We start from the raw sequence: 64,605 nt of genomic DNA, 5'->3' as shown, positions 1-64,605 counted from the left end.
CTTCAACTCAAGGTCTCAAAGCGAGTGACGTAACCGATTAAAACGTTATTAGCGCGCACCACCGCTAACTAGCTAGCCATTTCACATCCGTTACAACAAGGTAAAAAACCTTTCCAAGCCAAACCTTCATATTATAACCGCTAACCGCTACACACAGCCTACATCATTGTCACCATATTATCTAAAGTCATAGTAAACATAGCTAATAGAACTAACGCATTAGTAAACCCGCTACAATCATGCAGTAGAGTAGTCAGCAGAGCAAGCACTTTAGCAGTTACACCGGCGACCCCGGTGGTAATAAATTAATAAAACCAAAAGCTTACCTTGACTTGGAAGAGCTCCAAATTTGGATAGCCATAGCCAGCTAGCTAACATAGCTTCCCTCTGTTTGAGCTGGGTGTTTGAGTAGGCCAAACATCGCTAACTCTCCCTCTCTCTCATGCTTCTCCTTCATATTTGAAGAAATGTATTTGTTAAAAACTGTTCAAATATTGTCTTTCTCTCTCTTTGAGTCAACTACACACCACATTTTAGTCACTGCAGTGCTAGCTAGCTGTAGCTTATGCTTTCAGTACTATTGCTACCCTACAGAGTGCTGCTGAGGCCACTGTAGACCTTCATTGCAAAACGTGGTGTTTTAATCAATAATTTGGTGACGTGAATATATTTTGTATAGATTTAAAATCAACATTTTTATTTATATGTTTCACTATAAAAATAAAAAATTCACTATGGTCCTGCCCTTCCTCCTCTGAGGAGCCTCCACTTATCACACACACACACTGAGGGAGAGTCTGGCTATATGATGTAATTACAGAATGTGTATGTATGGATGCCTTGAAACGATGCCAGAAATGCCCTTCTCTGCTGTTTAGAATAGAATGGGAGGCTGCAGTGCAGTTTCATTTCTTGCCCATTCTACAGAACAGGCCAATAAAACCACTATAACTGACTATTACAATCTGAAACATAAATAACCAAGGAGAAAAATGCTACCATCAGATACATAACATCACCAAAACATTCAGGCAACATTCGTCACTAGCTGAAGCGGATGACTTTCTTACATTTCTGTATGGTTCCCATTTCCTCAAAAACCTCCCCTGGGAATCATTATGAAATCAATCAGGCTATTTCTAGAGACAGCCTAAAAAGGTCTCCTCTGGTCTGGGTGAGTTGAGCTCTGAGGTCCTGAAGACAGAATGGTAATGTTGTTGAAATGTCCTCTTCTACTTTCGGCTATCTGATTCGACCCATAGGACCTATTAAATGCTAAACACCTTTAGGACCCTCATAACATCAAAGAGTAAGGAAGATCTCCATCTGTGTACACACACTTATACAGTTAAACACATTTTGAAGGCAACTACCGTAAGCTAATTTTAGAGAAACTATATTTTTTATCCAAATATAGTCTTCTCCTTCATCCCAGTGCAACTTCACAATGTTGATATACCCAACAATGTTGATGTTACCCGTTGATATTATATCTATAAACAACAGAGTGAGTGACCAAACCTAACAGACCAGTTTGGGTGAAGATACTAGCCTACTGTTACAATGTTCGCTCAATTCAACTGTAAGCACTTTGTGTGTCCCAGTGCTTGTCTGTGTGTTAACTGTGAGTGAAGTTTGCAGTGAGTGGACAGAGCAGTAGGGTCAATAGCTGTGTGTGTAAGGGAAAAATCTTCACAGTTACATATCGGGATATTATTTATGACAATATATAGTATCGTTTTGACAATATAGCAGTATTATTTTTGCACTAGTTGGCTATACCTGCAACAAAACTCCAGTATTTTTCCTTCATACGTGTAGCTTGTTCTCCATCTTCTTTTTAAATAGGGAGCCAATTTGTTTTCAGCACTTTTATTTACATGACTGATCAAAGCCATGAGTAAACATGGTGAGCAATATGTTTGGAACATTGAATCGCAATACACATAGAATCGTAAGAATCGCAGTGCATATTGTGTCGGCACCTAAGTATCATGATAATATCGTATTGTGAGGTCCCTGGCAATTCACAGCCCTGGTGTGTGTGTGTTAACTGTGAGTAATGTTATCAGTGTGTGAACCCAGTCAGACAGTAGTAGAGCAATTGTCACCTCTAATTATAGCTAGCAGTCCTCTGGCCCCCCTGCTGTGGCAGTCGACCAGGGCCACGGATCAATCTCAGTCAGAGTGGAACTCAATGCCAGGGAAATGGGTGCAGGGGGTTAAAAGGGCACCTACATYAGATTCAGGCCACATAATGTGGTATTGCATACCAGCATCCGTCTGTACACAGTTCCTAACATGTAGGAACCGTATAGATGTAATCTTTTGGTTTTAGGCAGATATGAAACTGCGCTTGGGACTTTTCCTAAGTTTAGTAAGAACAACTGTGTGAGTGTGTATACTTTTGATACCTGACAGTGCTATCCTGTAGTGACTCGTTCTCTAGGTACAATATTACAGCCGATTCATGATGTCATCACAGTTAAAGGTGCAACCGCAATCAAGGGAATTCCCATGCAAAATAACAAAGCACACTTTGGATTTGATACTTCCTCGACCAGTCATCAGTGTAGCCTGTCACCTATAGGTAGCCTTATCCCTTCCTCAGACTTGGTTATAGTGGTGCTGTGCATATAAAGAAACACTCCTTCTGACTGATTGACTGACGACAGAAGAGTAGCTAACGGCCTGTTTGTTGCCTCTGGTGTGTGTTTGTGGGGACAAGGATGATGGAATGTTGCCAACTGTAATTTAGTATCATAAATYCAGAATGTGTACGATTAACTGGAAGTCCCCGCCTACTGCTTCCAAACCCAGGCACTCTTTAAGCCTAATGCAATGATTTATTTTACAAYCAAATTTCTCTATTCTATAGTGATGTGCATCACATAAAGTAGTTACTGTCTAATTATGTGTGCAGTCCTAAAAACATGCAGACAGGGTAGTCACACAAAGACAGGGAATTACTGTCAAACTCATACTAGGCTATAGGTTACTGAAATGGCTCACAGGTCAATGGTGAATTGCTGTTGTGCTCAGTCATGCATGGCCCAACCAATCTAGAGTACAAAATAATGAAGTTCATAGTGTGACTGTTGGTTGACACAATGCAAACTTTATTGTCCAGGACATTGGCGAAATTGCCACGGGGGATGGGGGGACACGTCCGCCCAATAATTTCTGGGGGGAGTTGGGGGCCCACTGGAGGTCCCCCAGATAGCATATGAACACGTCATAAGCAATGGCAGAATGTGTAGAATTGCAGGAAATTAGCTTTAAAGGAGAAATGTTACAACCAAATCTCTATTTTGATGTAAATGGCATGTTGTAGAAGGGTCCAAACAACTTTTTTGTGATTTCACATGTTTTAGAGAAACTGAAAAAACATGAACAGAATCTCCAAAAACAGTTTTCATTCTTTATCCGTAATGTTATATTCCCTTTTACGCGACTCGAGCATTCTCGAGCGGTTCCATTTACCATGCAGCCTGCTGCTACAGGTAACTGCCAAAATAAAGGAAACACCAACACACTGTATAATGTCTTAATAGGGAGTTGAACCACCACGAGGCGTCAGAACAGCTTCAATGCGTGTTGGCTTATATTCTAGAAGTGTGGAAGCACCCCATGCGTTCAATATACTTTGTATTAAAGGTTGACACAGGAGTGACTATTCATTTCTGTCGTGTCTTGTCCTGTCAATTATTTTACCTGTACTGTCCTGATCCCGCAACCGTTCTGTAACACCGGAACTTTCCTGTCCCATCACAATAAAAATAACTCTGTCCCGTCCATTGCTCATTTATATGCCCAAATCTCTGAAATAACTCCCTCCTAGCTGCATGTCTGTCTGTCCCCGCTCTGCAACAGCATCACATTCGTGGAAACGAAGACTGTTCTCAGGGCAAGCCTTGTTGTAGCTAGATATGTTCAAGCCGCATTAGGGACAATTTTAGCTAACTCTATTCCTAACCTTAACCTAATTATCCTAACCTTCCATGTCAATTATCCTAACCTGCTACAAAAAGTAACTTCTGCTAGTCAAAGATTGACGTTGAGATCAGTCTTGGTTTCCACTAACGCGATACAGCCACTCGCGTGTGAGTAACCATAGCAACTGCTCTGTGGCTGCTGCTTAGGAGACAGTTACCTGTACACAGCTGATAACCACATTACGAGATTTGGGGAATGAAGGCAGTGGGAGCACTGTTCCCGTGTCAACCTCTACTTTGTATCCCTCATTTACTCAAGTGTTTTCTTTATTTTGGTAGTTATCTGTAAAATAGACAGAGAGGTATCGCTCGAGTCGCAACAAAATTGAATATAACGCTGCAGAAGTTCGGAATTACACAATTTCATGTGTACAATATCTAAAAGACCTACATCACTATACTGAGAGCTTTGCTGTTTCTAAAAGGATGCATTTGGGTGTTTTTGGAGCCTTTGTTCATGTTTTTTTTCGGGGCCCCCATACTACTGTACACAACGAGGATGACGAAGTGATTTGCTGTTTGGTGTAAGTTTCTCTGAAACGTGAAATCATAATAAAGTTGTCTCGACCCTTCAATAACTTGTTTTTTATGTATTTTTTTTACCTTTATTTAACTAGGCATATAACATGCCATTTACATTTTTTTTTTTTTGATTTGGTTTTATTTATTTATTATTAAATACATTAAATGACCTGGTATGATGGTGCATTGATCAGTTATTTTTGTGTTTTTACCCGAAGTCAACCTTTAAAGTGACTAACCAGTTTTTCCAGATTTCTATGAAATATGAACTATAATTCATTATAATATGAGTGAAATAGTTTTATTTCCAAAAAAGGGCAATTAAGTATATTTAAAGGCAGCTTTTCTTTGTTGGAATGTTGTGGGCATACCCCAACATCAGAATGGTGTGGGTGTATACAGGTCATTAAAAATATTATTGCGAGTAGACCACTGATTGGCCAGCTCCCTCTTTGAGGAAATAGCAAGCATTTTTTAAACAGTCTGTTTATGATACAAGTTTGAGGTGGGGTTTTTAAAGTGTTTTCTCCAATTTATGCTTTGGCCACAAATACAAGTATAGGATGATTCAACAACATTATTTGGGTATGAGTTAACAGAACTTTTAAACGTGAGATTTTCCCTGGAAAGTTACTTTAATACAACAAAATATTCTCTCAACCTCATGGCAAAATGTGTAAAGTAGCAGGAAATTTGCCTTAAAACAGCTAAACGTTCTCACATCCTCATTGAAAAATATGAAATATAGTATGAGATGAGCTATAAAAACAGCACATTTTTATCTGCCCCATGACAAACTGTGTAGAGTTGCAGGAAATTAGCTTTAAAACTGCTAAATGTTCTTTCAGACTCATGACAAAATGTTAAGAATAGCATTATAAAACTGCAAATGTTCTATGTGTTAAAAAGTGTGTGTGTTAAAAAACGTGTTAAAAAGCAGGAAGTTAGTTATTTGCCAAAAAATAAGAAATACAATTCCTAACATATATATTTTTTGTGACATTGCACTTATACCTTATACTGTGTTTTCTAAATACCCCTCCATATAAAAAAGTTTACAAACAAATAAAGCTCCCCGGACCTCCATCTACTGTTCATCCTCCCCAATATCTACACCATCATTTCGCCCTAGGTCCTGCATAGGCTGCAGTCAGTGTGAAACCGAAAACAAGATTGTATGGTTCTGGGAAATAATTTGGGGATTTCCACGACATATTTTGGACACAATTACACAGCGTGATGTTCAGTTATTGTTTGTAGTTAACATACAGCCAGAGGTAGCCTATAGTTGGAACGGTATGCCCAAGCTATCTATAATGCCCCATTATGTCGTTGCCTCTACACACAATACTGAACATCTGGCCCAAAGCTTATTCTACGCATCTAGAGGGGGAAACTCAGTCGTGCGCCAGGCACAGCATGTCCATTGTCTGTCTATAAAATTCTCAATCATGTTAATTTTTGTGTAATGGAATGGAAACATATTGTTAATTCAAACAAACTCCACACAGCAAGTTATCTTCGCTTATACAGAATACAACACCATTCCTCTCAATACCTAATTCCCCAAATCCATGCACTTTGTCGGGAACCCTGGGCGCAGGAGCGGAAGAGATTCAGAAAAATTATACAGTGTTTTCTATTCTTACCTGCTTCCACTGTATCTGATAAGTCAAAATTAGATGCTGTCCTAGGGAATTCTTTGAGTTTCCTGGCGCTGAGGTTAAAAAACCCGGAGTTCGCTCCTTCTTCCAACGCTCTTTCCAAGCCGCGGTTAGTTGGCACGGTATTGCCGCTAATGTTACTTTGTATAGAGGCAGATGCGAGCTGGGAATGTGGACGAGGGTCTGGTCCCAACGTCGCCATATTCGCCTCACCTTTATTGCAAATGAAATGCTCTACGACGATTGTATCCAGGCACAAACTACGGGAGAGACTTCAGCGGTGCGCGAATTTCCGGAATTGCCTCCGCTCCCATGCGGCTGCGCAATTCACTGTACTACAATGAACTGTAGCCAGGCCAACTGCATACTGGTAGATTAGGATTTTGCGACCCCTGCTGACTATAGGCCTACAGAAAACTGACATAGTTTCCCTTCAAAACCTAGAGCTACTTGTATGACACGAATGTCTGTACCGTAGGCTACATCTGTGATATATGTAGTTCATATAAACTGAGTGACACAAAACAGATATTGGGAATGCAGTAAACATTGTGACTACGGATTTTGAATGATTAGTAAACCTGCATAACAACTTCTAACTCAATTACAGAAAAACATTCATATCATACATTTCATATCATATCTTGAATGATAATTCCTAGAGTTCAATGAGTCTACAAATGAGTAGTCTAGCCTGTTGATAGAGAGAGAGAGAGAGAGAGAGAGCGAGAGAGAGAGAGAGAGAGAGTACTGTTCATTATGAATGGTTTGTTAACTTTTGTTTATTACCTATTTCACTTGGCTTTGGCAATGTAAACATATGTTTCCCATGCCAATAAATCCCTTTGAATTGAATTGAGAGAGGGGGGGCTCACTGCCAATGAGAATGCTGAGTCGACCGCTTGAATAACCTTGCATCAGCAGAGATGCTGTTTGCTGATCACTGATCACACTATGGAGGCTGTACACACACATAGAGAGAGAGAGAGAGTGAAAGAGAGACAGAGAGACGAGAGGTAGAGAATGAGAGATGCCTTCAGATACATACAGTAACAGAAAGAAACGAGTGAGTGAGGTGGAGTGTCAGACTATGATACATGTATCGTCTTTGGTGCCATCTGGAGCAGGTAAAAGCCTGTTAGATTCTATTTCAGATGAACCCAGCTCAACAAATAACCTATAATTCTGCTATTCCCAATATTCATGACAGTATTACTATTTCTTTTCAGCGCCTGAAAAGTCAGTCCATATCTTCATGTCACTTTTTTGTCAGTTTCATCCCCTCACTTCATATTTTACTATTAGCAGAACATGAGTACAAGAAAAATTAAATGCTACTTTTTTAGTATCATACTTCCCCGATCTGTTCAAGCTGCATTGTGGTGTGACACACAATTGTTAGGTTGTTTCAATATGCTTAAGGCTGGTTTCTACAACATCTCCTTCATGCTGGACAAGACATTACTTCCCACCGAGGGGAACCTAACAGGAATAAAAAGCTGGAAAAAAATTATTGTTGATCTCAGCATTAATAAGCAAGACTACTACATAAGGATTAGGTTAAATCTATTTGTGAATGATAACTCAATCCTCACCAGAGATTTGTGAGATGTTGGGATGAGTATTATAACACTTTTCAGGTCAAATATAATATGTAGTAATTATAAGACACCACTTGGAGTTCTAAGACACTACTTGGAGTGTGAGCCTTTTGTCACGACTCCCAACGAAGGTGGCTCCCCTGCCTGTTCGGGCGGCGCTCGGCGGTCGTCGTCGCCGGTCTACTAGCCGCCACCAATCCCTTTTTCCTTTTCGTTTTGTCTTATTGGTTGCACCTGTTCCCTGTTTCGTTTCTTGATTTATGTCTATTTAAGCCTGTTAGGTCCGCCTAGGGTTGTGCGGGATTGTTACTCTGTTGGATGTGGATGTGGATGTGGATGTGGTTGTGGATGTGGTTGTGGATGTGGTTGTGGATGTGGATGTGGTTGTGGATGTGGTTGTGGATGTGGATGTGGTTGTGGATTGTGGTTGTGGTTGTGGATGTGGATGTGGTTGTGGATGTGGATGTGGTTGTGGTTGTGGATGTGGATGTGGATGTGGTTGTGGATGTGGATGTGGATGTGTTTTCGTGTTTTTGTTTTCTCCAGACTGTTTGGTCCTGTGTTTGGGCTGGTCTGTTTTATGCGCCCTGTATTTTGGCGTGACCGTGCCGGAGAATAAATTACGATTTACCGAACCCCCTGCTCTCTGCGCCTGACTCCAACCCACCACTCCTAGTAAACTCTGACACTTTTGACCTTTGATAAAACTTTAATTACACAAAAACATAGGAGCTCACTCCCTAATTTAACTTGGACTGCTGAACTGGAGCAGTAGACCAGTGCAAATTTTTTAACAAGATATTAAAAGAGCTCAGCTACCTAAACTTGTCATTCACTGACGTGTGGTTATAAGAGCACTTATAACAACAGAATGAGACCCCCAACATTAAATGTTGGATGTAAAGATATCCGACCCACTTCTTGCTCAACAAGTTGACAATTTTACAGCTGTATGATTTTAGACGTTACATGACAAAAAGACTCACGTTCGACCATGTCCTCTGTTTTGGGATTATACAAAATGGTGATTACTTTACAGTTGGATAGAATATTAAATTGTTTCAGAGATTCTGGAAATAATCACATTTGTGATTGTTCCTATGGTTTCAATACTACTTGCTGCAGGTGTACATGTATCTTAACTTCAGTATACAGTGCCTTCGGAAAGTATTCAGACCCCTTGACTTTTTCCACATTTTGTTTCATTACAGCCTTATTCTAAATTATATATTTTTTTAAACCTCAGCAATCTACACACAATACCCCATAATAATAAAGTGAAAACCATTTTTATTTTTTATTTTTGCAAATGTATAAAAAAACAAAAACAGAAATACCTTATTTACATAAGTATTCAGACCCTTTGCTATGAGACTTGAAATTGAGCTCAGGTGCATCCTGTTTCCATTGTTTTTCCTTGAGATGTTTCTACAACTTCATTGGAGTCCACCTGTGGTAAATTCAATTGATTGGGCAGGATTTGGAAAGGTACACACCTGTCTATATAAGGTCCCACAGTTGACAGTGCATGTCAGAGCAAAACCCAAGCCAGGAGATTGAAAGAATTGTCCGTAGACCTCCGAGACAGGATTGCGTCGAGGCACAGATCTGGGGAAGGGTACCAAAAAATGTCTGCAGCATTGAAGGTCCCCAAGAACACAGTGGCCTCCATCATCCTTAAATTAAAGAAGTTTGGTACCACTAAGACTCTTCCTAGAGCTGGCCGCTCAGCCAAACTGAGCAATCGGGGGAGAAGGGCCTTGGTCAGGGAGGTGACCAAGAACCCGATGGTCACTCTGACAGAGCTCTGGAGTTTCTCTGTGGAGATGGGAGAACCTTCCAGAAGGACAACCATCTCTGTAGCACTCCACCAATCAGGCCTTCATAGTAGAGTGACCAGACGGAAGCCACTCCTCAGTAAAAGGCACATGACAACACGCTTGGAGTTTGCCAAAAGGCACCTAAACTCTCAGACCATGAGAAACAAGATTATCTGGTCTGATGAAACCAAGATTTAAATCTTTGGCCTGAATGCCAAGTGCACGTCTGGTGGAAACCTGGCATCATCCCTACGGTGAAGCATGGTGGTGGCAGCATCATGCTGTGGGGATGTTTTTCAGTAGCAGGGACTGGGAGACTAGTCAGAATCGAGGCAAAGATAAATGGAGCAAAATACAGAGAGATCCTTGATGAAAACCTGCTCCAGAGTGCTCAGGACCTCAGACTGGGGCAAAGGTTCACCTTCCAACAGGAAAACTACCCTAAGCACACAGCCAAKACAACGCATTAGTGGCTTCGGGACAAGTCTCTGAATGTCGTTGAGTGGCCCAGCCAGCGCCTTGAACCCATCTCTGGAGAGACCTGAAAATAGCTGTGCAGCGACGCTCCCCGTCCAACCTGACAGAGCTTGAGAGGATCAGCAGAGAAGAATGGGAGAAACTCTCCAAATACAGGTGTGCCAAGCTTGTAGCGTCATACCCAAGAAGACTCAATGCTGTAATCGCTGCCAAAGGTGCTTCAACAAAGTACTGAGTAAAGGGTCTGAATACTTATGTAAATGTGATATTGTCGCGACTTCCACCGAAGGTGGCTCCTCTCCCTGTTCGGGCGGTGCTCGGCGGTCGTCGTCGCCGGCCTACTAGCTGCCACCGATCCATTTTTCCTTTTCGTTTGTGTCTGTCTGTATTGTTTACACCTGTGTCTTGATAGTTGAGTTCGGTGGGTATATTTACCTCCGCTGCCTGCGAGTCTTTGTGCGGGATTGTTTTCTGTGGTTATGTTATTTAGGGGTGTGTGTCTGCACCACAGGGTTTCTTTTCTCTCGGCAGTTGTGCCGTTTTGGTATTGAGTTTAGTAGTAGAGGTTTCTCCTCCGTGTGTGTTACGCTTTATTCCCTGTGTGTGTGACAATCTCGTTTTGGCCGTGTTTTAGTCCCATGTTGTAGTTGTGTTGGGACTGCACATTAAACTCTCCTGCTCCTGAGTCCTGCACCTTCCTCCGTTAGGAGGCACCGTAACAGATATTTACGTTTTTTTTAATGATATATTAGCAATGATATCTAAAAACCTGTTTTAGCTTTCTCATTATGGGGTATTGTGTATAGATTGATGAGGGAAATAAACAATTCAATCCATTTTAGAATAAGGCTTTAATGTAACAAAATGTGGAAAAAGTCAAGGGGTCTGAGTACTTTCTGAACACACTGTAGATACTGTATAGGCTTGACCTGCCCATTGATATATTGTTTATTTGCAATATTCTAATATGATAATATTGTTTGTTTATGGATCCAGAAGATTATTATTAGACAAATTCTGTATTTGTTTGAGGAGCTCTACAAAGTCAATGTCCTCCTTCAAACAGCACTTGACTGTCCAACTCTAATATGGCCTCACATGATATAAAAAAGGTTGGTGTTCATGTGAAAATATCCCCTTCACAATAGAGATACCTATGGTTGTAATATGAATATATTCTATAACTTTCTATTGTATCTACCTTTATGGGAAGGTGTCATAAGAAGTAGCTTACTACTGCAACTGGTGATGCCTGACTGAAACTGCTAGGGACGCTTGCTCATCTGTCGAATTACCTTGTAATGTTGGAGATGAGGATATATCTTCTGTACATACTAATGCAAACAATGCCATCATGCAAATTTCACAGTGTACTGTACATTTCATGCACACAAAAAGCTTATTCATCTCAAATTTTGTGCACAAATAAGTTTACACCCTGAGCATTTATCCTTTGCCAAGATCATCCCTCCACCTGACAGGTGTGGCATATCAAAAAGCTGATTAAACAGCATGATCATTTTACAGTTACACCTTGTGCTGGGGAAAATAAAGGGCCACTCTAAAATGTGAAGTTTCAACTTTTCCTGGAAGTTGAAAATGTCCCAGTTCTGCATACTCACCAGATACAGTATGTCACCTACTGAGCATTTGGGATGCTCTGGATCAACAAGTATGACACTGTGTTCCAGTTCCCGTCAATATCCAGCAACTTCGCACAGCCATTGAAGAGGAGCGGGACTACATTCCACATGCCACAATCAACAGCCTGATCAACTCTATGCGAAGGAGATGTGCTGCGCTGCATGAGGCAAATGGTGATCACACCAGACACCGACTGATTTTCTGATCCACACCCTTACTTTTTTTAAGGTATCAGTGACCCACAGATGCATATATGTATTCCCAGTAAAATGCATAGATTAGGGCCTAATTCATTTATTTCAATTGACTGATTTCTCTATATTAACTGTATATGAAATTGTTGCATGTTGCGTACATTTTTTTGTTCAATATACATTTGTATATTTTCTGCTGATAGTTTTCAATTTTCATTCAGCAAGTACAAGAGAAGTTGTTTTGAAGGAAGTTGAGATATACTGTAACTGTGTTCATAGAAAATCTCTCTATGTGTGTGCATGTGGTCAGTCGTGGTGGCACTGCCTCTCCTCTACGGAGGGACACTGTCCCGACATCACCTTATCTAAGCCCACCACACAGACACTGCACTGAGACAGAAAGCAGCGGGAATAAAGGCAGATATGGCAGTCCTCTCATGATGATGATGATGAAGGACACTATAAGAGTAATGAAGTACCAGGGAGCGACTCAAACAGGCAGCAGGACCCCTCTCTGCTGTTCCCAGGTGATGACCAATATCCCCTTACTAGAAGTAGCCCCGTTATCTCCCACAAGAAGAAGTCCTTATCGTGGCATGGGGATACAGGGCTGTCTGTGTCGCCCCCTACTATTGAGACACCTCTGGGTCTTAGTAGTGACCCCCCATCAACATTTGACCGATATCACCTTCATCTTAAAGAGCCCCCAACACTGGCAGCAGAGAAGTCAACTGGTGGTGTAGAGGCACAGTCAAATAAGCCACGCTGTGTCTCCCTCTTGGCCAACCTGAACGACCTGCTTACCAGCAGGCTCCATGTTCCTTCAGGGGTCCCCATGGGCCAGAGCTTGGGGGGCCCTGAAGGGAACAATTGTGGACGGGTATCCAACTCGGATGCCCATCCACAATTAGGTAACCTTTTCAGCTGTCCTGATATGGCAGACTTTATACATCTTTACAGATACAGACTGGTGTACTGTATGTGAAATAGCTTATGAAAAGAAGGGAGAACACCCACACACATTGTGCTATGAAGTTTTCAGTGCCTATCAAGGATAAACGGTCAAGTGATATTACACACTGCTCCGCAGACATCTTCAAGTCTGGCTGTTATCTGGACAAGGTAATAGACCACTCCAGCTAGTGTTTCCATATTGTGTGTTATAACTGGTCCTTACAACCCTTTTCCCACCCTCTCTAAAAATATATGCTTATTAATTATTTGTGAAGCATATAAGTCTCTGTGTGACATTATGCTTCATGCCTGGTGTGTAGGAGAATGCTAATTTCATAGTGGTGGACATGGTGCTGTAGGCCTTGGAGGGGGTCTGAGTCAGAAGAGCTGTGGGGCACTGGGGAACCATACAGGGACTCAGGGGCCAAAACCTGCATCCACCCCCCAAAGACACACTCTGTTGTGTCCACTGACAATGGATATGAAGTGGGATGGAAGAGGGGTTATTAAAGTTGAAATTAAGATAGGCAAGATTTCTTTAAAAATGTAATACTCTTGTATGAATTTTTTTCATTGTCAACTTCTCTTATTAACTATTGTTATTTATGTATAGTAAAATTATGCAAAGTCAACCAACCAACCCAGTCATATCAGATATGTGGTCATAGAGGATGTGGAGAGGAAGCCATTTAGGGGTGTGGGAAACAAAGCCATGACAGAGAAGGATGTGTCAGTGAGAAGAGTGTTCTCTGAGTTAATGTGGTTCATATCACATGTTTGTATTATGTGATGGGGATGTACTATATTATGGGGCAGACAATAGATAAATAACCAGGAGCACTAACATGTCCTTTAAAAGTCAAAACAAACAAACAGTTACAAACCCATCGCACATCTGATTAACCATGATAATATTCCTCATAGTCATCATACAACAGCCTAAAATAGCATTCCTATTCATCTTGTCTTTTTAAAAATTATTATTTATTTTATTAACCCATCCACCAACCCCATCTTCAGAGGACAAAAATAACTTTTTTGTTAAGTATACGCTACATACATTTTACACATAAAATGTTACATACTACATACATGGTACTTTTATATACAGCATTCACGTGACATACATATATATATACAGTCGTGGCCAAAAGTTTTGAGAATGACACAAATATTAATTTTCACAAAGTTTGCTGCCTCAGTTTGTATGATGGCAATTTGCATATACTCCAGAATGTTATGAAGAGTGATCAGATGAATTGCAGTTAATTGCAAAGTCCCTCTTTGCCATGCAAATGAACTGAATCCCCCAAAAACATTTCCACTGCATTTCAGGCCTGCCACAAAAGGACCAGCTGACATCATGTCAGTGATTCTCTCGTTGCCACAGGTGTGAGTGTTGACGAGGACAAGGCTGGAGATCACTCTGTTATGATGATTGAGTTCGAATAACAGACTGGAAGGTTCAAAAGGAGGGTGGTGCTTGGAATCATTGTTCTTCCTCTGTCAATCACGGTTACCTGCAAGGAAACACGTGCCGTCATCAATGCTTTGCACAAAAAGGGTTTCACAGGCAAGGATATTGCTGCCAGTAGGATTGCACCACTTATCGGATCATCAAGAACTTCAGGGAGAGCGGTTCAATTGTTGTGAAGAAGGCTCCAGGGTGCCCAAGAAAGTCCAGCAAGCGCCAGGACCGTCTCCTAAAGTTGATTCAGCTGCGGGATCAGGGCACCACCAGTACAGAGCTTGCTCAGGAATGGCAGGAGGCAGGTGTGAGTGCATCTGCACGCCCAGTGAGGCAAAGACTTTTGAAGGATGGCCTGGTGTCAAGAAGGGCAGCAAAGAAGCCACTTCTCTCCAGGAAAAATATCAGGGACAGACTGATATTCTGCAAAAGGTACAGGGATTGGACTGCTGAAGACTGGGGTAAAGTAATTTTCTGTGATGAATCCCCTTTCCGATTGTTTGGGGCATCCGGAAAAAAGCTTGTCCGGAGAAGACTAGGTGACCATCAGTCCTGTGTCATGCCAGTAAACAGTAAAGCATCCTGAGACCATTCATGTGTGGGGTTGCTTCTCAGCCAAGGGAGTGTGCTCACTCACAATTTTGCCTAAGAACACAGCCATTAATAAAGAATGGTACCAACACATCCTCCGAGAGCAACTTCTCCCAACCATCCAGAAACAGTTTGGTGATGAACAATGCCTTTTCCAGCATGATGGAGCACCTTGCCATAAGGCAAAAGTGATAACTAAGTGGCTCGGGGAACAAAACATTGATATTTTGGGTCCATGGCCAGGAAACTCCCCAGACCTTAATCCCATTGAGAACTTGTGGTCAATCCTCAAGAGGCGGGTGGACAAACAAAAACTCACAAATTCTGACAAACTCCAAGCATTGATTATGCAAGAATGGGCTGCCATCAGTCAGGATGTGGCCCAGAAGTTAATTGACAGCATGCCAGGGCGGATTGCAGAGGTCTTGAAAAAGATTCCATAGAAACATCTGACAAAATATCTAAAGACACTGAAGCAGCAAACTTTGTGAAAATTAATATTTGTGTCATTCTCAAAACGTTTGGCCACGACTATCAACAAAAGTATGTGGACACCCCTTCAAAATAGTGGATTCGGCTATTTCAGCCACACTAACTGCTGACAGGTGTATAAAATCAAGCACACATCCATGCAATCTCCATAGATAAAAATTGGCAATATAATGGCCTTACTGAAGAGCTCAGTGACGTTCAATGTGGCACCGTCATAGGATACCACCTTTCCAACAAGTTAGTTTGTTAAATTTATCCTCTGCTAGAACTGCCCCGGTCAACTGTAAGTGTTGTTATTGTGAAGTGGAAACGTCTAGGAGTAACAAGGGCTCAGCTACAAAGTGGTAGGCCACAGAAGCTCACAGAACGGGACTGCCGAGTGCTGAAGCGCATAGCGCATAAAATCGTATGTCCTCGGTTGCAACAAGTTCCAAACTGCCTCTGGAAGCAATTTCAGCACAAGAACTGTTCGTCGGGAGCTTCATGTAATGGATTTCCATGGCCGAGCAGCCGCACATGTCACTGCCGTCAAAGGAAGTGGACCAAAACGCAGCGTGGTGAGCGTACATTATCCTTTTATTATAGAAAATGACGCCAACAAAACAACGAACGAAGAAAACAACCGTGAAGCTCACGAGGGCTAAGTGCCACAAACACAAGTCAACTTCCCACACAGAAAGGAGGGAAAAGGTCTACCTAAGTATGGTTCCCAATCAGAGACAACGATAGACAGCTGTCCCTGATTGAGAAYCATACCCGGTCAAAACAAAGAAATACAAAAACATAGAAAATAGAACATAGAATGCCCACCCAAATCACACCCTGACTAAACCCAAAATAGAGACATAAAAAGCTCTCTAAGGTCAGGGCGTGACAGCACACAAGCCTAAGATCTCCATGCATAATGCTAAGAATCAGCTGGCTGCAGTGGAAACGCATTCTCTGGAGTGATGAGTCCCGCTTCACCATCTGGCAGTCCAACAAACGAATCTGGGTTCGACCTGCCCGAATGTATAGTGCCAACTGTAAAGTTTGGTGGAGGAGTGTCATGAGAATTTTCAATCACAATGATAATAACTAACAATCAATAGCTTTGACCAATCCCCAAGGTTTGTAAGACCATGGGTTTAATAATAATTAGGCAAAGACTCAGTTTATGCAAAAGGTTAGTACAGTTTATTCATGAGAACGTTCTAAAGTCAAGAATGCAAACACAGTCTTTATAACACAAACAAACAAGTTCAAATCTTAAGCTACGCCTTTCTCAGACAGTCTGTGTTTTTCCACTAAACAGATACATTGTTTCTTTAATCTGCAACATGTTTCATAATTTTCTGCAAGCCTAACAGTTTCTCCCCTCCACGGGTGGAGACAGAATGTCCTGTAAGGAACACAGTAGTACAACTTGTCTGTCGATAGCTCCTCTTATCATTTGTTTCACACTTGCACCCTGCTTACATACTAAAAAGGAACAAACGGTCCTTGTTCTAATTCTGACTAAAACTACACACATCATCAGATTATAGTTTTATGATTCTAATAAATTTCATACAATTATATGGTTTCAGGGTGGAATATTTTAATCATTACCATTAAGCATATAATTCCCTTTACAAGGAGGAATAATGGTCTGGGGCTGTTTTTCATGGTTCAGGATAGGCCCCTTACTTCCAGTGAAGGGAAATATTAACGCTCCAGCATACAATGACATTCTCGACAATTCTGTGCTTCCGACTTTCTGGCAACAGTTTGGGGAAGGCCCTTTAACAATCCCCCCGTGTACAAAGCGAGGTCCATACAGAAATGGTTTGTTGAGATTGGTGTGGAAGAACTTTACTGGCCTGCACAGAGCCGACCCCATCGAACATCTTCGGGATGAATTGGAATGCCGACTGTGAGGCAGGCCTAATCGCCCAACATCAGTGCCCGACCTCACTAATGCCCTTCTGGCAGAATGGAAGCAAGTCCCCGCAGAAATGTTCCAACATCTAGTGGAAAGCCTTCCCAGAAGAGTGGAGGCTGTTATAGCAGAAAAGGAGGGAACAATTCCATATTAATAATACCCATGATTTTGGAATGAGGTGTTCGATAAACAGGTGTCCACATACTGTTGGTCATGTAGTATATTTTTCAGCCGTGCTGTGATGTTTTGCATGTATTTTGAACCCTTCTATTCCCATAGTATCCACAGATTGTGAGCTAATGATGAAAACCTTTCCTACAAGTATTATTATATTGTTGATTGACTGACTATGGCTTTCCAAATCACCCTACTGATTTCATCTTGAGTCTTGTATCCACCCCCTCATGTCCATACTAAGTTCCCTGCGCTCTCCCATAATGCTGTGCTCTGCGGAGGGCCTTGCACAGCAGCTAGTGTGTGGCTTCAGGAAACAGTAGTTTCCCAGACCGGAGCTAAAACAACCATCAGAGCATCAGGACCTAGCTGCAGGAAGTGAGAATCACTGTGGTAAACAAAATGCCCCCCTGCTGTCAAACACACAAATCAAAGGCACATTTTAACAGAGTTATTTACAATCAAATCAAATCAAATGTAATTGCTCACATACACATATTTGGCAGATGTTACTGCGGATGTAGCAAAATGCATGTGTTCCTAGCTCCAACAGTGCAGTAATATCTAACAATATACAACGTTACACACAAATCTAAAAAAGTTAAACAATGGAATTAGGAAATATAGAAATATTAGGACAAGCAATGTCGGAGTCCTGAGTATAAATAAATATATATATATACAGTCATATATGTACAAGTAAAACATTTGGACACACCTACTCATTCAAGGGTTTTTCTTTATTTTTATATTTTCTACATGGTAGAGTAATAGTGAAGACATCAAAACTATGAAATAACACACATGGAATCATGTAGTAACCAAAAAAGTGTTAAACAAAGTAGGCACCCTTTGCCTTGAGGACAGCTTTGTACACTCTTGGCATTCTCTCATACCTCTTCACCTAGAATGCTTTTCCAACAGTCTTGAAGGAGTTCCCACATATGCTGAGCACTTGTTTGCTGCTTTTCCTTCACTCTGCAGTCCAACTCATCCCAAACTATCTCAATTGGATTGAGCTCGGGTGATTGTGGAGGCCAGGTCATCTGATACAGCACTCAATCATTCTCCTTCTTGGTCAAATAGCCCTTACACAGCCTGGAGGTGTGTTGGGTCATTGTCTTGTTGAAAAACAAATGATAGTCCCACTAAGCGCAAACCAGATGGGATGGTGTATCGGTGCAGAATGCTGTGGTAGCCACTGTCATGACTGACCTGTGAGGATCAGAATGTGTCAGATCCGACTGGCGGGGCTTGACAGTAACAAGGTCTCTCTCTCTCCCACAGAAGGGGATGGAGCTGCTGGATGGTCAACAGTTCACACCCTGTTGTAAATTACAGGAGAAGGATACTTTCTTTCCCCTCTCCAGTATTTAACCCAAGGAATGTTCTTTGTTAACAGACTTTTCCTGACTAAATTTTAACACGGTCAAATGTGAATACTGGAACAATAATGATTTATTTATTACTTTATTATATATATATATATTTTTCCCCCCTTTTTCTCCCTAATTTTGTGGTATCCAATTGGTAGTTACAGTCTTGTCTCATCGATGCAACTCCCATACGGCCTCGGGAGAGGCGAAGGTCGAGAGCCATCCATCCCCCAAAACACAACCAAACTAAGCCGCACTGCTTCTTGACACAATGCCCACTTAACCCGGAAGCCAGCTGCACCAATGTGTCGGAGGAAACACCGTACACCTGACGACCGTGTCAGCGTCCACTGCGCCCTGCCCGCCACAGGAGTCACTAGTCCGCAATGGGACAAGGACATCCCTGCCGTCCAAATCCTCTGCGAACCCGGACGACACTGGGCCAATTGTGCGCCGCCCCATCGGTCTCCTGGTCACGGCCGGCTGCGACGGAGCCTGGACTCGAATCCAGAATCTCTAGTGACACAGCTAACACAGTGATGCAGTGCCTTAGACCACTGTGCCAGAACAATAATTCTAACATAAGAATGTGGGGAATGGTCAGTGGGGAGCTGTAGAAAGCGGATGTCTTATTGGTTTTCATTTTGTGATGTCATAAAAAAATGTATGGACAAAATACTGTTACTTGGAAAGTATATACCCTTTATCTGTCAAGTTTCTATCCAATAAGTTGTGCATATGATATGAAAAATAATGGAAGTATTTTTGTTAAGATAGGAATGTGATTTTAGGAGACAAAGAGATAACTTCCAATCATATCCTTTCACATTAAGTAGCCACACCCCGAGTGAGGTCAGAAGAGCGTGTCAGCCTGATGGAACTGTCCTTTTCTACCAGAGTGCTTAAAAGGACTGGCTAAGAATGAACATTGTAGACCGGGAAAGAAGAGGAGTTGCAGCCCACGTCTAAAGTGGTTTAAATGCTGAATCTTGAATAATCAACACGAGGTGTAGGCGAGAAGCTCATCCTCCAGGCAATCACTGGTACGGCTGATTAGCTGTCCTAAGTCAGATATCGAGAAAAGTGAATTTAAGTGAGACTATCCTGCTACGCTCATCACCAATGGGAACATCGACATAGCTTGCTCTCTTCCAGACTGAACAACAGCAGAAGAGACGGGTCCAGACCCTTCCGGACAATCAGCGACAGAAATAAACAGCGAACAAAAGAACTCACACGTAAATGCATTAATGATTAATGAACGGGCGGTGGTTTGTGTGCAAACTATATGATTAATGTTGTGTCTTGACTATCATTAATGTGTTTGACTGTTATTTTATAAAATAACTACATACCACGTTCAATTATTACGCAATTAAATTAATCATATAACAATTAATTAAGTAGTAATCTGGGGAACCACAGGAAAAGTTATTTAACGAGTTACTATCGCCCGACTATACTCTAAAGATATAAATATATTTTACATCAGTCACAGTCGCAAAACTCTTGGATATCTGCACGAACCCTAGCATAAATGATGAATCAGCGATACACAAATTGCCTTCATTATTTATTTACTAACTAAACTAAATAATCACACAGAATTACATAAACACACAAATAGGATAGCTTACACATTGATTACTAACATGATGCAATGAAAAGTCCCTAGTGGACTAAACCAATATTTTGGCTTGTTACACAAATGGCAGATTCAAAAGAGAGGGAAAGGGAGAGGGAAAGGAATTCCACTAACATACATATAGCTGATAACTATGCTCATGGAAATGTGAATACTTTGCACATGAACGGCCGTGCATTCGAAATAATTGCAATGTATATTTACGCGTGTATGTCTTTGCTGTCTCTCTGTTGAAAACACTCAATCCATCTACGGGGAGTAATCGACAGAAAGTCTCTGGTTGTGTAAGTCTCTGGTTGTCCACCAGAGATCACCATGTCTTTTGTAGTCGTAGCTTCTTGGTTTTGGAGTGTCTGTGAGAACGGATCTTCAAGAGGAAGTGTTCGTTAGAATGGATCTTTCAACGTACCACCCAGTGGTTCTCGGCAGAGTTTACTAGACTAAAGTACTTAAACAGCTGCAGACTGAATGTTCCTGTGTAGTCATCTTCTTTCAGAGTTTCTAATCATTTCAACATGCAGCCACGCTCCATGTTTTTTTGGTCTCATAGAGTCTGACCATTCGTGACATCTGGTTCAACACCGTCCGCCTGCTTGGTCTGATCTTGTAGTTTTCTTAACCATTTGTAACGTATTCAGCAGGCGCTGCATGTAACTGGTCTATAGAGAATTCTTCAGTGGGTCCTTTAAAAAACTTGGGGAAAAAGAGCGTTCCATTATGTTTGGCATAAAGTCTGTGCTCATGTGGGCATGGTTACTGACTGGATAAACTTTACATGAAAAAACAGTTTCTCATTTAGAAGGCCAAGATCACATTTCATCTTCTCACAAATAGTTTCGTATTTAATCCTATAAATTCCACAACATTTGGATGTAAACCTGATAAATGGGAAATATACACATTCAGAGATTCAGTTATGTTGTTATACCGTCCTTAATGAGATCCCAAAACAACAACTGATCTGACATAATTGTTCTTTAAGTACCCGCGGACCATTCCAACTGTTAGGTTACAGAAATATTGTTTCATTATTCAACCTTTTTATGTTGTAGTTTTGGCAGGAGGAATCTCCTTGTAACAAAAGGTTTCTTTCCCAACCATCCTGCAGAGTTTCTACAAGGTATTTACGACCGTCATAAAATGACCAACTTCACCCCTCTCGCCCTCTGCAGGGGAGAGAGCGAGAGCACTGTAGAGCGGACTCACTGTAACCTGATCCTTCGTATCCTCACAGGAGAGTTGTGACATTAATGTGAGAATAGTTCTAAAATGTATCCATGATAAGTGAGTCTCTCTCTCTCTCTCTCTCTCTCTCTCTCTCTCTCTCTCTCTCTCTCTCTCTCTCTCTCTCTCTCTCTATGTCATTGCGTAAAAAGCCATATTGTGTCAGTCCGCTAGGGACATTTGTCTCATGTAGTAAGTGTGTATGTTTATTCTGTGTTATTATTTAGTTAGCTAGTAAATAAATAATTAAACCAATTGGTGTAGTACTGAATCATGAGTAAGGCTGTTTTTTTGCAGACTGTTCAGAATGATGACATGATAAGAGGTAATGATTAATACGTTGACTGTTTTATGGATGTGATAGGTAAAGACTTTTAGAGTTTAATTCGGGAGATGGTAACTTCTTCCGTGGTGCCCCAAATCCTAATGAGTTAATTGTTACATGATTAATTTAATCGGGTAACAATTAAACATATTTAGTTGAATAAATAAACAAGTCATCAGATTAATGAAAGTAAAGTCATGACACCATGCTGGTTAAATGTGCCTTGATTTCTAAATAAATTACCGACAGTGTCACCAGCAAAGCATCCCCACACCATCACAAAGCACCCCCACACCATCCTCCTCTATTCTTCATGATGGGAACCACACATGCGGAGAAAATCCGTTCACCTACTCCGCATCTCACAAAGACACGGCGGTTGGAACCAAAAATATAACATTTGGACTCATCAGACCATATTGGCACCGGTCTCATGTCCATTGCTCGTGTTTCTTGGCCCAAGCAAGTCTCTTCTTATTTTTGGTGTCCTTTAGTAGTGGTTTCTTTGCAGCAATTCAACCATGAAGGCCTGATTCATGCAGTCTACCCTTAACAGTTGATGTTGAGATGGGTCTGTTACTTGAACTCTGTGAAGCATTTATTTGGGATGCAATTTCCAAGGCTGGTAACTTTAATGAATTTATCCTCTGCAGCAGAGGTAACTCTGGGTCTTCCTTTCCTGTGGTGGTCCTCATGAGAGCCAGTTTCATCATAGCGTTTGATGGTTTTTACGACTGCACTTGAAGAAACTTTCAAAGGTCTTGAAATTTTCCGTACTGACTGACCTTTATGTCTTAAAGTAATGATGGACTGTCGTTTCTCTTTGCTTATTTTATTTTATTTCATCTTTATTTAACCAGGTAGGCTAGTTGAGAACAAGTTCTCATTTGCAACTGCGATCTGACAATTTGAGTGGTTCTTGCCATAATATGGACTTTGTCTTTTACCAAATAGGGCTATCTTCTGTTAACCACTCCTACCTTGTCACAACACAACTGATTGGCTCCAACGCATTGAGAAGGAAATAAATGTAGAATGGGTTAAATGTAGAAAATAGTAAAAATAAAGAAAAACCCTTGAATGAGTAGGTGTGTCCAAACTTTAAACTGGTATGATACAATGCCTTCAGAAATTATTCAGACCCCTTGACTTTTTCCAAATTTTGTTAGGTTACAGTCTTATTCTAAAATGAATTAATTTGTTTTTCTCCTCGTCAATCGACACACAATACCTATAATGACAAAGCAAAAAGGTTTAGACATTTTTGCAAATGTATACAAATAAATATCACATTTACATAAGTATTCAGACCCTTTACTCAGTACTTTGTTGATGCACCTTTGGCAGCAACTACAGCCTTGAGTCTTCTTGGGTATGATATGACGCTACAAGCTTGGCACACCTGTATTTGGTTTCTCTCATTCTTCTCTGCTGAACCTCTCAATTTCTGTCCGGTTGGATGGGGAGCGTTGCCTCACAGCTTTTTTCAGGTCTCTCCAGAGATGTTCGATCGGGTTGACGTCCGGGCTCTGGCTGGGCCACTCAAGGACATTCAGAGACTTGTCCCAAAGCCACCCCTGCATTGTTTTGGCTGTGTGCTTAAGGTTGTTGTCCTGTTGGAAGGTGAACCTTTGCCCCAGTTTGAGGCCCTGAGCGCTCTGGAGCAGGTTTTCATTAACGATCTCTCTGTACTTTGCTCCGTTCATCTTTCCCTCGATCCTGACAAGTTTCCCAGTCTCTGCCCTTGAAAAACATCCCCACAGCATGATGCTGCCACCACCATACTTCACCGTAGGGATGGTGCAGGGTTTTCTCCAGACGTGACACTGCATTCAGGCTAAAGAGTTCAATCTTGGTTTCATCAGACCAGAGAATCTTGTTTCTCATGGACTGAGAGTCTTTAGGTGCCTTTTGGTAAACTTTTGGTAAAGCTGGCTGTCATGTGTCTTTTTACTGAGGAATGGCTTCTGTCTGGCCACTCTACCATAAAGGCCTGATTGGTGTAGTGCTGCAGAGATGGTTGTCTTCCTGGAAGGTTCTCCCATCTCCACAGAGGAACTCTAGAGCTCTCTCAGAGTGATCATCGGGCTCTTTGTCACCTCCATGACCAAGGCCCTTCTCCCCTGATTGGTCAGTTTGGCCGGGCGGCCAGCTCTAGGAAGAGTCTTGGTGGTTCTAAACTTTTTCCATTTAAGAATGATGGAGGCCACTGTGTTCTTGGGGACCTTCAATGCTGCAGAAATGTTTTGGTACCCTTCCCCAGATCTGTGCCTCAACACAATCCTGTCTTGGAGCTCTACAGACAATACCTTTGACCTCGTGGTTTGGTTTTTGCTCTGACATGCATTGTCAACTGTGTGACCTTATATGGACAGGTGTGTGCCTTTCCAAATCATGTCCAATCAATTAAATTTACCCCAGGTGGACTCCAATGAAGTTGTAGAAACATCTCAAGGATGATCAATGGAAACAGGATGCACCTGAGCTCAATTTCGAGTCTCATAGAAAAGGGTCTGATTACACATGTAAATAAGGTATTTCTGTTTTTTATAAATTTGCAAACATTTCTAAAAACTGGTTTTCGCTTTATCATTATGGGCTATTGTGTGTAGATTGATGAGGAATTTTTTTTATTTAATACATTTTAGAATAAGGTGGAACGTAACAAAATATGGAAAAAGGGAATGGGTCTGAATACTGAATGCACTGTATGTGATGGGATGTATAGAAATTATGGAAAGTATATGGATAGAATATGTAGAATATCTGAACAATACAAAGGATAGAATAGTATATGTACAGCAATAGTTAAATAGGATGGCCTTGACTAGAATACAGTATATCCATATGAAGTATGCTAAACAGTATGAAAACATTATTAAAATGACTAGTGTTCCATTATTAAAGTTACCAGTTGTCCATAACTATGTACTGTACATAGGGCAGCAGCCTCTAAGGTGTGTGGTAGAGTAACCGGGTGGTAGCCAGTAAGGGACAGTGACTAAAGTTCAGGGCAGGGTGCCAGCTAGTGGTGACTATTTAACCATCTGATGGCCTTGAGACAGAAGCTGTTTTTCAGTCTCTCGGTCTCAGCTTTGATGCACCTGTACTGACCTCGCCTTTTGGATGGTAGCGGGGTGAACAGGCCGTGGCTCGGGTGGCTGAGGTCCTTTATGATTTTCTTGGCCTTCCTGTGACATTGGGTGCTGTAGATGTCCTGGAGGGCAGGCAGTATGCCCCCGGTGATGCATTGGGCAGACCGCACCACCCTCTGGAGAGTCCTGTGGTTGCATTCGATGCAGTTGACAAACCAGGCGGGGATACAGCCCGACAAGATTTTGGTGTCACACTGACTTCACTGATTATGACTAATCCTACATGGGATGGGCGTGTGCACAAATTGAACATGGTTCTCATTGAGTCATGGTAAAGTACATGCTCTCTGTAAAGTACATTTGTTCTCTTTATTTCAATGTGAATCAATCTAGAATAACAGTCTGTATATCAATTTTCCTCACAATTCTGTCTCCTGCCCAGGCGGAGGGAGGTTGCTCCCTCCCAGCATCTCCCCTGTATAGGCTGTGGAACTGAAGTAGAGCCCAGTAAGTAGACAATTTACATTTTAATTCCCTAAGCATGTCAAATGAAAGAAGCAGGTACTGAGTCAGGTACAGACTCTCCCCATCCTACCAAAAGCCATCATGGGCGGAAGAGAAAATGCTGTATAGATCTAATAACAGAACAGGTTGTTTAAATCAAACTACTGTAGGATTGTTTTAACCTGTATTCACGTTTCTTAGAATTTTAGAAATAGGGTGCTCTATCTGCTGCTTGGTATCACCCAAACATGGGAACACAGTGACATCTATTGGAAATTTGAGTGAATCACCTCACATTCTAATTCCACATAAACAATTAGTAGTCTACTACTACTTATAACTAACTTTCACAATTCACAATAAGACATGTGTATTTCTATACTCACCAACTAGCCTATATTAAAAAATGAAAGCTCCAAAACCAATGTCAGAAGTGGGATTCGAACCCACGCCTCCATTCGGAGACCAGAATGCCCTTTCCAGGAAGGATTTTCACCTTGAGTCTGGCGCCTTAGACCGCTCGGCCATCCTGACATCTCTGGGTAGTGGTGACAAAAAAAGAGCCTTTCTTCATATGATCGGGTAATGTAGCTAGGTACTATAATTTTCAATTAATTCATAATAAAAAATGTATGATATCGTGAAATGTATAATATCGTTAGTTGGCAATTTCCATTTTGTTAGCAAATTTGGCTAGTTCGCATTTTGTTAGGAAATAGCTAGATAACGTTACTGTTGATATTGCAAACATCTCACAGCTAGCGTTAACAATTTGCTCAATGGAAATTAGGAAATTATACATAACTTTTCTTGTGAAATGTAGGATTTATGGCTATGCATTGTCAGTGGCTGAACATTATACAAGATATTGCACTTTACCGGCGTTGCTTTGCTCTGAAGGGTTGTGATACATTTTCGTTGTTGCTATTTTTACTAATTTCATCTACCCACAAAAAGTATGTCAGAAGTGGGATTTGAACCCACGCCTCCATTCGGAGACCAGAAACCCCATTACTATGGAAGGTATAACCTTGAGTCTGGCGCCTTAGACCACTCGGCCATCCTGACAACTGAAAAGTAAGGAAGCAACACCATTTATAAAGATACACGTAGCAGTGCTCATTTTATAGGCTTGTTGATGATGTTAACTATTCGGGTAGTTAGTTTCGCTACTGAGTTTACTTTACTATAAACCAAACACTTACCAATATGAACACATTTGTCATTTTTAGCAGTAGTTTAGCAAGGTAAAGAGAGAGTCGTGTTGCACCACGTGACCGTGTGTTTTCACCACCAATTGGACGACGAGTCATTCATTGTTATTGTAAAAAGAGGCGTCTCTTGTCTAGTGTCGTTATGAAATGTTACACTAGCTTAACTCCACTAAAATCAAACGTAGCTAATATCTATCTACCTAAAGATGTCATTTTACAGAAATGCCGTTTGGCTCGTTAAAGGACTTCAAGAATACATTAATTAAGTGAGTATAGGTATTTGGTAGAAGGCCTATTGCGCGTAAATCGAAGGTTGGAATTGTAGAGGTTCTGACTGACACTCATGTCTTCACAGAGACTAATTTACAGACAGGGATGGGCAAAAATTACAATCACAAAAATAACATAAAGATGAACTAAGAAATACATGTATTTTGTAATGTATTTAATTAAAATACATGTATTTTGTAATGTATTTAATTAAAATACATGTATTTTGTAATGTATTTAATTAAAATACATGTATTTTGTAATGTATTTAATTAAAATACATGTAGATTGTAATTTAAAAAACGTTTGGAAGTAGCTGGTCGAACAGCAACAATGTTCTCAGTAACGGTTCCAGAAACTTTTTACTTGCTATGTGATATGTTGTTTATCTACCTTAGTGGAATGCATTGACTGTAAGTCGGTGTCTGGTAAATAACCAAAATGTATATATGAAAATGTACATACCAAAATGAACTGCTAAGCACACTGGGTATTATTATTTGCCTTGTTTCGGTCAGAGCTCATTTGGATAATACACAGCATGCTTTGGAATTGTTCATTTTTACATATTCATATCTAGTTCATTTAGCAGACACTCTTATCATACTATAGTGCCATCATACTTCTGATATGAATGTAGAGTGAAAGTGGGCCACAAAATTTTGAACCAATATAAAGAAAATGGTATATAACACTGTTTTGTATTTTGAAAATACAAATTACAGCTCTCGAAAGTATCTTGTTACAAAATACATTGTAGTGTAGTTCTACCCAGTGTTATACAAATGATTAAATACTCAGAAGAAATTGAAATCCATATTTAAAATACATGTAACAGAAATACTGCCCATCTGTGCTTTCAGATTGATGTTAGCAAAGATACAGTTTATTTTAATAGCAGTCATGCAATTACTATGTCGACTACCTCAAGAGAACTGTATTGTTTTCTTCATGGTAGTGGTGGGTGTGTGCTCTGTGCTTTGCATAATCTTTGGCTAATTTCGTATACAACAGTAATCTATCTCTGTTCCATAATCCTCATAATGCCAATGTAACGGATGTGAAATGGCTAGCTAGTTAGCGGGTACGCGCTACTAGCGTTTCAATCAGTTACGTCACTTGCTCTGAAACCTAGAAGTAGTGTTGCACCTTGCTCTGCAATGGCCGTGGCTTTTGTGGAGCTGTCTCTTATACACATCTAGATGTGTATAAGAGACAGCTTCGTGGGTGACTGTTGTTGATGTGTGCAGAGGGTCCCTGGTTCGCGCCCGTGTCGGGGCGAGGGGACGTACTAAAGTTATACTGTTACATTGATGCTGTTGACCCGGATCACTGGTTGCTGCGGAAAAGGAGGAGGTTGAAAGGGGGGTGAGTGTAACGGATGTGAAATGGCTAGCTAGTTAGCGGGTACGCGCTACTAGCGTTTCAATCAGTTACGTCACTTGCTCTGAAACCTAGAAGTAGTGTTGCACCTTGCTCTGCAATGGCCGTGGCTTTTGTGGAGCGATGGGTAACGACGCTTCGTGGGCGACTGTTGTTGATGTGTGCAGAAGGTCCCTGGTTCGCGCCCGTGTCGGGGCGAGGGGACGGTCTAAAGTTATACTGTTACACCAAGGACCTTGTTGAGATGTGTTGTTCTTGTATTCTACAGAAGCAGATATGAAGCAGCAGCTAAACATTTTAATCCTGGGGACCTGGATGTGAACCTGCGTGGCAGATCTTTTGTAATCACTGGTGCCAACAGCGGCGTTGGAAAAGCTACTGCCCATAAAATAGCCAAAATAGGTACTGTATAGGCAACATTGCCCTAGAGTTGGATAAATTCATACAACAGTGAGTGAATAGATGTTTTCCATCATAAATGTATGGTACCATTTCACCATACAGGATGTCTATACAGTCCACCTTAAGATTCCTTTACAGTGTTAGTGGGTGATAGGCTAGATAATGATTCATTGTGGAGTTATGAGTGTGCCCCAGTCCAGATGGCACCAAACCTCAAAGTGAGGTCTCATAAAGGTTTATGTAGACATAGACATACAGACTGACATACCAACCACGAGGGACAATATAGTGTTTGATTCCCCCTCAGGTGGAAGAGGTGCTTTGAGGTAATTATAGTTTACACAGTTTTTGATATAGGGTTGTGCGGTTAACATTGGGTTCTTATGGGTTTTATTGCTCTACAGGTGGGACTGTCCACCTAGTGTGTCGTAACAAGGGACGGGCAGAGGAGGTCTGTGGCTTGTTCATGGGGTCATCCTGAGCTACGTGCTGCACAGATTAGCTAAAGTTTCCATGATAAGGATCTATGCCCAGTTGGGTGGAAGTTGATATATAGATCAGATAGTCTGCAGAATGCAGTCTGTTTTGATAGTTCCTGCAAGTCATATGTTTTATGCCTCCGGTTTGTTAGATAAATAACTCTGTTTATATACACTGCTCAAAAAAATAAAGGGAACACTAAAATAACACATCCTAGATCTGAATGAATGAAATATTCTTATTAAATACTTTTTTCTTTACATAGTTGAGTGCGCTGACAACAAAATCACACAAAAATTATCAATGGAAATCAATGGAAATCAAATTTATCAACCCATGGAGGTCTGGATTTGGAGTCACACTCAAAATTAAAGTGGAAAACCACACTACAGGCTGATCCAACTTTGATGTAATGTCCTTAAAACAAGTAAAAATGAGGCTCAGTAGTGTGTGTGGCCTCCACGTGCCTGTATGACCTCCCCACAACGCCTGGGCATGCTCCTGATGAGGTGGCGGATGGTCTTCTGAGGCATCTCTTCCCAGACCTGGACTAAAGCATCCGCCTACTCCTGGACAGTCTGTGGTGCAACGTGGCGTTGGTGGATGGAGCGAGACATGATGTCCCAGATGTGCTCAATTGGATTCAGGTCTGGGGAACGGGCGGGCCAGTCCATAGCATCAATGCCTTCCTCTTGCAGGAACTGCTGACACACTCCAGCCACATGAGGTCTAGCGTTGTCTTGCATTAGGAGGAACCCAGGGCCAACTGCACCATCATATGGTCTCACAAGGGGTCTGAGGATCTCATCTCGGTACCTAATGGCAGTCAGGCTACCTCTGGCGCGCACATGGAGGGCTGTGCGGCCCCCCAAAGAAATGCCACCCCACACCATGACTGACCCACCACTAAACCGGTCATGCTGGAGGATGTTGCAGGCAGCAAAACGTTCTCCACGGCGTCTCCAGACTCTATCACGTCTGTCACGTGCTCAGTGTGAACCTGCTTTCATCTGTGAAGCGCACAGGGCCCCAGTGGCGAATTTGCCAATCTTGGTGTTCTCTGGCAAATGCCAAACGTCCTGCACGGTGTTGGGCTGTAAGCACAACCCCCACCTGTGGACGTCGGGCCCTCATACCACCCTAATGGAGTCTGTTTCTGACCGTTTGAGCAGACACATGCACATTTGTGGCCTGCTGGAGGTCATTTTGCAGGGCTCTGGCAGTGCTCCTCCTGCTCCTCCTTGCACAAAGGCGGAGGTAGCGGTCCTGCTGCTGGGTTGTTGCCCTCCTACGGCCTCCTCCACGTCTCCTGATGTACTGGCCTGTCTCCTGGTAGCGCCTCCATGCTCTGGACACTACGCTGACAGACACAGCAAACCTTCTTGCCGCAGCTTGCATTGATGTGCCATCCTGGATGAGCTGCACTACCTGAGCCACTTGTGTGGGTTGTAGACTCCGTCTCATGCTACCACTAGAGTGAAAGCACCGCCAGCATTCAAAAGTGACCAAAACATCAGCCAGGAAGCATAGGAACTGAGAAGTGGTCTGTGGTCACCACCTGCAGAACCACTCCTTTATTGGGGGTGTCTTGCTAATTGCCTATAATTTCCACCTGTTGTCTATTCCATTTGCACAACAGCATGTGAAATGTATTGTCAATCAGTGTTGCTTCCTAAGTGGACAGTTTGATTTCACAGAAGTGTGATTGACTTGGAGTTACATTGTGTTGTTTAAGTGTTCCCTTTATTTTTTTGAGCAGTGTAGTTTGGGGAATGTTTTCCTAGCACACGTTGGGGTCCCTCGATACCAATTGGGCAAAGTTTGAACGCCACACTTTATAGAATCCATGCCCCGAAGAATTTAGGCTCTTCTGGATAAAATTGGGGGTCCAACCCGATTCCTGATGGGCGTACCTAATAAAACTGGACACTGACTAACTTATATACAGTGCATTCGGAAAGTATTCAGATCCCTTGACTTTTTCCACATTTTGTTACATTACAACCTTATTCTAAAATCGATTCAAATTGTTTCCCCCCCTCATCAATCTACACACAATAATGACAAAGCAAAAACAGGTTTAGAAATGTTAGCAAATGTATAAAAAATTCAACTGAAATATCACATTTACATAAGTACTCACTACTTTGTTGAAGCACCTTTGGCAGTGATTACAGCCTCAAATATTTTTGGGTATGACGCTACAGACTTGGCACACCTGTATTTGGGGAGTTTCTCCCATTCCTCTCTGCAGATCCTCTCAAGCTCTATCAGGTTGGATGGAGAACGTTGCTGCACAGCTATTTTCAGGTCTGTCCAGAGATGTTCCATCAAGTTCAAGTCCGGGCTCTGGCTGGGCCACTCAAGGACATTCAGAGATGTCCCGAATCCACTCCTGCATTATCTTGGCTGTGTGCTTAGGGTCATTGTCCTGTTGGAAGGTGAACCTTTGCCCCGGTCTGAGGTCCTGAGCGCTCTGGAGCAGGTTTTCATCAAGGATTTCTGTACTTTGCTCCGTTAATTTTTTGCCTTGATCCTGACTAGTCTCCCAGTCCTTGCCGTTGAAAAACATCCCCACAGCATGATGCTGCCACCACGCTTCACCGTAGGGATGGTGCAAGGTTTCCTCCAGACATGATGCTTGTCATTCAGGCCAAAGAGTTCAATCTTCGTTTCATCAGAACAGAGAATCTTGTTTCTCATGGTGATTGCTTTTATTAAATATATTTATTTTGGTTTATGTGCTGAATTATATTGTTTTATACACGTGATGTTTTATCTGTTTTTATTGTAATGTATACAGGGCTCTCTTGTAAAATTGATTTTTAATCTCAATGTGACTCCTTTAAATAAAAGTTAAATAAAAAATAATAATAGTCTGAGAGTATTTTAGGTGCCTTTTGGCAAAAACCAAGCAGGCTGTCATGTGCCTTTTACTGAGGAGTGGCATCCGTCTGGCCACTCTTCCATAAAGACCTGATTGGTGGAGTGCTGCAGAGATGGGAGAACCTTCCAGAAGGACAACCATCTCCACAGAGGAATTCTAGAGCTCTCTCAGTGACCATCCGGTTCTTGGTCACCTCCCTGACCAATGCCCTTCTCCCCCGATTGCTCAGGTGGCCAGCTCTAGGAAGAGTTTTGGGTGGTTCCAAACTGCTTCCATTTAGGAATGATGGAGGCCACTGTGTTCTTGGGGACCTTTAATGCTGCAGAAATGTTTTGGTACCCTTCCCAGATCTGTGCCTCAACACAATCCTGTCTCGGAGTTCTACGGACAGTTCCTTCGACTTCATGGTTTGGTTTTTGCTCTGACCAGCACTGTCAACTGTGGGACCTTATATAGACAGACTTTCCAAATCATGTCCAATCAATTGAATTTACCACAGGTGGACTCCAATGAAGTTGTAGAAACATCTCAAGAATGATCAATGAAAACAGGATCCACCTAAGCTCAATTTCGAGTCTCATAGAAAAGGGTCTGAATACTTATGTAAATTAGGTTTCTGTTTATTGTAATAAGTTTGCAAAAAATTCAATAAACCTGTTTTCGCCTTGTCATTGATGTATTATGTGGAGATTGCTGAGAAAAAAGTATATATATATTCCATTTTAGAATAATGCTGTAACATAACAAAATGTGGAAAAGGGAAGGGGTCTGAATACTTTCCGAATGCACTGTATACATACATAGTCACAGGCCGGCTCATATTTTTGTCACAGGCTGGACACACGAACAACAGGTATAGGCCAATTAAAAAGGTTATTTATTCTAAACCAAAACTATTAACTTTAAACAAAGAAAAAGGAATAGGTGTGGAAGTATCATAATGTAGGGTGCATGTAAAGTGCAAGGATGCGTGAATCTCTGTGTAAATATGACTGAGTGAAAACTGTGTACAACTACAAAGGAACGAACAAAACAGGATCATACCTGGAGGAGCAGAGAGAGAGAAGTGATTAGTGAAGCAAGTTTAATAAATACCCTGAGCTCAGGTGGCTCCAATCACCAACGACCCTCCTCTGCCTGCAGGAGGAACCGCCCCTGCAATGACACCCCCCTTAAAAATGAGGGTCCCACCCTCAACCCAAATATCTCCAATATATTCAAAACAATCCAAATTTCCCCAAAAAGAAAAAGGATACCAGTCCCAGCTCCTAGCAGTAGCCCCGTGTCCCCCAGCTGACTGTCCGCCCCTCAAACTCCGCAGCCCTGGTACCTGGGGAGCAATTTAAGAGGAAAGAGGCACAGTAGGGGTCAGCAGAGAAAAGATACAAGCTAGGTTAAAGGAGCACGGGACAGAGCAACAGCAATGATATTATCCCTACCACTAGTGTGTTTAATATCAAAGTTGAATGGTTGCAAGAACAAAGCCCAACGCATCAGGCGCTGGTTGGGATTTTGCAGGGACCTCAGAAAAATAAGTGGGTTGTGGTCAGTGAACACAGTTAAAGGGGTCAAACCAGAACCAACATAGACCTCGAAGTGCTGTAAAGCCCAAATGAGACCTAAAGCCTCCTTTTCAATTACAGAATGATTTTGCTGATACTTATTACATTTCCGGGAGAAGAAACTTGACTGGACACTCAACATTGTCATCATTCTCCTGGAGAAGCACAGCCTCAGCACCGATTTGACTGGCGTCTACCTGCAATTTGAAAGGTTTCCCAAAATTGTGCTGCCAACAGGTGCCAAACACAAAATAGCCTTAACTGCATCAAATGCCTCTTGACACTGGGTGGACCAGATAAATTCAGCCCTGGCCTTCAACAGATTGGTCAGTGGGGACACTACTACTGAAAAGTTTACAGAAAGCACGGTAGTACCCCACCATTCCCAGGAAGCACATCAGTTCTTTCTTTGTGGAGGGCTGTGGGAACTGCTTCACAGCCTGGACCTTGGCTTCCACGGGACAGACAAATCCCTGACCAACAACCTTGCCTAGGTATGTGACTGTGGCTTTGGCAAACTCACATTTTGCCAAATTAAGTCAACCTGGCCCACACCAGTCTTTCGAACAGGGCTTGCACTCTCCGAACATGCTCCTCCCAGGAATCTGAGTAGACGACCACGTCGTCCAAATACACGGCACACCCTTCCAGACCTGAGACCACCCGATTCATTAGCCTCTGGAAGGTGGCTGGAGCATTCYGCAAGCCGAAAGGCATCACTKTRTAAGAGAACAAACCAGATGGAGTTATAAAGGCAGCAATCTCRCAAGCTCTTTTGGTAAGGGGTACTTGCCAATATCCCTTTAAAAGAYCAAATTTGCTAACATACTTTGCTGACCCAACTTGATCAATACAGTCCTCCATCCTAGGAAGAGGGTAAAGGTCTGCTTTAGTAACATTGTTAACTTTTCTATAATCAGTGCAAGGTCTGAAAGTGGAATCAGACTTTTTGACCAAAAGACAGGGTGAAGCCCAATTTGAACATGGCTCCGCAATACCATTGTCCAACATATACTGCACCTCTGTTTCCAGTTTCAATCTCTTCTCCTCAGATACACGATAAAATCTGTTTGATAGGCTTAGCATCTCCGATGTCTATATCATGCTCAATTAAGTGGGTTTGCGATGGAGTGTCAGAAAACAAAACAGGGTMGTTTCTAATAAGAGCTACCAATTCATCACGTTTCTCAGAGTCTAAATGGTCTACCAAAACCCCAAGGTTTTGCAAAGTCTGGGAGTTTTTCAACCGACCTTGTAAGACCTCATTCGAAACACTAACTTCCTCATCTTCTCCCCCCTCCAAATTAAAGCCATAAGATGCAGTGACTGGTGCAGCAGTCAACGCTGACCTCACCGCTGAAGTGCCTTCAACTTTGCTTAGATACGGGAGTGATAACATTTTAACAGGTTCACATGGCATAATTTAGAGGACTTCCTATGACTAGGGGTTTCAATAAGATAGTTCAAATCTGACACTTTACGCAACAGTGAAAGGACCACAATATGTGCCTGAAAAGGTGAACTTACAAGAGGCAGAAGAAGCAAGTACACGATCACCGGGACTAAACTCACGCAGCTCAGCCTGTCCGTCATATTTCACACTTTAGCAAAGTGAAAGGACCACAATATGTTGCCTGAAAGGTGAACTTACAAGAGGCAGAAGAGCAAGTACACGATCACCGGGACTAAACTCACGCAGCTCAGCCTGTCCGTCATATTTCACACTTTACGCACAGTGAAAGGACCACAATATGTTGCCTGAAAAGTGAACTTTACAAGAGGCAGAAGAGCAAGTACACGATCACCGGGACTAAACTCACGCAGCTCAGCCTGTCCGTCATATTTCAGTTTCATTTTCCATTGAGAACATTTTAGTTTMTTTCGCTAGTTCACTTGCCCTATACAACTTCAACCTAAAACCATTTACATCGTCAATAATGTTCCGAGGTGGTTCCTCAGGCAAACAACCATCCTGCAACAATGCTAAAGGCCCACACACCTTATGACCAAACACTAAGTCATTTGGGCTAAACCCTGTGCTTTCCTGCACTACTTCGAGCAGCTAGTAACAGCCAAGGTAACCCCTCCCAATCTGCAGACAGTTCTGTACAGTATGCACGAAGCAAGGATTTTAAAGTTTGATGAAAACGTCCCAAAGCTCCCTGGCTCTGGGCATGGAACGCAGTAGACTTGTGTTTAACTTTAAGCTGTTTGAGAACCTGAGCAAATAAATGGGAGGTAAAGTTTGACCCCTGATCTGACTGGATGATTTTTGGAATCCCAAATGTTGAAATAAATTGAGTTAACTACTGATTTTGAAGTTAAAGCGTTATGGTACGCAAGGAAAAAGCTGCCAGATATCTGGTTGCTTGACACAACAGTTAATAAGTAGCTATGACCTGACTTGAACCTTGGTAAAGGCCCAACACAATCGATAATAAGATGCTCAAAAGGTTGCCCTACGGCTGGTATTGGATACAAAGGTGCAGGCTTTACAACCTGGTTTGGCTTGCGCGCTGACATCACAAGTTTTAATAAACTGAGCTACATCCCGCTTTAAACGTGGCCAGAAAAAAATAACGGAGTATGCGATCATACGTTTTACGAACACCCATATGAGCTGCCACATCACCATGTGAAGTTTGCAACACTTTATTTCGCAAAATAGTAGGTACAACTATTTGAAAAACTGGTTCTCCTAGACCCTGATCATAGTGTGGAACCCATTTCCTGACCAACAGCCCATCAAGAAGAAACACTGAGCACTATTCCTCACCACTGAATCAGGAACAACTTTATCAAACAGATCAGCCAAAGTAGTATCGGCCTTTTGCTCAGCCATCAATGAATCTCTAGAACTAGTCAACTGTTCTGTCTGGAGTTTGACTGGCAACTCAAGACTTTCTGGCTTACTCTCAATCTCCTTACGAGGCCACGCGTGTAACCGCACAAACTGGAAATACCTCAGGAGACAGTTTTGATCCGGAGAGTCCCTTGCAGGGGACACTGAAGGTTGCTTCTTAAAGATGTTTAGTTTGCCATCTGCCCACACCTTACTACCTGCCAAGTCATTCCCCAAAATCATGTGGACTCCCTCTACTGGCAACTGGGGTCTAACCCCAACATCTACATCACCCTCTACCAGACCACATTTCAGGGTAACTTCATGTAAAGGACAAGAKAATGGAACTAAACCCATACCACATACCATTACACAATTGCCAGTATCAGACTCTTTTAGAGAACGGCAAAACAGATTCCAGAATAAAATAATCTAAAGCTCCAGTGTCTCTTAAGATCTTGATTGAAACATTTTGGTTGCCATCTACCAGGGACACTACACCATCTGAAATAAAGGCTGAAAAATCAGTGGGAAGACTGATAATCAAACTCAACTAGTCGCTGAAAAAGCTCACCCTGGTGGTCAGAGGCTGTAACAGGAGCTGCCATCACAGCAGGTTTAACTTGACCTGACTTTTTTGATTTAAGCAGAGGACAATCTTTCTTCCAATGTCCTTCAACTAAACAGTAGCGACAGGTATTAGCAWTAACCGGTGCTTTAAGTCCTCCAGAMCCAAACTTCTGCTGAGGCCTTTGGAAAGAAGCTCCAAAAAAAGGTGACCTACTATTCCTAGGAGTAAAGTTATTTTTATGGTACATGTCACTGTTTGACTCAAAATGGCTTTTATGTGTTAGCCTGTACTCATCTGCAAGGATTGCTGCATCACTTGGAGATTTAACTTTACGTTCATTCATGTATGTTGCAGCCTGGTCAAACACAGAATTTTTGAACTGTTCTAACAATCAAATTAGACAGACCCTCAAAAGTACTAACTTCAGAAGCTGTACACCAACGATTAAATGCAGAAGTCAAATCACGAACTCAGAATAGGTTTGTGAATCTAACTTTTTCCTGTAACGAAAACGTTGACGATATGCCTCTGGCACAAGCTCGTAGACCTTCAGAACTACTGATTTAACTTTAGCAAAAACTTTACTGTCAGCTACACTCAGTGCTGCAAAAGCCTCACGTGCTTTACCTGTAAGTAAACATTGCAACAACATAGTAATGTCCAAATCTGACCAAGCTCTAGCTTCCGCAATACGCTCAAATAATGCGAAGTATGTGTCTGGATCTGACTCATCAAATTTAGGCAACAAAGATTCTGTGAAACATCAAACTGTTTCAGTCCTTCTGGTCTATTAGCATTTCTCAATCACTCTATCTCTAACTGCATTTGCAACAGCTCCCTCTGCTGCTCAAAGGTTAAAGGGCTAGACTGAACTTGCATCCTCACTACTAGCAGACTGACCCCCAAAAACACCCATTTCCCTAAGACCCTGCTTTAATCTAGTTAACAGTCTCTTTACTTTTTTTATCAACAATCTCAATCTGATAATGTTCAACAATTTCAATTAACTGCTCCTTAGTACACAACTCTAAGGCTACCTCTGAAGGAGCTTGAACAAAACTACTCAAAATGGAAGACATTTTCCTCAAMCAATAMWACTMTTACAAATGCTCCAAAAAWMACACAACTCMCCTGCTGTCAGTCTGGGTTCAAGGACAGGAGCCACACCCCACTATCCTCCAAAAACAACTAACTTACTGGCCCTGGTCTTCGTGCAGTCACATGTGGTGGGGTTTTATGCACACAAAACCAGTGGAGTGGAAAAGACAACCAGAAACTGGCGGCCCCCCCATAACCACGGAGGTGCTCCCGAGCCGATGTAGGGGAAAAGGGAAAGGGATGCTCTACCCACATTCACTGCCACCTAAAACAAAAACACCACAAGCCTCCTATTGACACTCGCTGATAAGCCTGAACAGGAGAGGACTCCCACCTGAACAAAACACAGAGTGAATTGCTTAGCTACCAAGCCAAAAGAACACATGGCTCTCAACGCTCTCTTCAACAATATTGGCCCAACCAAAACATCCCCTCAAACAAATTTTGTTTTGGCAATCTGAACTAACCCAAGTAAACTACAAACCAATAATCAAATAAGCCAAATGACAAATAAACAAACATATCAATAATAAGACAAAATACAATCTAGACAAAACCTTAACCCAACTATGACAAAATGTTAAAGTAAACTAAAATACTAAAGTAAGACTAAAGTACAATTAACTTTAACTTACGGATGAGCCCCCACTTGTCACATGCCGGCTCATAGCCTGTGACAAAAATGAGGGGACACGAACAACAGGTATAGGCCAATTAAAAAGGTTCTTTATTCTAAACCAAAACKATTAACTTTAAACAAAGAAAAAGGAATAGGTGTGGAAGTATCATTATGTAGGGTGCATGTAAAGTGCAAGGATGCGTGAATCTGTGTGTGTAAATATGACTGAGTGAAAACTATGTACAACTACAAAGGAACAAACAAAACAGGATCATACCTGGAGGAGCAGAGAGAGAGAAGTGATTAGTGAAGCAAGTTTAAATACCCTGAGCCCAGGTGGCTCCAATCACTAACGACCCTCCTCTGCCTGCAGGAGGAACCGCCCCTGCAATGCAGTGGAGGGGCCGTGACAACATACATATACAAAACATAAGAAACTGCAAGGGTTGTACTCTATTATAATAATTAACTGTGTACAGAACATTAGGAACACCTGCTCTTTCAATGACAGACTGACCAGGTGAATCCAGGTGAAAACTATGATCCCTTATGGATGTCACTTGTTAAATTCACTTCAAATCAGTGTAGATGAAGGGGATGAGACGAGTTAAATAAGGATTTTGAAGCCTTGAGACAATTGAGACATGGATTGTGTGAGTGCCATTCAGAAGGTGAATGGGCAAGATAAAATATTTAAGTGCCTTTGAACAGGGTATGGTAGTAGGTGCCAGGCGCACCAGTTCGAGTGTGTCAACGCTGCTGAGTTTCTCAAGAGTTTCCAGTGTGTATAAAGAATTGTCCACCACCCAAAGCACAACCAGCCAACTTGACACAACTGTGGGAAGCATTTTGAGTCAACATGGGCTAGCATCCCTCCCTGTGGAATGCTTTTGACACCTTGTAGAGTCCATGCCCTGACGAATTGAGGCTTTTCTGAGGGCAAAGGGGGTGCAAATCAATATTAGGAAGGTGTTCATAATGTGTTGCGCACTCAATGTATAGTTGTGGTAGTGATGGATGTAGTAGCGATGGAAGTAGTATAAATAGTAGTACTACTTGTAGAAGAAGTAAAGGAAATTGTAGTAGTTGTAGTGGTGCTGGTAGTAGTAGTGGTAGTAGTGGTAGTAGAGGAAGTGGTTGTAGTATCAGTGGTAGTAGAGGAAGTGGTTGTAGTATCAGCTGTTGTACTTTAGTATATTTGTTGTATTATAATAATTGTACTCACGTCTGCCGATAACTTTCAGGACCTGTTTCAGGGTCTTGGTCTTGGCCTCCTTGAAGACGTGGTCACAGAACTCCTTGGCTTGCTCCACAAAGGCAGGCTCCAGGTCAGCGTCGGTCAGCTCCTCCATACATCTCATTTTGTCTCCGCTGGCTGGCCTCTCAAACACAAAGCACCAGCGAGGAGAGAAATAGTTCCGCAGGCAACTACGAGGCAGGTTGTACTGCTGAACCTTTGCACTTTGACCTTTTGAAAAAACGAAAAATATGCATATAAGCCTAAATTAACAACTTCTATGTGCGCAACAACGTTTTATGTTTATGTATGTATTCATACATTCATATTTAGTATCATCAATCCAGTTATGTGCTAGTTAGTATTCTCGCCTGTTTTCAGTTTAAGAGTGTTCTCCAGGTACTCATTGGCTGTGATGGGTCTCCCATCAACCTCCAGGGTCAGGGTGRAATCTCTGACTGTCCACACAAAGGAAGGAAAGTAACGCAGGTACTCTGAAGATTCCTCCCCGTCTCGCTGRTTGGACTTYACCTTGATGTGCTCTGTCAGTTCTGTCACATAGCTGTAGAAGGCGGTATTGAGGACAAMATGAACCCAGATTTACTAACATACAGTATAGTGCTGAGCGATTAGYGCTTTTTGAGGTYRGKTCGGTTGTTGGRRATGAAATGAATCCAGACATACAACACTACACTATATTTCTTTATAGGCCTGCTGAAGGATACTGTAGTTTCTCCAGGGCGTTGTTGTCGATGGTTCCCAGGCTGTTGTACACCAGAGTACTGCTGAGCAGGACAGCCAGGGAAAAGATTCAGTTGTCATTCTTCTCATCACCCTGCAGACACAACAGAAGGAACACATTGGTACTCTGTTCATACTAGAATGAAATTAAGTCAGTAACTAAATGTCTACTCCATACGCCGTTTTATGGGCTCCCTACCTAAATAAAGGTCAAAGCTGGAATCCTTAATTGAAACATTAACAAAGCCCCACCCTGCCTCAGTTTTGGTTAAAAAAAAGCGAACAAAAAAAATCTGAGGGATGGGCCTGGAGAAATGTAACCACTCAAATTCATAGACTGAGCTACGGGTGCAATGACTCACCATCCGTGACATCATCATTTTAGTTAATCATGATATTATACAGTGTTTAATTACATATACAAACATTGGAGTAAAACAAGCTTATATTTTGGGTTCTGATTGGGTACGACGACAGTTGAACTAAGCTCATGGGTCCTTATTTATTTGTTATACTGTTTAGAATCAATGGGTATACATCATACATTTATAAATCAGACATTATATACAGATGATGAAATCAGGTATCTGTACTAGACACAGTTTATTGAGATAACATGGTATTTTACCCATAGTAATGTTATATTCTGTCATCTAAACAGCCATAAAAGGTTTTTGACAGAGAGTGAACTTTGACCTCCCACCTTCTCCACGTCCCCCAGACCCTCTGTATCCAGCAGCACCAGGGTGTGGTCTCTTTTTTCAGGGTGAGGCACACACCACATCCAGATGCCCTTAGTTTTGGACTGGATGGTGGCTCCCAGGGCAAAACCTTGAGGACAGAGGATAAAAACGGTTCTTAGGATGGAATCTGTAAAGAGGCAGCAGGATGTAAAGTGTTTACTCAAGGCTGCTGGTTTTCAGATGAACCTTTTTGTCTAGTTATACTGTATATMATACTGACAGACTGAAAGTGAAACTAGCAGCCAGTGCAAAACGGCACCCTDATCTACACAACCCACYTAGAACAAATGTGGTCGGAACAAAATGTTTTTTGCATGTTTGCTCTGCTGTCTGGTTGTACGTTATGGTGTAAAACAAAGAGAAACTGTAGTTTCCACAATGCAATAACAGGGTGTGTCGAATTTCCAATTTTGGAGAGAAAAAAACATCAAAGCATAATGTGGTCAGAACAGGACAAGTCTGTACTTTGGTGCAGCATATCTGGCTCTAACTCAATGACAAATGCAGTACATAAGTTAACACTTTCTGTTTCACATTTCTATTACCCTATCTTTATGAGAAATAATTATCTTATACATAATCATTCCTTAACCATATAACAGTGTTGMGGTCATGCATATTGTTATGTACATTGTTTGGACTTTGGACCATAGATTAAAAAAAAATGCTTGAGTGGTTCACCTTTCCTCTCTCCAGCCAGCTTGTTCATGAGGTAGGACTTGCCGGTGCATTACAGCCCGACCACCGACACCACTACCACATGCTGGTCAATCTGGTCCAGGATGTCCAGTGCACTGCGGACAACACGCAGCTTCCCATCACTGTCGTTCTCTAATCAGACATACTGGTTCCTTCATGGATACTCTCTGGCCTGCCATGATGCTGTCCTATAGAAACGATTGCAAGGACACACAATAACTTTTAATTGGGTAGGGTACTGTGTGTGTGTCACAGTCCCTACAGACGTTTTATTGCAATTAAATGTAATGTGATAAAGGAGGCACAGGAACAGGTGATAATGAGTGAATCAAGACTTATCAACAGATTGGGTGGACAGTGACAAAAAAATTATAAGAAATTCAGGCCCGGTCCTGGCCGTTCTGTCGCCCTAGGCCAGACAAAATAAATTCCCTCTTCTATACCCCACAAAGCTAGAACAGTCCCAGAAAGCACAAAGACGTTGAAAATACGTCTAAAATAGTTTTTAAAAATTGGGTCATTTTTCGGTTCTGAATGAAAGTTGAAAATACCATCTATTTTTCGACCAAATCAAGGCCGGTCCAGACTGGACGATGTCTGAACCAAACAGACGTCTATGATTGATTCAAGACATCCAAAAGACATCGGTGTTGGTGTGTGTTTACTGGGATGTAACCTACAGCAGTGGTTCCCAAACTATGAGGGTGCAAGGGGGTCGGCAGGTGGGGTGCGGGTATGGATTCGGCTATTTCAGCTACACCCAATTCTGATAGGCGTATCAAATCGAGCACACAGCCATGCAATCTCCATAGACAAACATTGGCAGTAGAATGGCCTTACTGAAGAGCTCAGTGACTTTCAACATGGCACAGTCATAGGATGCCATCTTTCCAACAAGTCACTTCGTCAAATTTCTGCCCTGCTAAAGCTGGCTCTGTCAAATGTAAGTGCTGTTATTGTGAAGTGGAAACGTCTAGGAACAACAATGGCTCAGCCGCAAAGTGGTAGGCCACACAAGCTCACAGAATGAGACCGGCAAGTGCTGAAGCGCGTAAAAAATCATATGTTCTCGGTTGCAATACTCACAACAGAGTTCCAAACTCCCTCTAGAATCAATGTCAGCACAAGAACAGTTAGTCGGGAGCTTCATGAAATGGGTTTCCATGGCCGAGCAGCCACACACAAGCCTAAGATCACAATGTGCAATGCCAAGCGTCGGCTGGAGTGGTGTAAAGCTCGCCGCCATTGGATTCTGGATCAGTGGAAACGCGTTCTCTGGAGTGATGAATCACACTCCCTCATCTGGCAGTCTGACAGACAAATCTGGGTGTGGCGGATGCCAGAAGAATGCTACCTGTCCGAATACATAGTGCCAACTGTAAAGTCTCTATATACAGTTCCTTCGGAAAGTATTCAGACCTCTTTACTTTTTCCACATTGTCACGTTACAGCCTTATTCTAAAATATATATTTTTTAAATGCTCAGCAATCTACACACAATTACCCCATAATAACAAAGTGAAAACAAGATTTAGACATTTTAGCAAATCTATTAAAAATAAGTGAAATACCTTATTTACACAAGTATTCAGAACCCTTGCTATGATACTAGAAATTGAACTCAGGTGCATCTGTTTCCATTGATCATCCTTGAGATGTTTTTCAACTTGGAGTCCATCTGTGGTAAATTCAATTGATTGGACATGATTTGGAAAGGCACACGCCTGTCTATATAAGATCCTACAGTTTACAGTGCATGTCCGAGCAAAAACCAAGACATGAGGTCAAAGGAATTGTCCATAGAGCTCAGAGACAGGATTGTGTCGAGGCACAGATCTGGGGAAGGGTACCAAAAAAATGCTTCAGCACTGAAAGGTCCCCAAGAACACAGTGGCCTCCATCATTCTTAAATGGAAGAAGTTTGGAACCACCAAAACTCTTCCTAGAGCTGCCCGCCAGGCCAAACTGAGCAATTGTCTATTTTTTATGGTAGCTATCTAACATTGTTAGATGGGTAGTCTGATGTTGCTAGCTACTTGTAATTTCGTTACAGTCATTGGATTATTACAACAGATGAAAGCTGTATATCTTGTTCTGTTATTGCTAAATGAATGTGCCGCCTTAGTATTGATGCCATTGTATTCATGTTTATTATTTCCAGACCACATCTTGTATGGATAAATGGATAGTTAATTGGATAATCAAAGCTGAGTGACATGTCACAGAATTGCAAATCAACATTAAAGAACCCTAAACTGAGGAACTGTCTTTCTCACCGTCTCTCTAATAGGASTATAATCTCCATAACTTTACCTACTCAATCAGTGTATAAATTCCAGAGGCATCACCCTCTAATTCAGTCTCAATACAGTACGTTGTCATACATTTTATGTCCAGCATGTAGACTACAGAAAAGTTCACATACTGTTTCTACCATAGGCTAAATCATGTGGCAGATATAGCCTATGTCAGAAGATTTTTTCTGGTTATCTAATCAATTAATGAACCGCAAACGCCTACATTATTAAGGATGGATCAAGTATTTTTCATATAACCAGTCAACTTGCAAATCAATATGTAAAAAATAAAAAAATAATCCTAAATGTAAGCAGTGCAAGGGAGTTTACCTCGGCAACGCTGAAGTGGGTTATTATTCAGCCTGTGGTCAGCGTTAGGATAGTAAAAGAAATAGGTGATTTATAAAAGTCCCTGCTCTGCGCAGTGATTCATTAAATGCCGCGATCACGTGCTAGTGGGAACTAGGACATTCCGAAATGTCAGATTTACTAACTGGTTGAATCGCAAGTATATAATGGTGCGTTCAAGACAACTGGGAACTCGGTTAAAGAACGAGGTCAAATCATGTCATGACTTCAGTTATCTTCATGTCGGAAAGTGGGAGCTCTAGAAAGAGGCCCGATTTCCCGATTTGGAATTCCGAGATGGAAATCAATCTCAGTCGGAGCTCGTTTTTTTTCTCCAGATTTCCCAGTTTACTTGAACGCACTGAAGTCGGAGATTTTAGAGCTCCGTGTTTTTTTCTTCTCTCCAATTTCTAGTTCCGACTACCACGTGAATTATTCCTAGTTGAACAATAGCTCGATAATTGGCTATTTCTATTGCATTTCCTTCCGACATTTTGAAAGATTTTGTTGATGAATTACAAAGTAGTTTGCGTCAGGTCAATCTCGTATTGGACTGGTTAAAATAAGTGAACAAAAATATAGCCGAGGCAACTTTCACTTTCTGTTTCGCAGCAAATATATAGCCAGCAGGACATTGTTCCTCTGCGATTAACCTCAGTTGGTTTAGAGAGGATTTTTGGAGGAGTCGTCTATGTAAGTAGGACCGACGAATGCTGTACCATAGCAGGAAACTATTACATTTTTGCAGACGAATTTCATAATGAAATTGAAGCTGACATTGGACAATAATTCAACTAAATGTTGCATGCATATGGCTAAGCTGTTTCATGGTGCAGATCTTTTTAATAATGTATTTGCATAGCCTATGCAGTAGTCCTAGACTATATTCACATTGTGAGCTTAATTTATAGAAGGAATCGATAATGAACTTATATAAATAATTCACTTGAACTATATTTAATGAATACTTTTATTATAGATTGACTATTTCTGGGAGCTGTAGGCTAATCATCCTGTGAAGCTACTTGACCATGGATTCCCCAATGTGTTTGGTCGAAAACGCCGACGGGGAGCTTCATGTAGTCCCTGGTGCCATCAAGTACCTGATGGGACTGAACCAGAAAGTCGTAGTGGTGGCGGTGGTCGGGCTGTACCGCACCGGCAAGTCCTACCTTATGAACAAGCTGGCTGGAAAGAGAAAAGGTGAGACTGATGCTGAGAAACAAATTCAAATGTACAGACTGGTTTGATCATCAGCTGTACATCAATAGTCAATGCCCAATTAAATGTTTATTTTCATCTGTACACTGGTTTAGAAATAAATTGTATTACATACTTTTTTTCTTAAAATGGTCTTTGAAATATTGATTTAGGTTTTGCCCTGGGAGCCACCATCCAATCCAAGACTAAGGGAATCTGGATGTGGTGTGTGCCTCACCCTGAAAAAAGAGACCACACCCTGGTGCTGCTGGATACAGAGGGGCTGGGGGATGTGGAGAAGGTGGGAGGTCAACGTTCAGTCTTTCAAATTCACATTAGTAATCCAGCACAGTGAACAAATATCTAAACACACATATATTTTAAATAATTTCATTACATTTCGCCAGATCACCAACACATGTTGCTGTTGTCATACTTGTTTCAGGGAGATTCTAAGAATGATGCCTGGATCTTCTCCTTGGCCATTCTGTTAAGCAGTACTCTGGTCTACAACAGTCGAGGGACCATCGACAATCAAGCCGTGGAGAACCTTCAGTATCCTTTAAACCAATATCTATTTCCCCATGGCAAACCTCCCCTGTTTCCTCTCCTGTTGACTTTAACAGGACAGGGGATATTTCCCCCAACCGGGCCATTTCTTGGAACTCCCTCTCATATTGAAAGTGAAAGTGCTGTATGTTTGTATATCTATTGGATGCTGAGCAAAATGTCCTTGTAGACCCGGACCAATATATTGTGTTACTGACAGCATTAATTACGTGTTTGCAGAATGTTCAACACACTGTACTTTGTTGGATCCATTCCCTTAGGGGTTACTCGGTGCATGTAGACGCAGTCCATTCAATTAGAAACTGAAACTGCTCGTATGCTATAASTGTTGTATAGCAAGTCCTTATACAACCGTAGCAGGCACATGTCAATGCAGACGCAAAGTATTTTTTTGAACTTTGGTAGCTTTTATCAGTCAATCCTCAACCGGCCCTATAGATATGTGAGTGAGCTGACAGAGCGGATCAAGGTGAATTCTTCCAGTGCAGCTTCATCCTCTCACGATGACGAGGAAGGAGGGGACGCCCAGTTTGTGCAGTTCTTTCCGAATTTTGTGTGGGCCATCAGAGATTTCACTCTACTACTCGAGATCGACGGCAGAAACGTCACCGAAGATGAGTATCTGGAGCATTCCCTGGAGCTCAGAAAAGGTGACATTAGCATTAGCCACCACCCCAATGATCAACTGTGCACAATGTCTCTAGAATAGTGCTCCCCAAGAACATTTATACAATTGGAACAATCATTCTCACAAGAACAAAGAGGTTGAAAAACAAGAAGATTGATATTTGCTCTGACACTTGCTAAATTACACGTTCTAAAATCATTCCTATGCAAATGTATTGTAGGATTAGACTCATAATCAAACAGACTCATAAATCAAGTGACAATTATTTTATCCAGTTTGTTTATTGGTCACAAAGTCTTCTGCCTCATGTTAATTTAATCATATCTCTGTATATGCGTGTCTGTTAATGATTGTGTGTTTGGATGGTGAACAAAGGGCCGGTCTCCCAGACACAGATTAGGCCTCCAGACGAGATTCTCCATTGAACACACTTTTTGTGTCCAGGACAAGGCCTAGTCTGTGTCTGGGAAACCAGCCCTAAAAATAGAGTAATGTCAACTGTAATGGTGAATGCTGACTATCATTCAGGTGGGGGTAAAAAGAATCTGATGTACAACCTCCCACGAGAGTGCATCAGGAACTACTTCCCCTCGCGCAAGTGCTTTGTATTCCCCACCCCTACAACTCCTGCCAACATGCCCCACCTGGATTCCATGGACGAGGCTGGCCTGTGTGGAAGCTTCCGAAAGGTTGCAGATACTTTCTGCCGCTTCATTTTCCAGGAGAGCCGTACAAAAACTGTCAAAGGGGGCCACAAAGTTACCGGGAGAAGTAAGTCAAATATCAGCAGATTCTGCACAGAGGCATTGAATGTTTCAATAAGCATTTCTCTATGGCTGGCCATGCTTTCCTCCTGGCTACCCCAACCCCGGCCAACAGCTCCGCACCCCCCGCAGCTACTTGCCCAAGCCTCCCCAGCTTCTCCTTCACCCAAATCCAGACAGCAGATGTTCTGAAAGAGCTGCAAAACCTGGACCCGTACAAATCAGCTGGGCTAGACAATCTGGACCCTCTCTTTCTAAAATTATCCGCCATCATTGTTGCAACCCCTATTACCAGTCTGTTCAACCTCTCGTATTGTCCGAGATCCCTAAAGATTGGAAAGCTGCCGCGGTCATCCTCCTCTTCAAAGGGGGTGACACTCTAGACCCAAACTGTTACAGACCTATATCCATCTTGCCCTGCCTTTCTAAAGTCTATGAAAGCCAAGTTAATAAACTGATCACTGACCATTTCGAATCCCACTGTACCTTCTCCGCTGTGCAGTCCGGTTTCTGAGCTGGTCACAGGTGCACCTCAGCCATGCTCAAGGTACTAAACGATATCATAACCGCCATTGATAAAAGACAGTACTGTGCAGCCGTATTCATTGACCTGGCCAAGGCTTTCGACTCTGTCTTATCAGCAGACTCAACAGCCTTGGTTTCTCAAATTACTGCCTCGCCTACTTCTCAGACAGAGTTCAGTGTGTCAAATCGGAGGGCCTGTTATCCGAACCTCTGGCAGTCTCTATGGGGATACCACAGGGTTCAATTCTCGAGCCGACTCTTTTCTCTGTATATATCAACGATGTCGCTCTTGCTGCGGGTGATTCCCTGATCCACCTCTACGCAGACGACACCATTCTGTATACATCTGGCCCTTCTTTGGACATTGTGTTAACAAACTCCAAACGAGCTTCAATGCCATACAATACTCCTTCCATGGCCTCCAACTGCTCCTAAAAGCTAGTAAAACCAAATGCATGCTTTTCAACCGTTCGCTGCCCGCACCCGCCTGCCTGACTAGCATCACTACTCTGGACGGTTCTGACTTAGAATATGTGGACAACTACAAATACCTAGGTGTCTGGCTAGACTGTAAACTCTCCTTCCAGACTCATATTACACATCTCCAATCCAAAATGAAATCTAGAATCGGCTTCCTATTTCGCAACAAAGCCTCCTTCACTCACGCCGCCAAACATACCCTCGTAAAACTGACTATCCTACCGATCATCGACTTCGGCAATGTCATCTATAAAATAGCCTCCAACACTCTACTTAGCAAATTGGATGGAGTCTATCACAGTACCATCCGTTTTGTCACCAAAGCCCCATATACCGCCCACCACCGCGACCTGTATGCTCTCGTCGGCTGGCCCTCGCTACATATTCGTCGCCAGACCCACTGGCTTCAGGTCATCTATAAGTCTTTGCTAGGTAAAGCTCCGCCTTATCTCAGCTCACTGGTCACGATAACAACACCCACTCGTAGCACGCACTCCAGCAGGTATATCTCACTGGTCATCCCCAAAGCCAACACTTGCTTTGGCCGCCTTTCCTTCCAGTTCTCTGCTGCCAATAACTGGAACAAATTGCTGAAGCTGGAGACTTATATTTCCCTCACTAGCTTTAAACATCAGCTCTCTGAGCAGCTAACCGATCGCTGCAGCTGTACATAGCCCATCTGTAAATAGCCCATCCAATCTACCTACCTCATCCCCATATTGTTTTCTGCTCTTGCACACCAGTATTTCTACTTGCACATCATCATCTGCACATCTATCACTCCAGTGTTAATTTGCTAAATTGTAATTACTTCGCTACTATGGCCTATTTATTGCCTTACCTCCTCATGCCATTTGCACACATTGTATATAGACTTTCTTTTTTTTCTATTGTGTTATTGACTGTACGCTTGTTTATTCCATGTGTAACTCTGTGTTGTTGTTTGTGTCGCACTGCTTTGCTTTATCTTGGCCAGGTCGCAGTTGTAAATGAGAACTTGTTCTCAACTAGCCTACCTGGTTAAATAAAGGTGTAATAAAAAAATAAAAACAATGTAGCCTATGTTATTGTACCACCAAATGTATACACTTATATTTTTCTTCCCGCCTCTATCTGATTGCAGTGCTCGGCCACTTGGTTAACACCTATGTGGAGACCATAGCCAAAGGCTCTGTGCCCTGTCTGGAGAATGCGGTGCTGGCCATGGCTCAAATTGAGAACCAGGCTGCTGTGGATGAGGGCCAGGTAGTATACCAGAGGGGCATGGAGGAGGTGAAGGCCTTATTCCCTGTGGACATGGGTCAGATTTCAGCTCATCACCTCCGCTCAGACCACCAGGCCACGCAGGCTTTCATGAAACGATCCTTCAAAGAYRAAAATGGGGATTTCTTGAAAGCGTTGGCGGTAAGGGTCATCATTTCAGATCTGTGCCTGGTACAAACACTGCCTTAGTTCTTAACTCTGTCAAGGACCACTTTTTACAAATBCTTCCCTAAAACAGTCTTGACTCCTGCAGGTGGCCATTGCAAAGCACTACGCTGWCCTTCTCATYCAGAACGAGGATGCCTCAGAGAAGAAGTGTGCRGCCCTTCTGGAGAAGCTGTCTGCTCCGATGGCCCAGAAGATTAAGGAGGGGATCTACACCACACCTGGAGGATATGAGCTTTACTGCAATCACCATGACAACATGGTGGCACAGTACCGGGCCGAGCCTGATAAAGGAGTTAGGGTAAGAATCCTTTCTAGGGCTGAAACATTCATCAAAAAATCCATATTAAACACTGGAGCTGTTCTCATCTTTCAGGCCGATCCACTTACTTTCAATTTCGTAGATGGATTGCTGTTTCTATCAACCTCTGTTACTGTTATGATGCACATTAGCTTCYATCTGCAGCATCATACCAGAAACAGATTGCCATCAACCAATGATAAAACATGTGGCCTTTTGGGGTATTTTCTGCAGGCTGAGGAGATTCTTGAGCAGTTCCTGAGGGAGAAGAGTCTAGAGAAGAATTCCATCCTACAAGCTGACAAAAAATTGACCGAAAATGAGAAAAAGATCCACGGTAAGTCCAAAATATACCATTGGGATGTTATTATCTGGTTGCATTCAGGTTTCTGGTTGGAGTGACTTCTCACAATAAATTGGTGATAATCTTGCACGAAGTCAACATAGACCTGGGATGTTTGAAAGAGTAATCTAAAAGTTATGGCCTACTCCAGAACATGGAAAAGATCAGGGGCTGTCTGTTGACTTCATATGAGAGAGCATATGAGTAGTCCAGAAGGTAGAGTGTTTTCCTACCTCAACTCTTCCTTTGGACCATGCAGAGGAGAAGGAGAGATCAGCTGTGCTGGAGCAGGAGAAGAAGGCTGCTGAAGAGAAACGGTTGGAGATGGAGCGCACCATGGAGGACGATCGCAGAAGCAAAGACGAGAAGTTGAAGCAGATGGAAGAGAAGATGAAGRAGGAGATGAAGCAACAGGAACGGGACTTCCACAGGGCCTTGGAKTGCAARRTGCAGGAGCAGAAGGATCTGCTGGAGAAGGGCCACAAGGAGAAGGCTGACTTARTGAGACAGGAGATAGAGGAGTTCAAGAAGAGCAACACACCTGAGAAGGAAGGAGGTGGTTTCCTTGAGTCTACAGTCATGCCTGTTCTTCGATTTGGATTGGACGCTGCCAACACTTTCTTTCAATATAAGCTCATGAGGGGAGCTTTTATGAAGTAGAAACATTGTGTATTACCTGAGCATGTACACATTTGTTAGCTTTATCAAGCAATGTAAAGCGAAAAGTGAAGTTGATAGCCATGCTTAGTATCAGTATAAGCTTTATATGCAAGAGTRATGTATTATTTTTCTCATACAGTATATGTATTTACAGGTTTTGGTGAAATTATCACTGTACTAGTATAGCGCTTAAATCTAGAGGCTTTAATAAAAACATTTCTAGACTATAACTAAGACTTTTCTGCAATCATAATATACACTGAACAAAAATATAAACGCAACAATTTCAAAGATTTTACTGAATTACATTTAAGGAAATCAATCAACTGAAATAAATTCATTAGGCCCTAATCTATGGATTTAACATGACTGGGAATGCAGATATGCATCTGTTGGTCACAGATACCTTAAAAAAAAGGTAGTATGTGGACCAGAAAACCAGTCAATATTTGGTGTGACCACCATTTGCCTCATGCAGCACAACACATCTTTGCATAGAGTTGATCAGTCCATTGATTGTGGAATTGTTACGCTCGTTGATGGAAGAATTAGACCAAGGTGCWGCGTGGTWGGCGARCATCTTACTTTTATTACAAATGAACACCGAAAAAACAATAAAAGACAAAACGAACGTAAAGTTCTGCAGGCTACACAGCAACTATACAAAATCAAGATCCCACAAACTAAGGTRGAAAAAAGGCTGCCTAAGTATGATCCCCAATCAGAGACGACGATAGACAGCTGCCTCTGATTGGGAAYCATACCCGGCCAACAAAGAAATAGAAAACATAGATTGCCCACCCTAGTCACACCCTGACCTAACCATATAGAGAATTAAAAGGATCTCTAAGGTCARGGCRTGACAGGAATATTGTCCCACTCCTCTTCAATAGCTGTGTGAAGTTGCTGAATGTTGGCAGGAACTGGAACACAATGTCGATCCAGAGCATCCCAGAACTGGGACATTTTCAACTTCCAAAAATTGTGTACAGATCCTTGCGACATTGGGCCGTGCATTATATCATGCTCAAACATGAGGTGATGGCCGCAGATGAATTGTAGGACAATGGGCCTCAGGATCTCGTCACAGTTTCTCTGTGCATTCAACTTGCCATCGATAAAATGCAATTGTGTTTGTTTTCCGTTGCTTATGCTGGCCCACACCATAACCCCACCGCCACCATGGGGCACTCTGTTCACAATGTTGACATCAGCAAACCGCTCGCCAACACGACACCCTACATGCTGTCTGCCATCTGCCCTGTACAGTTGAAACTGTGATTCATCCGTGAAGAGCACACTTCTCCAGCATGCCAGTGGTCATCGAAGGTGGCCAAACTGCAGTCAGGTCAAGACCCTGTTGAGGACGACGAGCATGCAGATGAGCTTCCCTGAGACAGTTTGTGCAGAAAGTGGATGTGGAGGTCCTGGGCTGGTGTGGTTACATGTGGTCTGCGGTGTTGAGGCCGGTTAGACATACTGAAATGAACATTCAATTCTCTGGCAACAGCTCTGGTGGACATTCCTGCAATCAGCATGCCAATTGCATGCTCCCTCGACTTCAGACATCTATGGCATTGTGTTGTGTGACAACTGCTCATTTGAGTGGCCTTTTATTGTTCCTAGCACAAGGTGCATCTCTGTAATGATCATGCTGTTTAATCAGCTTCTTGATATGCCGCACCTGTCAGGTGGATGGATTATCTTGGCAAAGGAGAAATGCTCACTAACAGGGATGTAACAAATTTGTGCCAAGAAATTGAGAGAAAGAAGCTTTTTATGTGTATGGAAAATTTCTGAGATATTTTATTTCAGCTTGTGAAATATGGGACCAACACTTTACATGTTGCGTTTCTATTTTTGTTCAGTCTTCTTTTTATGGTATTATATTCTTTGAGAACGTTGTCTATTGAAGCAAAATATGATTAATTTGGATATTATCATTTGAAGTTGTATATAAAATGCATTTCAGTTTATAAATAAATTGTTTTGAATCCACTTTGAATCTTTTAGTGTTAATGTAAGTAGTAGTAGTCTGTTACTGACTCGCATCTGGAAAACACCATTTATGCCTTTGTGGCCTGACGCCACGCACCTCTTTTTGTTATTATATATTTTTATTGAACATACAATCTACCTGCAGTGAAGCCGCTCAACATTTGCATTACATTCAGTCATCTAACAGACTCCCATCCACAGTGACCCACAATATCAACCAGGGTCCAAGCACCGCCCAAGGGCACGTCGACAGGTCTTCCACCAAGTCAAAATGGGGACCTGAACCAGCCACCTATCGGCCACTGGCCCAAGCTCCCAACCGCTAACCCTCCAAGATCCCCCCACATTTTCCCGACAGATGCCTCTTAACCATCCAAGACGTCACCCCCCCAAGCCACCAACAAAATTAACAAAAGAGAAAAACAGGAAGACAACAATGCAAAAATGAAAGACATCAATCCTCTTACTTTTATCTCAGATACTGGGCCACATTTTGGTGTTCAAATGGTTTTCAGACCAGGAATCAATCAGTTTGCACATGAGAAATAGCCATTGGCTACTGTCTTTTCTGACACAGAGGAGCAAGAGAAGAGAGCCCTGGCTGAACAGGCAGTGAAGATGGAGGCCGAGAAACAGCACCAGTTAGAGAAACTGATCCAGGAGAGGGAGAGGAGCCATCAGGAGGGAATCTGTCAGCTAGAGGTATGTATGGACACTGGGAACCTATAGTATATCATGTCTCATAAAATTATATATTTTTAACTATAACCACAGATAGATTGTAGTAATTGATGAAGGTAAACACAGTAGTCTTTGAGAAGATGCAGCTTGCTTGTTATGTTGTCCCTCTGTGATTCTAGGCTAAGATGGTCCAGGAGGCGAAGGAGACGCAACAGGAGTTGGAGAGAGCGCTAGATAGCAAGCTCCATGAGCAGGAAAAGCTGATGGCTAAGGGCTTCACAGAGAAAGAGGCAGCCATGAAGGAGGAGATACAGAGCCTGAGAGAGAAGGAGGAGGCCAAGTGCGAGAAGGAAGAGCAGTCTCGTAACTTCAGAGCCATAGCACAGGGTGTCATGGAGAGTGTCAGCAATGGCTTAGGTCACTACTTTAACTATAAGAAAGCCCGTGAGCAACGCAAGGCGATTGTGTTCAAGGAGCAGGTCAGATTCAATCTCAAATCAGGTGCGGTTGGCAATATCCCTGATAAGGAGCGCATGACACTCAAGCAAGACAAGATGGCCACGCCCAAACTCAAAACAGGAGCAGTTGGCAACTCTAAAGACACAACTCTGCCCAAAGTCAACACAGGTACAACTGGCAAAAGCCCTGGCTCAGAGGTCTAAAGGATTCACCAGAGATTGGTCAATGGTCCAGATCAGCAGCCACCCCTTTCTCCAGTCTCATCATTAACCAGAAGAGCCCAGTAAAACTACTAGGAAATAGTGCAACAGAAAGACTGCTGTGCAACAATGGTACAATGGGGCCAAACCAGCTGTGACTTCACAGACGTCAGTTCCTCAGTTTATAACCACTGATTTCTCATTCTGATAATATTACGTCATATTTAAAAGTTATAGATTAATCTTAAAATTGGAGAGTTAAGATTTGTGTTTTGTTCTTGGATGTAGGGTAAAATAATTGAGCTTGCTGAACTTGTCGAGGTCAAATGTGTTGTTCTATACTACACATAAGGCTAGAATGGAACTGCTCATCTTCAATGCGCTTTTCACTTAATTAAGGGATGACCATTATCATGTTTTGTAATTGTGATTGTTGTTTGAATAAACCTTGCTTCATCTCTATTCGATAACTTTTCACACTCTGATAGGGTTAAGGATGACGCTAAACTTGTTTTAGTAGAGCTATTGATCAATGGGGAGAACTGATGAACTGAACACCACCAGCTGAATCTCTACATGGAAACATAAGCACAAACATTCACATGAAAAAGAGACATTGTGTCTTTCAGTCACCTCATATAAATGTAATCAAATCCAAACATGAGTACATCAACAGCAGGACAACAAGAGGAACTGTAATTATGGAATGATATGAACACATCTCTACTCAGATGATCAGTACCCAGATCAGCTTTAGGGCCAGGACGAKACATGCAGGAATGATTTTCATATAAACTACTGATCTTCATTAGTCTGCTGCTTGGACACACCAYGCACATCAAGACCTGAGGGGAATGTCAGAAAGCAGGACCAAGGTGTTATCCACCTTACTTTGATAAACAGATATACTGTACTGTAACCTGCTGAAAAAAATAGCATAGACCAGCGTAGTCTAGTGACCAGCCTTTGTTGTGTTTTCTCTGGTGGCCAGCCTTTACTGTGTTTTGGACCATGGACTTTTATTCACCCACAATTTACATTTAGAATGACTGTCAGGATTAGAAAGAAGAATAATTGAGACTACCTAAACCAGCTAATCGGGAACAACCATTTCAGTAACGGTGCAATAAATCCAATTTACAGATTGGATTAGTTTAGAAAAAAGTATGTTATTTATCTTTGTGTAGCATAAAATGAATTAATATATTAATAAATCAATCAATGTACATGCAAAAACACAGATATGGAAACAAACTATTTTTAAGAAATCTAACTGCAATAGAGCATCCTGGGAAATATGATAATGATAGGTGTGGTTTGGTCGACGAGCTTGACCATGGAATATGCTATTGGCCAACAACTCAACAAACATGTCCTGCTCTCCTTCGGTAAGTTACACTCTCTCTCTCATTATCTCTCTCTCTGTCATTATCTCTCTTTCTCTGTCATTCTCTCTCTTTCTCTCAATTCACTTTGCTTTATTGGTATGACGTAACAATGTACATATTGCCAAAGCTTACTTTGGATATTTACAATATTAAAATAATAATAAAAATTGTCAACAGGACAACAGTAACAATAACCAAGGGTCAAAATAACCATACATTGAACAATAACAATAAGCATACAGTAGAGGAAATGTGCAGGTTGATTGGTCTGTCAGACACTGTCCCTCATCTTATGGCAGGCAGCAATGTAGTGCGCTGCCAACCCACAGCTCGCTGCGTCCTCCCCCAACAGGATGGGTAGTCTATCCTCATCAGAGAGGTCTTTGAAACTTTGAATGAGGGTTTCAAATTTGGGGAAATGACACTCTAATTGTTTTATATTTTTTACATTTTGTCAGGAAATGCAGATCTGTTTCAGGTTCTACTGTTGTGCAGTGGTTGCACGGCCTTTCCTCTACAGGGAGCCAGATTTTCCTGTGTCTACCCTTCTCAATGGTAAGATTGTGCTCACTGAGCTTGTACTTTGTCAAGGTTTCTTTAAGGTTTTGATCAGTAACCAAGGTCAAATAGTTAGCCACGGTGTACTGTCGATTTAGGGCCAGATTTTTGCTTTGTGCTTGCGTTTCCCAATAAGCAATGTAGTTTTGTTTTGACTGTGTTGTAATTAGTTTTATTCTGATTGATTGGATGTTCTGGTCCTGAGGCTTCAGTGCGTTAGTAGAACAGGATTGTAGAACAGGATTGTGAACTCAGCCCCAAGACCAGATGGATGATGGGACTATTTTCTTTGTTCAACTCTTGGCATTGCTTGGCTTAGTAATGATATGAGAGGGGTTCACTGTATTTGAGATGTTTCCAAAAACTTAATTGCTTTTTTAAAAGTTTTTATTATTAGTGGATATTGGCATAATTCTGCCCTGCATGCATTGTTTGTAGTTTTCTTCTGGACATGTAGGAGAATCTGCATGTAGGGTTTCAATGGGGTGTTTGTCCCATTTGGTGAAATCTTGTTTTGCAAGTAGACCCCACACCTTGCTGGTTCAATGACACATTCAATTATTTTTTGCTAAATTTGAATAGGTATTTCAATTTCAATTTGTTTTTTAATGGCGTAGAATGCCCTGCGTGCTTTCTCTCTCAGTTCATTCACTGCATCATTAAGGTGTCCAGTTGAGCTTATTTTTAAACCTAAGTAATTGTAGTGTGTGCAGTACTCTATATATTTTGTACCAATTGAGAACTTTGGTCTAATTCCCTGAGATCTGGATCTTCTCTGGAAAATCATTATTTTAGTCTTTTTGGGGTTTACTGGCAGGGCCCAGGTCTGGCAGTACTGCTCTAGTAGGTCCAGGCTCTGCTGTAGGCCATGTGCTGTGGGTGACAGCAGGCATAGGTCATCTGTAAAGAGTAGGCTTTTAACCTCTGAATTGTGGAGACTAACACCAGGGGCTGAGGATTTTTCTAGAATAGTGGCCAATACGTTGATGTAAATATTGAAGAGTGCAGGGCTCAGATTGCAACCCTGGCGAAGGCCCCGTCCCTGGTTAAAGAATTCTGTTATTTTCTTGCCAATTTTAATGCTGCACGTATTGCCAGTATACATTGATTTAATTATGTAATATGTTTTACCCTGTACACCACTTTCAATAACTTTGTAGAACAGTCCTGTATGCCAAATAGAATCAAATGCTTTTCGGAAGAAAGCAAGTGTATATTTTGCTATTATTTTGGTGGACATATTAATCTATCAGAGTAGGGTGCAAATATGATCAGTTGTGCGATGTTTTGGTATAAATCCAATTTGGCTTTTACTCAAGACATTGTGCTTATTAAGGAAGTTTAGAACTCTTACATTTATAATACTACAGAAAACCTTCCCCAGGTTACTGTTCACACAAATGCCTCTGTAATTGTTAGGGTCAAATTTGTCTCTGTTCTTAAAGATTGGGGTTATGAGTCCTTGATTCCAGATATCAGGGAAATAACTTACACTCAGGATCAAATTAAACAGTTTTAATATAGCCAATTGAAATTTTGCACTAGTGGGTTTCAGCATCTCCTTTAGGATACTATCAGGTCTGCATGCTTTTTTTAAATTTGAGGGCCTGAAGTTTCTTATAGAGCTCCTGGTCAGTAATTGGGGAGTCCAATGGATTTTGATTGTCCTTTATAGCTTTTTCTAATCCATTCAACTTCTCATGAATTTGGCATTGTTCTGTGTTTGTGTCAATTTGAACGGTGTTGCAGAGTGTTATAAAATGGGTTGTCCATATGTCACCATTTTGTATCGCTAATTCCTCTCATTTAGTTTCTTGTCGTTTTATCCCCCAATTTTGCCAGAAGTTGTTTGTGTTTATGGACTACTCAATTAGTGTCAGCTTTTGCACTGTTGCACTGTGCTTTTTTGGTTCTGAGTGTACGTTTTTATAATTTTAAAGTCTCACAGTAATGAAGGCGTAATTCACCATTATTTGGGTCTCTGTGCTTTTGGTTGGATTGTAATTTTACAATCTGCATCAAACCAGTTGTCATCTGTGGTCTTTTAAAAAATATTTTGAGTGTTTGGATTTTTTGGTTACAGGTTACTTTCTAGTATTCTTCTGTGCTGTTTTGGGCCCATCTGTATGAATTTCTGATGTTGTACCTTACTGGGCTGTGAATGTGTGGTTGTTTCCATGTCTGTTCTTTTGAGGAACAATGTAATTTGGCTGTGATCAGACAGAGGTGTTAGTGGCTTGACAGTGAATGAGCTGAGAGAGAAAGGGTCAATGTCTGTAATCATATAGTCTACTGTGCTGTGGCCAAGAGGTGAGCAATAGGTGAATCTCCCCAAAGAGTCCCCCTGTAACCTAGCATTAACAAAGTACAGACCCTGGCTTCGACAGAGCTGCAACAGATCCCTTCCATATTCACCCACAGCCTGAGCAGCACACAACACACACACAACACAACAACCCACACACACCATCTACACTGTGACTGACAGAAAAGTTGAGGCTTTTGTCAATATACATAGCACACATAATACCAAGCTCCGCTCTCAGAGAAAAGAAATAAATTGGGCACACACTTATAAACTAGAGACAACAATGGTAGCTCCAAAATTCAATACACACTTGCTGTGAAATCATATTATCTGGTCTTCCTTAAAGGAAGCAAACACTGAATCTGACCACATTCACTGCTGTTGTGCAAATACGCGAATAGACACACGGTCTAGATAATTATAGGCCACAATTAGGCAAGGACAACCGCCTGAGATAGACCCCTAGAGACCAGCACGCGAATAAAATTATGGAGTGCGTTCCCTGCAGGTCGGCTCGAGACTCACAGACCTACTTCTCAGTTCCTGTTTGCTTCCCTGGCTGATGTTTTGGTCACTTTTGATGCTGGCGGTGCTTTCACTCTTAGTGGTGAGCTGAGAGGGCAGTCTTACGACGTCACAGACACGAGCACGTGCGCTTAGCAGGAGTGGAGGCTCATTAGGGCACCTAGGCCACGGCACATCAATGCGAGCTGTGGCAAAGAAGAGTTTTGCCTGTGTTGCTCGTCAGCGTAGTGTCCAGGTTGAGCATGGAGGCACTTACACATAGCTGAGACAGGCCAATACTCAAGGAGACTGTGTAGGAGGCCGTAGGAAAGGGCCCGAACAACCAGCCAAGCAGCGACCGCTCGCTAGATTAGAATTCCGCCTCTTCTATGTTGGACACAGGAAGAAGACAGGGAAGACACACTGCACCAGTAGCCTCTGCAAAATTGACCTCCCCACCAGCACACAGGGCCACCACTAAGAGTTGTAGCGAATAAGCTCGTTACTGGCTTGTCAAACAAGTGTACGACTCGCATCCACACGGATCAGCAAAACCAGGAACGTCTCCATGGAGGGTGGGGTAATGAGGGCGCCGACGTCACAGCCCTGGGGCGTTGTGACTTTAACAGCCCAGATTCACTGTGTTCAGTGCGTTTACGTATCCTGCCATTCTTGCCGGGAGACGAATCACCTAGAGATTTGGCCAAGAGTTCGCCACTGGCGCCCTGTGGCTCTTCACAGATGAAAGTCAGGTTTCACATTGAGCACAATGTGACCCAGACGTACAGAGGTTCCTGGAAGACGCGTGGAGAACGTTCTGCTGCCGTGCAACATCCTCCAGCAATTGACCGGTTTGGGGTGGGTCAGTCATGGTGTGGGGTGGCAAATTTCTTTGGGGGGCCCAACAGCCCTCCATTGTGCTCGCCAGAGGTAGCCCTGACTGCCATTAAGTCCCGAGATGAGATCCTCAGACCCCTTGTGAGACCATAAATGCTGGGTGCGGTTGGCCCTGGGTTCCTCTAATGTCAGACAATGCTAGACCCTCATGTGGCTGGAGTGTGGGTCAGCAAGTTCCTGCAAGAAGGAAAGCATTGATGCTATGGACTGGGCCCCGCCCGTTTCCCAGACCTGAAGTCCAAATTGAGCACATTCTGGGACATCATGTCTCGCTCAATCCACCAACAACTGTAGCGGCATCGGGGTTGAACGTACCGTATGCACCACACGGACGGTCCCAGGGAGTTGGCAGATGCTTTAGTCCAGGTCTGGGACGGGAGATCCGTCAGGAGACCATCCGCCACTCATCAGGGAGCCACATTGCCTCAGTCTTTTTGTAAGGCGAGGCCTACTATACCAGGCACGTGGAGGCAACAACACACTACTGAGCCTATTTGACTTGTTTTAAGGACCATTACATCCAAAGTTGGATCAGCCTGTAGTGTGGGTTTTTTCCAGTCTAATTTTGAGTCGTGACTCCCAAATGATCAGACCTCCACATCGTTGTGTGGATTCTAATATTTGGATTTCCCCACCTTGAGTAGTATATTTTGTGGTTGTTTTGGATTTTTGTTGTCTAGAAACATTCTATATCTAATGCTCTCAAACACCGAAAAAAGTATTAAATAAGAATATTTCATTTCCATTTAGAATCTAGGATTGCTGGTTGATTTTTATGGTGGTTATCTAAAAATTGAACCGCAGTGTACCTAATTCAGTTGAAAGTCGGAAGTTTACATACACCTTCAGGTTGGAGTTCCCACTTAAAACTCGTTTTTCAACCACTCCACAATAAATTTCTTGTTCACAAAACCTAAATACGATTAGGCAAGATCCGATGTTATTGCATGGGGGACATCTACTTTATGCTATGAACAAAGTAATTTTCCCAACAATTGTTTACAGACCAGATTATTTCAACTTATTTCAACTTGTATCAACAATTCCAGTGGGGTCAGAAGTTTACATACATAAGTTGAACTTGATTTTCCTTAATTAAAAAGCGCCTTGGAAATTCCCCAGAAATTATGTAATGGCTTCAGAAAGCTTCTGATAGGCCTACTTGAAAATCATTTCCGAGCTTCCAATTGCGAGGTGGTACTTGTTGATGTTGATTTTCATAGTTGCTACACCTCCTCAATTACTACAGGTGGTCCTCTTTTTTTGCTTGACATCTGGATGGGGCGGATAGAATCTAAAGGGTAAAAACGAGTGCCCATAGTACCATTGTATGTCAGAAAGAGAAAGTTGTAGACCTCTCCACAAGTCTGGTTTCATCCTTGGGAGCAATTTCCAAACGCCTGAAGGTACCCGGAGTTCATCTGTACAACCAATGAGTACGCAAAGTTATAAAACACCATGGGACCGACGCAGCCATCTATCATCGTTATTTGTGGCTCGGTTTACCGCTCAGAGCGAATGCAAGGAGAGCGACGTTCTTTGGTTCTTCACTTATGTGAGGATGTAACGTACATTATGTGCGAAAAAGTTGCAATATTTCAATGAGTTCCTACGAAGAACAGCAAAAGGACGTTTGTGAACGTATGGTCGTTTAAGGAGGAAACAGGGTACACAAATTATCTATACCGAGAGTAAATCAGTCCTATATCGACATGATCCACTCGCTGATAAGGGCCTGCAAACCGCAAGGAAAGAAGCCACCCTGTCTCAAAACCGCGCTATGAAAAAGCCAGATCTATCCGAACGCGCCTTTTGGCAGCTAGCACTCTTGGGGACCAAAGGTCGTCAACCTTTTCTTGTCTCAGAGAGAACGAGTCGAGGTCCCTTCATCAGGTACTGAATGGGACACCAAAAATAAGAACTGCTTCGGCCATCACATGGACCAATACGTCTAACATGTTTGAGGGAAAACAAAGGGGAGCGCTTCAAGACACGAAGAATACACCATCCAAAACCCGGCTCGAGGTACGGGGCGCGCGTGGCCAGACATCACGATATTTGGAAGTGGCTGTATGTCTCCGCAAGGAGAGGCTGCGGTGACGAACTTCACAAAAAAAGGCATGGCAACTACCATGAAAGGCTAGGAACAAATTATGTGGATATATTGAAGCACGTCTTCTGAGACCATATCTTGAGACAAACTTCCAATAGTTGGTGGCAAAATGCTAAAGGGTCAACAAAGTCAAGGTAATCTCGCGGGTGGCCATCTACACTTTTGGCGGTCGAGGAGCACAAGTAAAAGCCACGCCTGACCTATTAATCCCATAGAAAAATTTGTGGGGCAAAGAACTGAAAAAGGCGTGTGCGCACGCACAAGGGAAGGCCTACAACACCTGACTATATGTTGCCAGATAATCAAGCCCTCTGTCAGCAGGAATGGGCCAAAAATTCACCCACTTATTGTGCGAAGGCTTGTGGTAAGGCTACCTGAAGGTTTTGACCCAAGTTAACAATTTAAAGGAAATTCTACATGATATATTAGCAACTATTGAGTGTTATGTAAACTCTGACCAACCACTGGGATCTGTTGACGTGAACTCAGAACCATAAAAGCTGAAAATAAATCAATTCTCGCTACTATTATTCTGACATTCACATTCTTCAAATAAGTGGGTGAATCCTAACTGACCTAAGAACAGGTTAATTTTTACTAGGATAAAATGTCAGGAATTGTGGAAAACTGGAGTTTAATCTATTTGGCGTAGGTTGTAACGTACAACTTCCTCAGAGAGAACTCATAATGGTAAACTCTGATCATACTGTTTATTGTTGACTGTTGCTATCACTTGTTTAAGTCTCCACGACTAACAACATACGTTCGGTAGAGCTAGTAATACTGGGTATTTTATGACTGTATTCTTTCAAGTCTTTATTAGCAATATGAAATTGCAACCGTCAATCAGTTCCTAGCATGTGGAACACTTCCAGGGCTAATCATCATTCTTGGGAATGAAAGAGTTTTAGCGACTGAAGTTCAACGAGAGACACTTAAAGATGTCATCAATTCTGTAGGGAGACATGGTGTGAAGCTACATTGTCACTCAACTGTCCCACAGGCTACAGAGGGTATTGTGCCTCTACAGAAACGAGCAAAACTCTCGCATCAAAAGAGAGGCAGAGGACTCTGGAGGATTGGGATAATTTGGTACACATCCGCAACTAAGACTGGGACAAAAATCATAAATTTGATCCCTCAAAATTGGGTTAAATATCAACATTTGGTTAAAACTGAAAATAACTTTGTACTTTTTATGTAGAAACAAAATGAAATGTGTTCCTTTGCGCAATATAATATCCCCCTCAGAATTCCCCGAAATTACTCAGAGGAGATCTTCCACCCCTTGAAGAAGAGACGTGCCATTTCCAGGCCCAGGGAAATGTTCCAAAGCAAGCTGCGCCGGAGGACACAAATTGCGCTGTGCCACCACCAGTGTACACTACCGTGAATCTAAAAACGACCAAGATTTTTCAGGGAATCACTGAGGGGAAAAGCTTTCTTTAGTTTTTCAGGCCATCTGTTGTTCTCTAACATCTGCCTAATCTCACCCATAGAACAACGTGGGACAGCAGATATCGCCACTCTAACTAAAAA

At 42.2% G+C, this 64,605-nt stretch overlaps 2 protein-coding genes, 2 non-coding genes and 1 pseudogene across 10 annotated transcripts in view; 1 reads left to right on the top strand and 4 right to left on the bottom strand.

Moving 5' to 3' along the window:
* The window catches only part of LOC111959939 (leucine-rich repeat and calponin homology domain-containing protein 1), a 93,382-nt gene extending 86,890 nt beyond the window's left edge, over positions 1-6,492 (bottom strand). For all 5 annotated transcript variants that reach the window (XM_070437610.1, XM_070437611.1, XM_070437607.1 and 2 more), the window contains exon 1: positions 6,167-6,492. In XM_070437610.1, coding sequence (XP_070293711.1) covers positions 6,167-6,383 — 217 coding nt within the window. In that variant the 5' untranslated portion in view covers positions 6,384-6,492. The remainder of the gene's footprint in view (positions 1-6,166) is intronic.
* Positions 6,493-26,093: 19,601 nt separating this feature from the next.
* On the bottom strand, positions 26,094-26,202 carry trnal-caa (transfer RNA leucine (anticodon CAA)). Its single transcript has 2 exons — positions 26,165-26,202; positions 26,094-26,139 (listed from the first exon to the last, which is right to left on the bottom strand). It is a non-coding gene; the product is annotated as a tRNA-Leu (tRNA).
* Positions 26,203-26,627: 425 nt separating this feature from the next.
* trnal-caa (transfer RNA leucine (anticodon CAA)) lies at positions 26,628-26,736 on the bottom strand. The gene is made up of 2 exons: positions 26,699-26,736; positions 26,628-26,673 (listed from the first exon to the last, which is right to left on the bottom strand). It is a non-coding gene; the product is annotated as a tRNA-Leu (tRNA).
* Positions 26,737-28,863: 2,127 nt separating this feature from the next.
* On the top strand, positions 28,864-55,437 carry LOC111959471 (guanylate-binding protein 1). 3 transcript variants are annotated; one of them, XM_023981061.3, is made up of 11 exons: positions 28,864-28,937; positions 46,041-46,264; positions 46,435-46,562; positions 46,707-46,816; positions 47,270-47,481; positions 47,988-48,230; positions 50,352-50,632; positions 50,745-50,957; positions 51,192-51,294; positions 54,536-54,660; positions 54,819-55,437. In XM_023981061.3, the coding sequence occupies exons 2-11, from the start codon at positions 46,093-46,095 to the stop codon at positions 55,299-55,301; spliced, it is 2,070 nt and encodes a 689-aa protein (XP_023836829.1). In that variant the 5' UTR covers positions 28,864-28,937; positions 46,041-46,092; the 3' UTR covers positions 55,302-55,437. The 3 variants fall into 3 exon arrangements, with proteins under 3 accessions (XP_023836829.1, XP_023836828.1, XP_023836830.1); XM_023981060.3 differs by lacking the exon at positions 28,864-28,937 and adding an exon at positions 45,549-45,754; XM_023981062.3 differs by lacking the exons at positions 28,864-28,937; positions 54,536-54,660; positions 54,819-55,437 and adding exons at positions 45,549-45,754; positions 51,560-52,190.
* LOC111959472 (guanylate-binding protein 1-like) lies at positions 33,613-42,595 on the bottom strand (annotated as a pseudogene).
* Positions 55,438-64,605: the final 9,168 nt, after the last annotated feature.

This window comes from Salvelinus sp. IW2-2015, linkage group LG36 (assembly GCF_002910315.2).
Source record: "Salvelinus sp. IW2-2015 linkage group LG36, ASM291031v2, whole genome shotgun sequence".
Lineage (NCBI taxonomy): Eukaryota > Metazoa > Chordata > Actinopteri > Salmoniformes > Salmonidae > Salvelinus > Salvelinus sp. IW2-2015.
Note: the sequence above shows the minus strand (reverse complement) of the source record. Positions and strands in the feature narration are given on the sequence as shown.